Consider the following 60,948-nt stretch of genomic DNA (forward strand, 5'->3'; position numbering starts at 1 on the left):
AGAGAGGCTGCTTCCGAGGGACCCCCGGCTCAAAAACAAGCAACATAATAGTAGAATAGTAAATAAAGTATAAAATAGACTATTGGGAAAATGTAATATTTAGTACTAGCTAAAAAATTATAAGTAAATAAAATAATTATAATAAATAGCAGTATTAGTAGTAAAAATAAACAATTCAGGGAACAAAAACAAATTATACTAAGTTGGTCAGGTCATGGCTCTAAGATATATTTCTAAACCAAAACTATATCATCTCCCTAGAAGTCCTTAACCTTAATCCTACGTATCCAAGAAGTCCTATCATCAACCATATCCTCGGAGAGATGCAGGTTTAGCAAATCATGTATAATCGTTTCATCCCAAGTCAATTTGGGTCTACCTCTACCCCTCCTGCCCTCTATAGTAATTTTTTCTACTGATCTAACAGGATCTGTCATTTGTCTTCTCTTCACATGTCCAAACCACCTCAATCTCCCTTCCCTTATCTTATCTGATATATTAGCTACCCCTAATCTTTCCCGAAAAACGTCTTTTCTTATTCGGTCAGATCTTGTATTCCTACACATCCAACTCAACATTCTCATGTCTGTTACCTCTAGCTTACGTGTGTATGCCTTCTTAATGGCCCAACAATTTGTTCCATACAACACCGCCGGTCGAATGGCAACCCTATAAAATTTCCCCTTTAATTTAGTTGGGAACCTCTTGTTGCATAAAACTCCTCTAGCTGCTCTCCGTCTACACCAACCTACCTGGACGCGATGGGTATGCCCCCATCACCCATCACGTCCAGGTAGGTTGGTGTAGAAGGAGAGCAGCTACAGAAGTTTTATGCGACAAGAGGTTCCCAACTAAATTAAAGAGGAAATTTTATATAATATATAGTTAAACATTTATCAGATTGGCTAATATATTATTAAGAGGTACAAAAATTGAAATATAATGTACAAATACATAAAACATGTTATTAATATTACACTCATACTTGCGATATATATATCATAGTCCACTTTAATTACATTTATCATTAATACCCTACCCTTTTTCGACTACTTATTTTTTTATTTTCAATTTGGCCAACTACCAATCGGTAAGTGTTCCACTAAAAATGTTTTGCTTATATCTTTTAAAATATAATATTTTATAGAATTCTTGTCAAACTACAGCCGAAGCTCTAGGACACGTTGATGACCGTCGTTTTAGTCATGCAAAAACATAATTAGGCTATATATAGTAAGTATGATATCGTATCCATGAGGAGCATGTGATTAGTATTACAAAATTTGTTTGAATATTTAATTTAATTTAAATTTAACTAAGGTGGAGTGGTGGACAAATAAGGAACGAAAATTAAAATATTGATTTTAAAAACAATTTAAGGAAAAGGCAACCCCCTCCGAATTTCAGGTTTAGGTTTCACACAAAACTCGTTTGATTAATTAATTGGACACCGCATAAACATGGTGCTGGAAAGTCGGTTATTTTATGCGTTAATCAAAAACAGGTATTTGTCATCAGATCTTTTACCGTTCGATTACCCTATTTACTTGTGTGAATCAGCCTACTCTATGTCATCCAACAAGCTACTAGATTTTGTCATCAACCGAACAAGTTGTAAAGCAATGATCACTAACACATGCAAATAGTTTAAAAAACCAACACATCAAATTATTTATACAACGTTGTCAATGTCAAAAACAAATCCAAACATAAATAAAACAAAATTTAATGTTTAACCTAAACGAGTCGTTCAGCCAAAAGAAGTTGCAACGAGATTAGCCTTGTCTCATTATCATTGTTCCTCCTTGATTTTTGTGCACAACAGCCAAATGGCAGCCATCACACAATAATTTGTTGCCCTACCAATGCTATATTTATTAACCTCTTTGTGATAATAAACCGTCAATTTAACTGTGATCCCATATGTACTTTGACTTCACCATCATAAACTTCATAAAATGTCATCACGTTTGTCTTCAATATTCACTTAGGTGGTGTTTGTTTTCGCTTAAAACATCTGCAAGAGGAGTATGTTTGCGGGCACGTAGATATAAGCTTCTGAAGACTGTTTGTTTTTTTTAAATAAGTTCTGTAAACTGCTTTTGTGGTCTTAAAAAATAAGCTATTGTTTAACTTCTTCACACATCTTCACACTTCTTAGCATCCAACCAACACCCAATGTCCAACACCACCACCACCCATCGTGCACCGCCACCACCCACCGTACGCCACCACCACCGTCCATCACCGCCGCCACCCACCGTCTGCCACCACCACCGTCCATCACCACCACCACCCATCGTCCGCCACAACCACCGTCCACCACCACCACCACCACCACCATCCACCTCCACCGTCCATCACCACCACCACCCACCCGTCGGCCACAACCATCGTCCACTACCACCACCACCCACCACCACCACCATTCATCATCACCACCACCACCCACCCGTCGGCCACAACCATCGTCCACTACCACCTTCAGCCACCACCACCCACCACCACCACCTACCATCCGCCACCAACACCGTCCACCACCCACCACCATCACCACCTGATGTGGTTTAAATTCTACATATTTTTATATAAATATTCCCTATACTTTTAGATACTTATGAGCCAAGTTTTTATTGAATATTATTATTATTTGGTTCGTATGTGAGTTAAATGGTTTCTAAAGAGTATGAGCTAAAATGGAACACTTTTACTGAATCTGAGACCAAAGAATGAATGGTCGAGCATATGTTACTAATTTTTATTATTAAAACTAAGTATTATATACATATATATAGTATAAAAAAAAGAAAAAAAAAGAAACAAACATAAGTTACGTATAATAATAATAATAATAATAATAATAAAAATAATAAAAATAATGTTTGATGACTAAGTTATGTTGTTGGTATTTCTTGGGCAGGGCCCACTAGGTTATTTGGGGATTCAAGAGAGCAGCACAAGTAAATTACAAATGGGCCGTAGGTTAATCAGTGGTGGTGGAAATTAATATATATTATAGAAGACATAGCAGTTGCTGAGGGATTATTATTAATAATTTTTTTTTCGTTGAGAGACACAGAAGAAACAAGTGGAGCCGCCACCATTGAGAACAACTTTTGGTTGACTTCTGACGTGGGGATTGATTGGGAGACGTAATCATCACATTTATTCTCTTGTGTGGGCAGCCATAAAAACGAACAGAAGGAGACAAAAAGTAATCAGCCACAAGTAAAATATTTTTAAGGTGTTCGGGTTCACATCTGCTCATCTAAACACGGTTGTCTTATTTTTACTTCTATTATTTTTATTATGAACTTTGGTGTTGAACTTATATATTTTATTTTCTTGGGCATGATTATTGGCTAAAACCCTATTAGTTGCCTTGGTTTTGAATGAATATTTGTTGAGTTTTGGTTTGCTTGTCGGTATTGGATTATTGGTGTTGGACTAATATTTTTGTAATAGACTTTTTGATGCTTTTAAAGATGAATATGCATACTTATTATTAATTTACTTTTATTCAAATGTTCCATATGTGTCTTTGTGAAAGTCTTTCATGTGTAGACGCATATTAGGTTACCTACTGTGTGTTTGTAACTAGTTTATGGTTTATAGTCGACATAATCCATAGGAACTATTGTTTGAGGGTTTAGAGATTTTAAGTGTTCTACCTATCTTGAAACTGAGAGGTAATAGATAGTTGGGGTTGTCTTATTCATTAGGCGGTTTGGGTATAGATTACACGAGAGTGGATTTCCCCCTTATTGTCTTTTGATTTTTGCTATCCTAAGTCTTTTTGAGCATCTTTAGGTTACTCCTTACGTCCCTTACACTCCCGGATGTATTGTGATTAGTGAGACTGAGAGGTGATCTAGTCATTAGAGTACTTTAATATTGTTGGAGAGACTGAGAGGTAATCCAACCAATCGGTTTGCGTCATACGCCCCTTAGGTATTCCTTTTAGGTGACACCCAGAGAATGATCAGGGATCCGCTAGGATGTCTAGGGCGTCGTATCTTTAGATCCCGGTTCCGTCACAGTTTCCATAGCCGATAAGCATCCAAGATTCACAAATAGGATTTCAAGCCTAGGTAACGCCTTTCTCATTATTGTCTTCGTCTAAGTTTTAGAGTTTCAAGTTTAATTTATCAGTTCACTTTAGCTTAATTAATTAGTTTAAATATAGTTATTAGTTTTAAAATAAAATAAGTAAAAATCCAAAAATAATATTTTTTTCTTAATTATTAGTTTATTTAGCTTTTAGAATCTAGTTTCGTTAATTTAATTAGTGTCTCTAGGGTTCGATATTCCCGGACTTCCCATAGCTATTCTACACCCGATAGGTTCACTTGCCTGTTGCTAATGGTTTGGTTTAGGGTATTCTAGGTTTTTATTACTCGTTGTGCTAGGTTAAGTAATTGCAATATTTTTATATACCACTTTAAACGCATCAAGTTTTTGGCGCCGTTGCCGGGGACACTTGGTAATTGGCGAATTTGGTTCTATTTGTTTTTTCTTTGCTTTTAGTTTTAGTTTAAATAATTAGATTTTAATTTATTTTATTTTATTGCTTAAATGCTCTTAATTTCTATTTGTGCTTCGTGTGCTTTAGGGATAAGTTTGGGTCCTCACTATTTTATCTGTTTTTCAGCGTATGCGACGTTCTCGTTCACTAGGACCACCAAAGTTCACTGCCTCTGACGAACACGAGAGAGATTTTCGTGAGCGCCGTAGGGAGCTTTGGGAGATTACACGTGCTCTACGCGAAAGCAAGGTACACGTTTCAGATTCCACGTTATATATGGGTGACGCTATTCCCCCTAGGCGTACGGTTCACTCGAGAGCGAATGAGGGAGTTATGGGGAGACGGTCTGCTATCACACGTCCAGCGATGCCTGATGCTAATAACTGGCATATTCCACCCAACTTTATGAATTCTATTACTAATTCCTCCCCATTTCACGGACTTGAAGACGATGACGCGCCGGGCCATCTAAACAAATTCACTCGCATCTGCGACACTTTTCATATCGCCAACGCCACTCGTGCTTCTATTTACCTTCATCTTTTTCCATTTTCTCTTGAGGGCCGAGCTTCATCATGGTTGGAAAACCTTCCCCCTGGGTCCATCACTACCTGGGACGAACTTCAAGATAGATTTCTAAAGAAGTATTTTCCGGCATTTAAAGACACGCGACTTCGTGATCAGATCTACTCCTTCCGCATGGACCCTGACGAGTCATACCCTTTGGCTTGGGAAAGGTTCCATAATCTGCTTAGTAGATGCCCCCAGCATGGTCTGTCCGAATGGGCCGTAGTAGAGGAATTTTATAACGGGCTGACTTTTGAGATGCAGCAGAGATTCAACACGTCAGCTGGAGGGGACATGTTAGAGAAGCTGGATATAGATGAGTGCGAGTCGATGTTTGAGAGCTTCGCCCTAGCCGAGCAGCGGGGGCCGTCCGCCCGAGTTACTTCTAAGACCACCACTTCTTCCGCTCGAGGCGTCCATCAAGTCTCGAATGATACTAGCATCACGGCTGCCTTAGAGGCAATTCAAAGGGAAATTAAGGACTTGAAGAAGGTTGTTAATAAGTGCGAGATCTGCCGAGGAGGGCACGACACAGTTGATTGTTCGGTCGATCAACAGGAGCAGGTGGACTACTTGGGAAATCAGAATAGAGGACAGAATACCTACGGGAACCCAGGATGGAGGAACAGCTCCAACTATGGTTGGAGGTCGGGAGGTAATGCTCAGGGCTTTTAGCCGAGGCAGGAGCAAAGTCAGTTTAGAGATACAGAGGTGGCAGGGAGTTCGAGTGCGGGGAAGAGCAGTGGTATGGACCCGGATCTTAAGGAGTTTCTATCTAAGAAATCTACCATGCTTTCCCACCTTATTGATAGAGATAATAACACACAGAATAGAGTGGCTGAGCACGACACCTTATTGAAGAACCAGCAGTCGTCAATTTTGGAGATGTCTCGAAAGATGGATGAGATGATTAAACATATGCTACCTAATAAGCAAGTCGGAGCGTTTCAGGGCAGCACCGAGCTTAACCCGAAGGCACAGTTGAATGCGGTGACCAACCGTAGCGGCAGAGGAGGCGATAGAGAGCAACCACCGGCAGATAATGAGGAGCCGGTGGACGAGGAAATAGAGATGGAGGCTCCTGTGAGGACGCACGAGAGGCGAGCCCCAGGAAGTACCGCGTCAAACTGCGAGTCTTCTGCGAAGAAGGTTGCTGAGAAGAAGATTGAAGAAAAGAAGAGTCCCGAAGTCGATCTTACTCGAGTTTCGTATCCTGCCCGTCTTCTGCGGCAGAAGTATGTGGAGGAATATGGACATTTCTTGGACATGTTTAAACAGTTAAAAATCAATCTTCCGTTTGTCGAGGCACTCCAGCATATGCCAAAATATGCTAAATTCTTAAAAGATCTTCTTTCGAACAAGAAGAAGCTGGAGGGGCTTTCGACAGTATGTCTAAATGAAGGATGCTCTGCGGTAGTCCAGAACAAGCTGCCGGAGAAATTAGCAGACCCGGGACACTTCACGATTCCGTGTTTGTTTGGCAGCTCGACTGAGAGTTACGCGTTGGCCGATTTAGGTGCTAGCATAAATCTAATGTCATATTCTCTCTATAAAAAGCTAGACCTAGGCGAGCCGATCCCAACGCACATGAGTTTATCCTTGGCCGATCGTTCGGTCAAATATCCGTAGGGAATCGTGGAAAACGTACTCGTTAAAGTCGATAAATTTGTTTTCCCTGTGGATTTTGTTATTCTTGACATGGAGACTGACGATCAGGTCCCGCTCATTTTGGGACGACCCTTCCTGCGTACTACTAAAGCGCTTATTGACGTCTTCGACGGCAAAATTACACTTCGTGTAGGGGAGGAGAACGTCACCTTTGATGTCCTCAAATCGATGAGGAACTCCAGTAGTCAAGAAGATTCCGTTTACTTTCTTGACACGTTCATATCTCAGTTCGAGCGCTGTCTTGACTACATCTCTGGAGCAGATTTGCTCAATCAGGAGGACGAGGTTGATGTTCCCCTGGAGCATGACCTGAGCATTCTTGCTAGTTCACCTTCTGAATACCCCGATGTGTTCACGATTGCCGATAGCACCAAGGGACCGAAGGAAAGACCATCGATTGAGACACCACCATCCCTTGAGCTTAAAGAGCTACCTCCTCATTTGGAGTATGCTTTCTTGGACGGTGAGGCCGATTTGCCCGTCATCATTTCTTCTCGGTTGACGGATGATGAGAAGTCGAGGTAGGTTAGTGTGCTCAAGGCACACAAACAGGCTATTGCGTGGAAACTCATGGACATTCAGGGCATCAGCCCTAACTTTTGCACGCACAGGATACTCATGGAGGATGAGTACAAGCCTGTAATCCAATCTCAGAGGAGGCTCAACCCTAACATGTCGGAGGTGGTCAAGAAGGAGGTTATCAAACTCCTCGACGCTGGCCTGATTTATCCCATCTCTGATTCTTCATGGGTGAGTCCCGTTCAGGTCATCCCTAAGAATGGAGGGATGACAGTTGTCACTAACGAACGTAATGAGCTTATTCCGACTAGGACAGTCACAGGTTGGCGGGTTTGCATTGACCACAGGCGGCTTAACGACGCTACTAGGAAAGACCACTTTCCTCTTCCGTTCATCGATCAGATGTTGGAGCGTCTGTTGGGACGACAGTTCTACTGTTTTCTTGATGGATTTTCAGGTTATTTTCATATCCCAGTTGGCGCATGAGGATCAGGAAAAGACCACCTTTACATGCCCATACGGTACCTTCGCGTACAAACGTATGCCTTTCGGGTTATGTAATGCTCCAGCTACTTTTCAGCGTTGCATGGTAGCGATATTCCAGGACATGATCGAGAGTTCCATGGAGGTCTTCATGGACGATTTTTCGGTATATGGGAACTCTTTTGATCAATGTCTTTCTTATCTTGAGAGAATGATGAAGCGGTGCATAGAGACGAAGTTGATGCTGAATTGGGAGAAGTGCCACTTCATGGTGACTGAAGGCATTGTGCTCGGGCACAAGATTTCGCGAGACGGTATTGAGGTAGATAGAGCTAAGATCGACACCATCAGTAGACTTCCTCCACCGACTAGTGTAAAATCCGTTCGTAGTTTTCTCGGGCATGCAGGTTTTTATCGTAGGTTCATCAGAGATTTTTCTAAGATCACCCGGCCCATGACTCATCTTCTAGAGAAGGACATCACATTCGACTTCGATGCTGATTGTCTAAAGGCATTTGAGTTTCTCAAGGGGCAGTTGGTTAATGCCCCTATCTTAGTAGCACCCGACTGGAGCTTACCCTTTGAGCTCATGTGTGACGCTAGTGATTTTGCAGTCGGGGCTGTTCTAGGTCAGCGGAAGGACAAGTACTTCCATCCTATCTACTACACGAGTAAGACCCTTACCGATGCTCAGGAAAATTACACGACTACTGAGAAGGAGCTTCTAGCAATGGTCTTCGCGTTCGACAAATTCCGTTCTTATCTTGTGCTGTCCAAAACCATCGTTTATACTGATCATGCGGCATTGCGACACCTGTTTGCCAAGAAAGATGCCAAGCCTCGTTTGATACGATGGATTCTCTTGCTTTCCGAATTCGATATTGAGATTAGAGATAACAAGGGACGGAGAATGTTGCTGCGGATCACTTATCACGTCTGGAGGAACCAAAGAGAGAGAAGATTAGAGAGGACACCATCGGGGATAGGTTTCCCCACGAGTCGTTGATGATGGTGAGAGTGAGATATGAGAGTGAGCCAGTTTTATACGTGAGTGCTGAAGAGGAGGGTCTGCCATGGTTCTCCGACATTGCGAATTATTTGGCCGAAGGAGTGGTGGTCAAGGGCATGAGTTATCAACAGAGGAGGAAGTTTTTCGCAGATGCCAGCCATTACATATGGGATTCACCGTATTTGTTTTGTGTAGGCGCCGATCGAGTATTGAGGAGGTGTGTGAGTAGGGAAGAGGGCCGTAAGATTCTTAGACATTGTCATGAGGGTTTGACTGGAGACCACCATGGTCCGTCTTCCACCGCTAGGAAAGTTCAAGATTCTGGCTTTTATTGGCCATCAATTTTCAAAGACTCACACGAGTTTTTCAGACAGTGTGATGCATGTCAGCGCACCGGTAGCATCTCATCCCGTAATGAGATACCCCAAAACCCTATTCAGGTTTGTGAGGTTTTCGATGTTTGGGGCATTGATTTCATGGGTCCGTTCCCTTCTTCTCGAGGGAACCGATACATTCTCGTAGCTATCGACTACGTTTCCAAGTGGGTTGAGGCTCAAGCCTTTCCCACTAATGACGCCCGAGTTGTTGTGGGATTCTTGAAGAGGTTGTTCAGTCGGTTTGGTACTCCCAAGGCCTTGATTAGTGATAGGGGCACGCACTTTTGCAATGCCCAGATGGAGAAGACGTTGGCACGGTATGGGGTCACCCATCGGTTGTCCACCGCCTATCACCCACAGACGAGTGGGCAAGTGGAGAACGCAAACCGAGGCGTTAAGCGAATTCTAGAGAAAACTGTCGGCAAGAACCGCAAGGACTGGTCCGATAAGTTAGATGATGTGCTTTGGGCTTTCCGCACAGCGTTTAAAACGCCTATTGGGACCACACCCTTTAGGATGGTTTACGGGAAGGCGTGTCATCTACCGGTTGAGTTAGAGCATAGAGCATATTGGGCGTTGAGATCCGTTAATCTAGACCTGACCCAAGCTGCGAAAAACCGGTATCTCCAAATTCATGAGGTTGAGGAGCTGAGAGATGAGGCGTATGCGAGGTCTTGGAGTTATAAAGAGCGTACGAAGGTGTTGCACGATAAGTTGAAGAAGGTGAAAGATTTTAAGTGTGGGGATCGAGTGTTGGTTTATAATTCCCGTCTGAAGTTATTTCCAGGTAAACTTAGATCGAGATGGGTAGGACCGTATACGGTCAAGAAGGTGTTCCCACATGGTGCGATTGAACTTTAGGATGTTGATGGGAGCTCGTGGAAGGTGAACGGCCATAGGTTGAAGCATTATATTGGTGGGCCAATTGATTCGGTTGAGGAGGACATGTTTCTCCTCGACATCCCTAGGTTGACTGCTTGATAGGGATAGGACTTCGGGTAATGCCGAGTGTAGAGTTTGTATATGTTTGTATTTGTTTTCTATTATTTTTGTATTTTGAGTCGATTTTTAAGTTTTAGAGTCTGTTTGATGTCTGCTTTGGGTGCTTTGAGTTGTGTTTTGCAGGTTTGGATGCTATCTTTCGTACTCAATCTCCATTCGGGCGAGGGTGTTCTGAGCTTATTTGATTGTGGAGGGGACCCAAAAGCTGCGGCCGCGAATGAAATGCTATACGGTCGTTTTATCGGAACTTGACTTACGAAGATCACTGCCTTATTACCAGGGGAGTCTGTTCCATTTTCTTTATACTTTGCTTTATTTTATTTTATTTTATTTTATTTCTGCTTTATTTTGGTCTTTTTCCCGTCTCACATTGAGGACAATGTGAAATTTAAGTGTAGGGATGGGAAACTGGCGTTTTTTTTGTAGTTTAAATATTAATAATAATAATAATAAAATAAAAAAATAAAAAAAACAAAAAAATATATAAAAATAAATAAATAAATAAATAAATAAAATTTTGTGTCCCTTGAATTAAATATTTTGCAACAAAATGGAAAATGATAGAAAAATTGGGGATTGGTTGTTCAAAACTACTAATATATACGAGAAAAAAAAATAGAAAGTGCACTAAATTTGGATGTGTCGGTAGGCCCAACTAGCCTTGAAAGGTTTCCCTTGATTATTATAAATATACCTATAATTAAATCATTAAGTCTTGTGGGTTTTCATCTTAGGAAAACAGAAAAACTGAAACGTCTAAGGTATTAAAAAGCACCAGTGTAGGTTAAAACCTTGTAAATCTTAAAATTTAATTTCATCTATGAGCATATAAATATAAACATATATAAAGCTGAAAAGGATCCAATAATTTAATGTGTCTCCCTCTGGGATAGTGACTTGGAGATGACATCTATGGATGAGGATCGATAAAAATAATAAATAAAATCCAACAACCTATGTGTTTTCTTTCGAGTTGGTAGCTTGACTGATAGGCCTCTGGGTGAGGATTAAAAGAACGTTCATGAGTAATGACCAACAGCTTACATGCTTCTCACTGGGCTAGCAACCACGGTGAGAACATCCATGGGTGAGGTCTAACTTATGTTGAAATATAAAATTGCTCAAAATAATTCAGTATTTGTTTATGAAGTTAAATTTTATAGTTACAAGTTTTTAGGGTGCACTGGTAGAATAAAATCTTTATGGTTTTCTCTTTGCTTTAACATGACCGAAACAAATTAGGTGGCTTTGTGATTTTAGGTGTGAGACCCTTAGACTGAGTGTTAACTTGAACTTAATCACTGAATATGATGGGGGGCTTGATAGGTTGGTGGCTGGGTTTAAGTGGACAACAATATCGGCAATCGCGGTTTTTGCGTTTATCTATTATTAATTAAGATAACCTAAATGTTTTGAAAACTAGTTTTCCGATTATGATTTCATTGCAAATTGCTTTTTCAGGGACGAAAAAGATTTAAGTGTGGGGATATTTGATGTGGTTTAAATTCTATATATTTTTATATAAATATTCCCTATACTTTTAGATACTTATGAGCCAAGTTTTTATTGAATATTATTATTATTTGGTTCGTATGTGAGTTAAATGGTTTCTAAAGAGTATGAGCTAAAATGGAACACTTTTACTGAATCTGAGACCGACGAATGAATGGTCAAGCATATGTTACTAATTTTTATTATTAAAACTAAGTATTATATACATATATATAGTATAAAAAAAAGAAAAAAAAGAAACAAACATAATAATAATAATAATAATAATAATAATAAAAATAATGTTTGATGACTAAGTTATGTTGTTGGTATTTCTTGGGCAGGGCCCACTAGGTTATTTGGGGATTCAAGAGAGCAGCACAAGTAAATTACAAATGGGCCGTAGGTTAATCAGTGGTGGTGGAAATTAATATATATTATAGAAGACATAGCAGCTGCTGAGGGATTATTATTAATAATTTTTTTTTTCGTGGAGAGACACAGAAGAAACAAGTGGAGTCGCCACCATTGAGAACAACTTTTGGTTGACTTCTGACGTGGGGATTGATTGGGAGACGTAATCATCACATTTATTCTCTTGTGTGGGCAGCCATAAAAACGAACAGAAGGAGACAAAAAGTAATCAGCCACAAGTAAAATATTTTTAAGGTGTTCGGGTTCACATCTGCTCATCTAAACACGGTTGTCTTATTTTTACTTCTATTATTTTTATTATGAACTTTGGTGTTGAACTTATATATTTTATTTTCTTGGGCATGATTATTGGCTAAAACCCTATTAGTTGCCTAGGTTTTGAATGAATATTTGTTGAGTTTTGGTTTGCTTGTCGGTATTGGATTATTGGTGTTGGACTAATATTTTTGTAATAGACTTTTTGATGCTTTTAAAGATGAATATGCATACTTATTATTAATTTACTTTTATTCAACTGTTCCATATGTGTCTTTGTGAAAGTCTTTCATGTGTAGACGCATATTAGGTTACCTACTGTGTGTTTGTAACTAGTTTATGGTTTATAGTCGACATAATCCATAGGAACTATTGTTTGAGGGTTTAGAGATTTTAAGTGTTCTACCTATCTTGAAACTGAGAGGTAATAGATAGTTGGGGTTGTCTTATTCATTAGGCGGTTTGGGTATAGATTACACGAGAGTGGATTTCCCCCTTATTGTCTTTTGATTTTTGCTATCCTAAGTCTTTTTGAGCATCTTTAGGTTACTCCTTACGTCCCTTACACTCCCGGATGTATTGTGATTAGTGAGACTGAGAGGTGATCTAGTCATTAGAGTACTTTAATATTGTTGGAGAGACTGAGAGGTAATCCAACCAATCGGTTTGCGTCATACGCCCCTTAGGTATTCCTTTTAGGTGACACCCAGAGAATGATCAGGGATCCGCTAGGATGTCTAGGGCGTCGTATCTTTAGATCCCGGTTCCGTCACAGTTTCCATAGCCGATAAGCATCAAAGATTCACAAATAGGATTTCAAGCCTAGGTAACGCCTTTCTCATTATTGTCTTCGTCTAAGTTTTAGAGTTTTAAGTTTATTTATTAGTTCACTTTAGCTTAATTAATTAGTTTAAATAATTATTAGTTTTAAAATAAAATAAGTAAAAATCCAAAAATAATATTTTTTTTCTTAATTATTAGTTTATTTAGCTTTTAGAATCTAGTTTCGTTAATTTAATTAGTGTCTCTAGGGTTCGATATTCCCGGACTTCCCATAGCTATTCTACACCCGATAGGTTCACTTGCCTGTTGCTAGTGGTTTGGTTTAGGGTATTCTAGGTTTTTATTACTCGTTGTGCTAGGTTAAGTAATTGCAATATTTTTATATACCACTTTAAGCGCATCACCACCACCACCCACCGTCCGCCACCACCACCGTCCACCGCCCACCACCAACTATTTTACTAGTCTACAGACGTTAAATGACTTCTATCTATTGTGATATGTATAATAGGTAATTATATTTTAGCTTATGTAGACGATACCCAGTTTATAAAACAAACAGTATTATATTTTCAGATTGCAGACCTTCAGACCACATCTTCAGTTGCAGACATGAAATCAGATTACAGACAGTTTTTGTCTTAAAAAACAAACAACACCTTAATCACTTATGATAATTAGTTAAATCATTTTAACCATGCTTTAGCATCTCAAAAAGAAAATAATAAAGTAGATTTTCGAAGCAAAACATCACATTTCATTCTTTTCTCTTATTATATTGTTCTTATTATTATATGTCAATCTATCGTTTTAAGCTCCTTTACCCTATAACATATAAAATAAAAAAATCATTCAATGTAATTACATTCCAGTAAATATATGAACTAAAAATGTAATATTATTAACAGTTAATCACAACCAGGCATCCATTTATCACGCCTCAAAAGTAAAATCATGACACAAAGGCTCCTATTATAGTAAACATGTTGCCTACCAATAATCACTCTTCGTCTTACAAACTGGACTCAACCAGAGTTCAGCACACCATAACCAGTGAGCCAACTCACAAGGGCCTTTTCTCAAGCCTGCAACAAAACCAGCAACCTCAACTTCAAGATGACCATTCCTCAATTATCAATAAATCTTTACTCCAAATCTTACCAAGACCTAAATTAAGTAAATTAATCAGCCTAAGCCTAACTAGTTAACGAAATTATTAACACCACCTTACTCTTTACAATTCCGCGAATAAATCGAATCCCTTGTTTCTTGAGATCCACATTACTCTCCTCCTCGTCATCATACATTGCGCATTACCGAATGTCCCTTCAAATACCTTAATTATCGTACCCTTGTGCCTGCAAAAATCAAAACAGTTATAGCTAGTTCTATTTACAATGATAATTAGAGCCTTAAGGTGTTTGAAAGATTAATAAAAACAAAAAAAAAAAAAAAAAAAACTTTACGACTATATATTTGAAAAACGCGAAAAGGTGGCATCATTCAAAAAACGTAAGTTAAGAAATAAGAAACTAAACTTCTTATAAAAAGCAAAAAAAAAAAAAAGTTAAAATAAAGGGATCGGTGATTAAAGTTGTGAATGAGTCAAAACATGGTTTTTTTACTTTCTGCTTTGATTGTGAGTTTTGATTTTTCTTTGATGTAACTATCTGGGTTAATGGGTACAAATCGGGCTAAATCAATGAGAGCTCATCATTTAGAAATCAAGCAATCTGGTGACTCCATAAAAGACGGGGGAGCGACCTAAGCGTGACACTAATATTTTAGAGGTTTCGTTTATATATATATATTACAGACTAGTTATTGGCCCCCGTGTTATGGGGGTCTATTTAGGTTTTTATTTTTAATCGTTTTGCTATTTAATTTTTTGTAGTAACTTGTTTTATTTCTTTTGATTTAGTGTAATTAGTTTTTATGTGCATTATATTTTAATGTTTGAGCTATTTCAATTGTGATGCGTAGTTTTTTTAGATTTAAAAAAAAAAACATAAACGAACACGAACACATCCATTTTTAAATGAACACAAATATTTGTCTTTTGAAATGTATGTATCGTTTTTGTCCTTAATCACATGCTTTATCATTCGTTTATTAACATAAACGATTTTGGTGTCACCTAATGAGTTGGAAGAGGTGGCGATCATTCCTAAGACATAATTTGACTAATAAAGAAACTATTGCATCAATAAAAAATAAGTATCATAATAATATCTAGAAAAAAAAAACAGATCACCATTTAAATTATTTACCTTCACGGTGGTGCTTGCCTTGAGATCCACCATAACACCATCGGATCTAAGCTGCGTTTTAACACCCAAAACATTCATATTGAATCATGATTAATAACAATCGTGAATAGTTGAAGCTAATCTATGTAGGTCCCTAGAACGGATCTAACAACAATATTTTTGGATCAATCTCACTCTAGAGCTAACGGAAATCACTCTAGAGGAACCGAGATCTCGGATCTGTTTGGTGTTTGTTTTTTACCGTATAATAGAGAAGTAGAGAGAAAGTGGGAGAGTAGTTGAGAAGATAAGATAGTATAGGCAAAGGTTGGTGGTTGCATGAGATAGTTACAATATTTATAGTGCAAGCCTCATGCACCATGTTTATTTCATTGGGCCCAAATAGGCTTTGTTTACAAGTGGCCTTAGGCCCAAACATACAAGTTAACAAAGAAGACGGCTACATATAAACGTAAATAAGCGAAACAATACAAAAGACTTAATATACAAAATAGGGCCTAACAATCTATACTGAAATAAGTTACATAGATTGAAGATTGGATGATGAACGATGATGATTTTGGCAGATAGTTCTATTAGTGGATTTTGAAGATCCGAAATTTAGGGTTTATTTCGATTGAGTGTTGTATATAAGATAAGTCAGATAACAGGCCTCGTTAAATCATGGAATAGATGATGACAGAGGTTGATGGTTGCTAGAAGGATGAAGGCGATTGTAGAGAATGGAAGATTTAGAAGCCTTGGTTTACATTGGATTGAAGGAAATTGAAAGGAGGCAAGGGTATATACAACTCGCTTCTTCAAATGCTGTAGGTGAGATATGACAACATCATCATCCAATTCTTCAACAGCAATCGATGCAGGGTGCGTGGATCCAGCAGGCTGATGAGCTTGACCACCACGAACCACTTGAGCATGAGCTTGAAGGGCATGATTTGCTAAAAGAGTGAGCCCGAGCCCACCTGTAGGCTCAACGTTGTCAACCGGAGGACCATTAAGATCCAGCTCTCCTTTCCTTCGCCTGCTGTTTCGTTCATACCTCATCACGTGCCCCTCGGTACTCATTCTTTCAAGCTTTTAGCAAGAAAACAAACCTGCATCAGATATATTCATGAAAAATATAACATCAGTAGTTAAAACCTAATAACATGTAAGACAATAGTTCATGTAATAATAATAATAATAATAATAATAATAATAATAATAATAATAATAATAATAATAATAAACAACCTGAATCCATCCGACACGATTGTGGATGAGTTGTCGGATGTTCCAAACGACATTGTTCCTGTGATTCTCAGACTCATAAGTCGGCCGTACACACTTCAAAATGCGGCGGATCGGTGCATCGACGGCTGCCAATTCTCCGCCGGAATTGAGTTAAAGTCCGGCATGGCAACTGATGATGTTGTGTTCTGCATGTTTGATCGGTGGTTAGTTATGTATCTTTAAGCTAATGTATCTTAAAGCAGGCACAGATTTCCATGCGGGGTGGGTTTCGGCTCTAAATTGGTTTCAGGCAGGCACAGATTTCCATGCGGGGCGGGTTTCGGATCGGAACGTGTTCGGTTTCGGTTTTGGTTCGGATAGGGTTTCGAGCCGACACAAGTTTCCGCACGGAATGGGTTTTGTGTCAGGACGGGTTTCGGGTAAGCACGAATTCGGCTGAATTGGGATTCTGACCGGATTTGGTTTCGGCACGGGTTTCGGATAAGAACGGGGTCGATTCAGATTATCGGCTAAAGACGTGTTTCGGTCCAACACGAGTTTCATATCCCTATTACTTTGTAACAATAATTAGACTAAACTCTAAATCAGCTAAAAAAATCAAATTTGTGTATAGTTTTAATGCGGTATAAACTTTACTGCATTAACGATAGGTTATTTCAGTACTTAATCCACAATCTGGCCCTAGAAGACACGATTTGAATTTTGATACGCATAAGTTAACCTAAATTTCTTATATGGTAGTAGTAATCAAAGTAATAATAAAACTTACTTTCTCTAGGTATTATAATACTTTATCGCCCCGCAAGAAAATCATTTTATATAAACTAAATGATTTTTATGCAAAACAAGCAAATTCATATGTGATAGATTTTTATTAGGTGAAGAGCAACTTGAATACGAGTTTAAATATAAGAATAATTACACAACCTCAAACAAGAATTCTAGTTAAGAGCAGATGAACTAACAATCAATCCTAAGTGATGACACAGTGCAACAAATCTAATAGGTAGTTGAATAGAAATTTCATTATGTACTATGAAGTTTAACATTACCATGTACTGCTATGAATAATCAACATGTTGTAATAATTGATACATACGATCTCCAGTACCTTAGTTCCCTACATGATGAAACCAATCAGAAGTAAGTATGCATGTTCGTAACAAAATCGAAAGTTAATTATAAAATGAAAACAAAATTCTCATTACAAAAATAACTCAAACCAAGATATAATAATTAACAATTAGTAACGCAAATATAATTCCTACCTCAGATGATGGTGGCTATTATCCTCTAACAATGGTAACCAAAAGTTTACCAATTAGCGTTGTCGGCTGCGGCGGCGCGTCACTGAACAAATGTCTCTGATGAGATAACAATATGAGAATTAGGTATTGTAATTATGAAGTAGGGCGTGATATTTTTATATTTACATTATTGGGCCATTAGAGAATTGGACGTGTAATTGGGCCTTGGAAAGAATAGGTAGGCCGATCATTCCAATAAATTATATGTTATAATAATTACCAATTACATCTACAATGATGTAAAAGTTAAAATGCACATAACACTATTCTTAAATTTTTTAAATATTTTTCTACTATTTATTTATAATTCAATGAATAGTATTAATAATATTAATTTAGCCAATGTGCTGGTGGTGAAGTGGTAAGAGAGGGACTTGATGTACCATGTGACGTACTCATGCTCGATTCATTCCCCCATCATCTAGTTTCGGTGGCACTGCGTGATGATGGAAGACTAAGGGAGTAGGTGGAATTCCCTAGTTGAATCCTTAAACTGGACGAGTTTTATCTCACCACACCGTCGTGTCTTCTTGCAAATGTCACGGGCGTTGGCCTTAGGTGAGGGTTTTCACTGAATCGAAAGAGAGTGTATCCCTATGTGATTAATTTAACCAGTAACTTTATTTGAAGAATCCATTAACTGTTAAAAAAATAATATTAATTTGTTGTATGGCATTAAATAATGCATTACATACATTGTTATCCATTTAATATATAAATTAATTTTCCAGATTTCATTTAATAATTAATTAAAATTTTATATTTAATTTAAATTTATTTCTTATTATTATATAATATACTAGCCTATATACCCGTGTGATACACGGGTAAAATAAATATTTTTAGAACATATTAATAAATATAATCTATTATGTAAGTGCAATGTAATCACAAAAGTAACTATACTAAAAGAATGTATAGAATAATCAAGCAAAGATATAAAATAAACCAAATTTCTCAGTGAACCAAATGATAGCATTTACGTTTCTACAATACATTAAGGATGAAAGTACGGAAGCAATGTGCCTTCCACTTGATTTTGTAGTTCTCGTTCTTGATTTTCTGTCAACCGAGAGAAACATTCCTATGTCATATTTGAAGTCATGAGCTTTAAACATTTTCATATTCAACGTGGGTACACAAAATCAGCTTTATTTTTCATATTCATATCTGCAGTCTGCAATTATCTAACATGGGTACACAAAATCAGCTTTATTTTTCTCATGTCCAATTTTTCGTATATAAATAATCATTGTAATTGTAAAATATGTTAACACAACGAAGATAGCAGTTATAATTAATTGAAATATTGCGCGCATATAATGTCATATTGTAAGCCTAAAAAAATCATCTATCAATCTATATAATTACCTACAATTGGAGGCCTCATGTCGCTCCACACCCCCTCCCATGCTACCAGATTGCTTCATTTTAAAATGGTAGGCTCTCACTGATTTGAGTTTTTTCTAAGAATTTCGCGGGTCAATAGGTCTCATTTGGATCCTCCAAACCCGTGATTTGAAAAACGGGTTAAAAACCCTAGCAAATTAATACAACAGTCGCCACCATCGAATTCCCCACCCCCCCTTCAATAACGTTCAATCCAAGGCTTTCCTACTTTGATTCAAGGTTAGTACAGTCCTATTGATTCGTCTTTGCTGCTAATTGATGATTAAAAACTGATTTCTAACCCTATTATATATTTAACTTCAATTCTTTTTACTTCTATTTACTTTGAAATCAAAAGATTATGTTGGTAACGCTTATGTTTCTATTATAATTGTGTTTTTTCTTCCGTTTGGGTGATAATCGTGTACGATTTTAAGGCAACTGATTCTCGGGGACATGGATCTCGACAAACTTGAATAAATTGAGCATAATTAAACAATAGAATCTGGTTATGAAAAAATTGACCTAATCTGCTGGGGTAATTTAGGTTATGAACTTCCATTTTGAATGTAAAGTAGTTTTGAAATTGATTATAGTTATAGTTGCCCTTTTTATAGCTATCCTAAGGAACAACCAGTAAAGGGCGCAAATTGGCTTCAAGAATGGTTAATCAATTTGGTTTTGAATTTGACGAAATCAGGAATATGATATTAAGAGGTGTGATTTAGAATCTCTATACATATTTTGGTTGTATTTAGATCTCTACACTTCGCTTCTGCTCACTATAGAATGACTTTGTAAAGCAAAGTTTAATTGACACATATTATCGTTGGGAGGACAAAGCAATCAATAGGTAAAAAAATAAATTTATTATTTATTTATGATTTTTCAAAATTGATGAATTTGAATTAATTTCTTTCTTGATTTTTTTACGTGTTCGTTTCAAGTTCAAGAAGGAGCTCACTTTCCAATTTCATCAAATGGTCTCTTTCTCAAGACGAGGCCACCGAAATCACTATTAGCCTGATTTCATATTTTTGCTTAATTGGTAACTTTTATTTTCTGACCCGTTATGCAGCAATGGAAGCGAGACTCTTAGCCAAGAAAACAAGGCAATAGAAACAGTTGTGATGGCAATATTCAACTGCAGATTACTATATTTCTCGAATGTCGGTTGCTTCCGAAATTATTAATGCCATGGATGAAATATCAAACACAGTAAGTATTATATTGGTGTATAGTGTATGCATTAATATTATTACTTCAATTTTTACAATGTTTATATAAAATCTGATTTGAAAAGTATAATTGATCTGTTTATTTGCCTTAGGTATGCTAAGTTGTGGACTCTGCAGAACTATGTAGAATAGGTGTATATAGGATTGAGAAATGCTGAAGGAAACCTAGAATTCAAGTATGATATCTCAATTTGAACATGCTATTTGGTTTGATATATAAATATATTTTTTAAAATTTAGTTAAAAGTCAATATTGACTATTTACTTTAACTACTAATAGGGATACAAGGTGCATCGGTATATATTGTTTGTTGTGATAATCATTCTATTTCTTGGACTAGGTATGCTATTTCTCTCATAACTTTACATAATGTAGCATATGCAATATAAGAAATGGGTTTTAAACTGTATTCAATTTTTTCATTACTAAACTTTTCATGATGTTGCAGGTTGCTAAACTTCTAAAAGATGCTTAACGTGTAAAACTTCTTACCAAAAAAAGAAGGTTTGTGTGTAAATTTTCTCTCCATGATCTCAATTTCAATAAGTTTACTCCAAAAGTGTATAAATAGACAACATTTCATTTTTCTTTTTCTTATTAGAGTTTTGATCTTGATTACCATAACCTTGGTTACGGTTTGGTTTTATTTGTTTTTGCTTATTTAATTAATTAGTTTGATGGCATAATCCGACTTTAATTAATTTGTTTAATTAATCGGCACTTCATGTTTAACTTGAAATCTAAACACATCATAACCAAAAATCATAAATTCACAATAATATAAAATAAGTCTAAATAAACTCGCGTAATACGCGGGCTAAAAGCTTGTGTGTGTGTGTGTGTGTGTGTGTGTATGGAGAAGTATAGTTTGAAAACCCTCTTGAGTTGAGAAAACCCGTGAAAACCCTATGTAACATCGTTTTTTTTTGTTACATGTAATATATGTTACATTTAATACAAAACATTAAAACATAAAAAAAAATGTTTTGCTATTTTTTCAGTAATTTTTATATATGTTTTCAGGAGAGGGAAAATGTAAATAAACTTTTATATTTTTTATTAACTTTAATTGTGGACCACAAGATTTAATTTTTTAATTAAAAACATGTGGTTGAGAATGAGTTTCTAGAGTTTTCACAACTCAAATGGGTTTTGATTCTAATCTAACCCTATGTATATATATATATATATATATATATATATAGGGGAAGGTTATTATACAAATTAAATTAACATACTAAACATACAAATAACATAGTGTAATTACAGTACTCAAGTAGAGTAATTATGCTATAAAAAATAAAATAGTGTACTAATAATTACACTACTCATAAACGTAATTACACTACTAACACAGATAATTACTCTACACTATTACACCAAATTTTACTATTTATTTCAACTAGAGAAATTATTTTGTAAGTAGAGTAATTGTAGTATCTGCTTCTTCTTCCTCAAATTATACTGCTTGTTTCAACTAGAATAATTATTTGTAAGTAGAGTAATTGTAGTATCCGTTTCTTCCTCCTCAAATTACGCTACTTGTTTCAAACAAAGTAATTATATTGTAGGTAGAGTAATTATTGAATATGCTTCTTCATCTTCCTCAAATATTCACGGCAATTTTCTTCAATTGGAAATATCAATTAGCTTCAATTGATGCATTACTTCGATTCGCATATTTCAATTAAGCAATCAATATTCGCAAAAGATTCAATTTGATTCACAAAATTGCAACCTAGGCATGAACGACGACAATACGAAACGACGATCGACGAGGTCCGGTGGCCAGAATCTGACGGATGCGGACGGTGACGAAATTGATAAGCGCTTGACGATTGGGAGTTTGAGATGGAGACGTGGTGGCCGGGTGATCAATTGAATTAGGCGGAGGCGGTTGGGTGGTGGGAAATTGAGAAGGTGCTGCCGTGGGGAATTGAGAAGGATTTCTTCACTTCGTACGTTTAGCACGTAATTTTGATTTGTATTTGATCTTTATCCTATATATATATATATAACAAATCGAGACGGCGGGCTAGTCTTGTTTACAACCGAGCTTCGAGCCACGAGCTATTTGGACACCCCTAATATAGAGAGAAAACTGCCGGTCAAACCTACAATCCTCTAAAGTCAAATGAACTTCTAAGAATCTCCAGAATACTCCTAGACACAAATAATCCATTTGCAACCCATTGTGAAAACCGAAAACCTAAAACCAAAAAAACAGAAACTGAACCGAACCCATCTTCAAACCATACTTAAAACCAAAACATGCCATCCAACAAACGCTTAATATGACATGAATAATTTCATAATATGCAACTGTATTTCTTAAATGAATATACTAAAAAAGAAACATAAACCTAGTAACCAACTTGAGTAGCGGTGCCGGTCGATTGAGCTCACTGATGGCCAATTGAGCAGAAACGACGGTCGACTGAGCAGCGGGGAAGGTTAGTTGAGCAGCGATGCGGTTACACAAAACTTATGAAAATGTCAGTGATTAACCAAATAAAGAAAAACTGAATGTCAAAATACCAGTGGTAAAGAGTGAAACAAAGAAAATGACAGTAGTAGCCCAACTTACCTTGAACACGCAGGGTTCGACCGGTGAAACATAATTGGCGGTCTCTCCGGTGAGGTTAGATCCAGGATTATTCATGACAATTTCGTAATCACTTCGTGACGTCGTCATATCCTTCGGCCTTTGCCAAAAATAATGATCCGTGTTACCATCCCCAACCTAAAATTGAATCAAAATGTCATCACTGAACAATAATTGAATCAAAATTGGGGCAAGAATAGATAATTACTTCTCTATATATCACACGAGGTTCAGGATGAGGTAATCAGTCCCTCATTTAACCGTGTCCATGAGGCCACCACGAGTTGCTGAAAATGTTTCTGGCCAGGAATCAGCGTGGCAGACCGTCGGCGATTGAATATGCTGAAGAGTAAAATATACCGCCTGTTTGCTTTGTGGATTGAAACTTTCACAGGAAGCTTGTATACAGAAGACGACGTGGAAGGCCTATTTCCTTGACACAATAGCAAATGGCTCCGCACATCATCACAAGAAATATTGAGGGGACAAGTGGCAAAAAGATCTTGTTTTATTATATAGGGATATATGGTAAGGTTAAAATAAAAACCCACTTCAGTTTAGAAAACTCTAGAAACTCATTCTCAATCACATATTTTTAATTAATGTTTAAATCTTATAGTCCATAATTAAAGTGAATAAAAAATATAAATATAACTTTTTCTCTCTCCTGAAAACATATATAAAAATTAGTAAAAAATGTTAAAAAATAGCAAAACATTTTTTTTTGATGTTTCGATGTTTTGTATTAAATGTTACAACATATATTACATGTAACAAAAAAAACAATGTTACATAGGGTTTTCGCGGGTTTTTACAACTCAAGTGGGTTTTCATTTTAACCTTACCATATATATATATATATATATATATATATATATAGTTAAATATTATCAAATTGGCTAATATTATTGTTAAAAGGTACAAAAATTGAAACATCATGTACAAATACGTAAAGCATGTTATTAATATTACTCTCATACTTACAATATATATATATATCATAGTCCACTTTAATTAAATTTATCATTAATACCTACCCTTTTTTGACTACTTATTTTTTTATTTTCAATTTGGCCAACTACCAATTGATAAGTGTTCCACTAAAAATGTTTTGCTTATATCTTTTAAAATATAATATTTTATAGAATTCTTGTCAAACCACAGCCAAGCTCTAGGACACATTGATGACCATCGTTTTAGTCATGCAAAAACATAGTTAAACTATATATATATATATATATATATATATATATATATATATAGTAAGTATGGTATCATATTCAAAAGGAGCATGTGGTTAGTATTACAAAATTTGTTTGAATATTTAATTTAATTTAAATTTAACTAAGGTGGAGTGGTGGACAAATGATGTCAAACGAAAATTAAAATATTGATTTTAAAAATAACTTAAGGAAAACGTAACCCCCTCCGAATTCCTGGTTTAGGTTTCACACAAAACCCGTTTGATTAATTAATTGAACACTGCATAGACATGGTGCTAGAAAGTCGGTTATTTTATGTGGTAATCAAAAACAGGTATTTGTCATCGGATCTTTTACGGTTCGATTACCCTATTTACTTGTGTGAATAAGCCTACTCTATGTCATCCAACAAGCTACTAGATTTTGTCATCAACCGAACAAGTTGTAAAGCAAGGATTACTAACACATGCAAATAGTTTAAAAAACCAACACATCAAATTGTTTATACGACGTTGTCAATGCCAAAAACAAATCCAAACATAAATAAAACAAAATTTAATGTTTAACTTAAACGAACCGTTCCCCCGAAAGAAGTTACAACGAGATTAGCCTTGTCTCATTATCATTGTTCCTCCTTGATTTTTGTGTACAACAGCCAAAGGGCAACCATCACATAACAATTTGTTGCCCTACGGCCCCTACCGATGCCATATTTATTAACCTCTTTGTGATAAATAAACCGTCAAATTAACTGATCCCATATGTACTTTGACTTCACCATCATAAACGTCATCAAATGTCATCGCGCCTGTGTTCAATATTCACTTAGGCTGAGGGGTGCGGAGCGCGAGAAAGGGCGCAAGAGGCGAGACGCTCGCGCCCCGGGGCGCGAGGACCACACCACCGAGGCGCGAGAGGGGCGCGAAAGGGGCGCGAGCGCGGAAAAAGAGGCAGGCGCGGGTGGGGTAGCGGCTGGGGGGAGCGTGAAAGAGGTCTGGGAATGCGTGAAAAGAGCCGTTGGGCTCGTTTTTTATTAAAAAAAAAAATTTATTTACTCTATATAATAACATACATTGCAACCAATATCAAACCAAAATCAAACCCGATTTTTTCTCTATATTCAACCTATATCAAACCCAAACCAACACCAATATCACATACCAATATCACATACCAATATCACATACCACACCCAAAACCCAAAATCACCCCATCTTCCAAACCTTTTTTTAAAAACATGGCTGGAAATTGGTACCCAAACCTAGATTCAGATTACAGTTACGAGGATTTATGGTCGGCACCGGACCAAGCGATGTTTTATTCGGGGTCGCAACAACCATCCGGCTTTCAACCATCCAACATACAACCGTCTCCTAACTTTGTAGTTCCGGAGACACAAGAACCAGAAGGTGAAGCTGCGGGACAAAGAAGACGCGTCCACCGGAAAAAACAAATTGCAACGGACGGGTCGGGTTCGGCTTCGACCGGAAGGACGAAACGGAAAATCACTCCGTGGTCATCGGATGAGAAGGAAGCCCTGTGTCGGGCTTGGATAGTCACTTCTGAGGATCGGCGTTGCGGTAATTGTTTTAACGTTTTTAAAAATGATTTTTAATAAAAAAGTTAAATGACTTACAAATTTATTTATGCATTTTGCAGCGGACTACCAAAAGAGCAAGGTCTTTTGGACAAAGGTTAGGGAGACGTTCTATTCGCTCGTTGGGAGTACAGAGCGGACCGCCGATATGATTTCGGGTCGGTGGACCGAAATCAGAAAATTTGTCGGCTTGTTTACTAATCTGTTCAACAGGAACGCCGGTCGTATGAGACCAAGTGGCAGTGACGATTTGGCGGTTTATAATTTCACTGTCGAAGAGTGGAGGCAGGAGTGCCTGCGGAGGTATGGGACGGTGAAGACGTGGGACGATGTAAAGGTGTGGGAGAGGTTGAGAAGGTGTTCTAAGTGGGTTGAGCTGGTGGCGCCGGACGTTGATGCGGAAGTAGGGCCGAAACGGACTAAAACTAGTTCGTCTGGAGCGTACAGCACTTCCGCCGGGTCGGATTGCCGGGTTGGATTCGACCTAAACGTTGCGGGGGAGGAAACGTCTTCACCGCCGAGAAGGCGGCCATTGGGAAGGGACGCCAGGGGCAAAAAACCGGCTGAGGGGGAAGCCGTAAACATCAACGATCTTGTTGAATCCCTCAATAAATTCAACAAAACCATGGAGGTGGTCTCTAATGACAAAAAGGAAAAAAAAAGAATGAGAGATTTGGAATTCCTTACAAGAGACTTCAGTAACCTAAATCCGGTCGACCAAATGCTGATGGAAAAACAAAAGGAACGTATCCGGAAGAGGTTGATCGAAGAAGACCAAGCCGAAGAATAAGAATAATGTTTTTTTTTAGTACTTTAATTTTTTTTTAGATATTAATGTGTTTTTTTAATTAATGTGTGTTTTTTTAAATAATTTATGAGTTTTTTTAATAATACGTTTTTTTAATACATTTATAAAAAAATAAAAAAAAAACCACTCGCGCCCCCTCTCGCGCCCCTCCACACCATGCCCCGGGGCGCGAGCACCACTACCAACACCCATCTTATCAAGTTTCTCTCTCTGCCACACGTCACAATATTATTGGCTGGCGCCCCCACTCGCGCCCCCTCTCGCGCCCCCACACCCCTCAGCCTTATGATAATCAGTGAAATCATTTTAACCACAAGTGCTTTAGCATCTCAAAAAGAAAATAATAAATCAGATTTTTGAAGCAAAACATCGCGTTTCTTTCTTTTCTCTTATTATATTGTTCTTATTATTATATGTCAATCTATTGTTTTAAGCTCGTTTACTCTATAACATATAAAATATAAAAATCATTCAATGTAATTGCATTCTAACAAATATTTAAACTAAAAATGAAATATTATTAACAGTTAATCACAACCAAGCCAATCACTCATCACGCCTCAAAAGTAAAATCATGACACAAGGTAATAAACATTTATTAAAATATAACAACTCATTAATAGAAACCAAAAACATAGTATCATAAACTTGATTAAATGATTAATGGTCTTTTAAATCTTTATTCTCTAAATGATCATCATGTGATTTCAACTTATTGATTTTCATTACTTAAAAAATATGTGAGAGTGTCAACTATCATATAATTTAATTTACTCAGTATGAAATTTAAATTTTTTTTAATACATTTTTCTTTAAATCTTTATTCTATAAATGATCATCATACAATTTAATTTACTCGTATGAAATTTTCGTTACTTAATCACATGACTTTAATATACAAAAGTGAACGATCCATAATATAACCATGAAGACTCTATATAGTAATAAAAAAAAGTGATAAAACAAAAGGCCCTCTTATTATCATAAAAAAATATATGAAAAGGGTATCTTTAAATGTGGAATTGCCAAATAAAGCATTAGCTCATCAAGAAGGGAGCCTTTGTATGTTTATAGAAGTGAACAATCATAATCGACATCAAATTATCCCATAAGTATCAAATAATACCATTATGTACTTCTAATATGCATAGCCATCACCGACAAAAGCAAACAAAATGTTTTCCAATTGCGATAAAAGGATTTAAACAAACTATTAAAGCCGAAGGATACATGAGAAACTAAAATTTAGCCATAGATATGCAATTCGTGAATCATGGTCATATATTCGTACATTTGTCAAAATTCAGATTCCTAAAACTTAGTAAAAAGGGTAAAAAAATGAAGTTAACATAACCATGTGAATTTTTTATGGATGCTTGTTATACTGCTATGAACAATTAACATGTTATAATGATTGATACATACGATCTCCAGTTCCTTAGTTTCCTACATGATGAAACAAATTAGAAATAAGAATCCCCTATTCATAACAAAATCAAATTTTAATTATAAAATGAAAACAATATTCTCATCACAGAAATAACTCTAAACAATGTAGAATAATTAATTTAGTAACGCAAATATAATTCCTAACGTTAGATAATGGTGGTTGTTTTCCTCTAACAATGGTAACCAAAAGTTTACCAATTTGAGTTGTCAGTTGCGACGTCGCGAGACTAAAGAGATGTCTCAGATGAGATAAAAATAGGAGAATTAAGTATTGTGATTTGTGGGAAGTCGGGTGTGATATTTTCGAATTTATATGAGACTTGGTGTTCCATGTGACTCATGTTCGATTCATGCCCCCATCATTTAGTTTTGGCAGTGAGTAGGTGGCGTTCGCTAATTGGATCCCTGATCTGAGCCGGTTCTATCTCATCGTGCCTTCAGGGAAATATTCATGGGCGTTGGCCTTAGATGAGGTGTGACATCCGGATAATTTTTAACCAATTTTGTCAACTTTAAATAGTTGAAGGACCCAAAAATATTTCTAAAATATTTACTTTAGAATGGGAAATAAGAAGTGGGTTTGTCACACATTAGAAAAAGAAGAAAGTGCAGTTATCCCACATGAGTAGAAAAAGGAAGCGGGCTTGTCCCATATCGTTAGAAAGACAAACTTGTGAGCTCCTTATAAGGAAGAAGGCTCACAATTTAATATTCTTATGTGACAAGACACACTCAGTTGTCTTAGCGATGGTGCGAAGCACCATACGCGGACGCGCGCGAGCTCGGGTGAAGTGCGATGAGAGGAATGTGGCTCTTTGATGGCGCACTTTAGTCAGTGTGTTGGAGCAAAATGAAAATTTTGTTTTTTCCTACCCATCATGATAGCGATGGAAATCTCACAAAACCCGATAATGGGCGATGTCGCGCTACGCGATGAACCAAGCCCAAGGTCCATCGCGATACGCGACGTAACTTCCACGGCAAGATTACACGTGTCGAGCCACGTAGCAACACGTGGCATCCTCTGAATATGCTGAGTCATAGCGCTACGCAATGACCGCCTATAAAGGGCTATTGGGATACGTGATGGGCTCCAAATATTTTCCTATAAAAGGGGAGGTCGGGCTCTGCGTAACAGCATCCCAAACACACACATAGTCTCGGGAATCGTGCCACGAGTCCGAAGCCCCCAAGTTTCAACAGTTTAAGCACCAGTACGCGACATATAGTAGAAGTACTGCTCGTTCAAGCTTAGGCTTTTAACTCCAAGTACCCGTGTAAGGTAGGTGTTGCCCTTAAGTTATTATTTTATTATATTGGATTAGACCTTAGTTATGGGTATAGCCCAAACCTTGATCAAATTAAGTATAAGCGTAGATTTTCAATGCAAAGGTTATAGTCAAATTGATGTTTCTTCTTGAAGAAGAAACCTAACATTAACGTTTCTTCATGAAGAAGAAACGTAGCATATAATGGTAAAGAAACAAAAGGACTAAAGTTCAAATGTTTTATATAAAGAAATAGTATATCAAGGTTAAAGCTATGCAAAATAGACTAAAGGTAGACCGTTGATCTAGTTATATACAAAAGGTTATTCTTGTTGATACACGTTTTGTACGTCTCAGTCTTTATCAGAGCATTAATGTAATTAGTTTAAAGTATAGGGGTCTTAATGTAAATATGGCTAAATGGGCCATTCGCTCTAATGTAAGTTACATTCGTTACCCCAACGAATGTAACACATTTGTCTAATCTGTAAGCACATTCGTTAACCCAGATTAACGAATGAGATAACGAATGAGGGCTACTCGTTATATGTTAAATGTATTAACGAATGAAGAGTTCATTCGTGTGGTTTAATGTAATGAATAACACATTCGTTAACTGTTATGTTAACGAATGTGGTCATCCCCTATATATATGCTGTAACTTATTCATTAATGTAAGTCTTGGAAGTTTGTTTATCAATTCTCTCTCGTTCATTCTCTCACATCATTCGTATCTGTCATAACGTATATCAACCTTAATCGTATACCTAAACACCATGTATCGTCGTAATCATAAGATCTAGATCCTGATAATGCGCTCTCAAGTGGTATCAGAGCTTTGGATCTGATCTTCGATACATAATCCTGTTAATCGTAATCAATTGATCAATTTCGAACATGAATTGATTGATTCTGTGATTGAAGTTCAAACTCAGAGTCTGGTTATTCGTTAAATTGAATCTGATTGAAGAATGTTTGTGACTTCGGATATGGCTAGAAAGGTTCGGATTTGGTGTTGGATGGTTTTGGTATAAGTTTTAAGTAGTTTCAGTAAGATTTGGACGAGTTTGAACTTGAAATTGGAAGTTTGAATCGTTGAAGACTGATTCGTTACGATGAAGACTTATTCGCTAGGATGAAGACTGATTCGTTACACTCATTCGTCACGCTAAGATCAAACCTTATCCGTTAAACGTTCTTTGTTAAAGCCTGATTCGTTAATCCATATTCGTTAACTTTCATTCGTTAACGAATATCTTAGACATTCGCTAAAGTAATCAACTTTTAACGAATATCCCATTCGTTAAAGTATCTCAGTGTTAACGAATATTCCATTCGTTAAAACCTATTTGTTATTAGCTCATTCGTTAATCTGTTAACAAATGTGAAGAGATTCATTAAAACCCATTCGTTACTTGTTCATTCGCTACTGACTCATTCGTGTGAACAGTAAATTTTGTTAAATTCCTGAAGTTTATCAGTTGGTTTATGATGGCTGCTCAGAATTCATCTTATTATGCGTTAGCATCACAGAACGTCTTATTGCAACAAATGCTGACGATGGATAACGAGATAGGCAGTCATAATAAATGTCCCAAGCTGTTGAAACTATCGGACTTTGCCCGTTGGGAACCAAGATTCCGTACACATCTGGGATCTGTGCATCCTAGCAGTGTTCGTTTTCTTGATGATGTTTATACTGCACCACTGATCGGTAATGACAACATGAGTTGGACTCCGAAACCGTTTAAAGAGTATGAGACACATGAGTTGAAGGACTTTGAAAGTGAGACGAAAGCTTATTCTACTCTCACTATGGCTTTACCGGAACATATTTTTCATCAATATAGTACGATCAAAGTCTGTGCTTCACTGTTTACTACCTTGAAAACCAAAAGTTTGGGCAATACTCTCGAAAGCAAGAAGACTTTGGTGAAATTCCAATTCAGAAACTTTATTCTGATGAAAAATGAAACTGTAGAAGAAATGATCAACCGTTTCAGCCACTTGATTGTTGAAATGTCTTCTGTTGATCTTGAGCCAACAGAACAGGACAAGATTGATACTTTGAAGAATGCTTTACCTATAGACTATTCGACGTTCCTGTTTGTTCTTAAAGAGAATGGATTCTTTCAGAAACCTGAACTGACTGCTGTACAATTCATTAATAAGATCGAAGAAAGGGAATTCGATCTTAAATGTCAATCTACTTTGAAAGAAAATCAACATCAGCAGTCGTCAACTCAAAACCTGTTACTTTATGGTGGTGCATTACCAGCAAATAATGCGACAAGCTCAGTGCCTATTAATGCATTCTTTGCTCAATCCCAAGAGGATCCTAACGTAAACAATCCTCATAATGTATGTTTCATGGTGAGTGGTGCAACTGGAAACTCAAATGCTCATGCATCAAGCTTACCCAAGGTTAATCTACAAGAAGCTGAACAACAGTTCGCTTTTGTATGTGCGTTCATGACTTCATATGAACAACTGGTGGGAAGTAAGATTGCTACGAGTGATCTCACAGATGAGGACTACGATTAAATCGACCCAAATGATCTTGAGCTTATGGATTTGAAGTGGAACATGGCCATGATTGTTCGAAAGGTTAAAAGATTCATGCAACGAACAGGAAAAGATCTTCCCACGTTGAACAAAAGGGTTGGGTTTGATAAGTTAAAAGTCAAGTGTTATAATTGCAGTGAATTTGGTCATTTTGCCAAAGAGTGTGACAAGACAAAGAAAGATTATTCTAGCTCACGCAATTCTGACCGTGCTTCTACAAAGTCTTCATTTGGAGGAGATAAAAGTAACACTGCTGGCTCTGGTGATCAAGATAAATCTCCCGTTACTCAAGCTTTATTGGTAAATGATGGAGTTGATTGGTCTCAGCGCTTATTAGGAAACCAGACAAATGTTGCTATTGTTGAGCCTGTGGAGAATTTTGAGGATGCCAGTAGCGATAATGTGTTGGAGAGTAGTGATTCATCTGACTCGGAAACTGACAGTGATCAATCTCTGTTATCTCAACCAGAATCAACTTTTGAGAACACTGAATCTTATGCCTGCATGGCTAAGATTAATGAGGTATGTCCTACACCTCAAATTAATGTAAATGATCATGCATCAATAATGGTGGATTGTTCTGAGTGTGCTGTGTTAAACGCCAAACTTGAAACAGCATTTACTTAAAACAATACATTTACTAATGATTACTTTACTATCAAGGAATGCTATAAGCAAAAGACAAAATTGCTTGAGCAAGCTAATCTGAAAATTCAGAAATTATCAGATAGTAATCATGATCTTAAAGCTAAGGTTCATTGTAAAATTATTGAAGTGGATCAACATTTAAAGGAGATTCTTCGTCTCCGAACTTGCATTTCAAATCTCGAACAAGAAAAAATGGAATTAAATCATAAACTTAGTAAATTCAGAGATTCCTCTTTCTTGTTGAATGAAATAATCGAGGTTAATCATTCACATAAAAAGAACGGAAAAGCAGGTTTGGGATATGTCGAAATTCCTCCTCCATTTAATCAGGATTACAATAGCATTCCTAAGGCAGAAAATTCTTTAAATATGCCTACTGATAAACCTGAAAATGTTGATTCATTTGAACCGACTCGTGAACCAGTTAATATTGAAAGCAAAAAGGTGTTTACCAAAAACGAAATGGACGGTTCAATCGAGGAGCTAACTGAAACAGATGTGATTGTTAAAAATAAGGACATTCCAATTGACAATCACATTCTGTGTGAACCTGAAGATTTTGGAAAAGCTGTTTATAGTGCAAAATCCTCAAGTGTTTCTTCAAACAATTCAAGTGTTCCTAAGGATATTCCTAAAGTAATTCCAAAGGGAACATGTTAATGTAACTTCCACAGACAAGCTTTCAGTGTCTGATGAGGAATTAATGCAATTCATTAATCCTCCACTGAAAACTTCAACTGGAAAAGTATTTAAATTAAAAGGTCTCTCAAAAGTGTTTTCAGACAAAGAAGTTCAATTAAATCTTCTTAAACCAGAATTGATTGAAAGTGTATTTCAAGATGAAACTACTGAAATGACTGAACTTGAGAAGAGATTCTTTCAATCAAAAACTAGTAATGTTCAAAAACAAAAAACAAATGTTTTCAAACCTATAAAATTCATAAAATCGTCAGGTTTAGAAAATTCATCAAATTTGACAAATCTTGAATTTTACAAAAAAAAGAAGGGTTTAAAACATGAGTCATCGAATAAGGCCATTTTTGAGACACCTAAATCTGATGATCTTAAAACTTTGATATCGCAACCGACCGGTACATCATCACAACAAAGTTTAGATTCTAGACTGTGTTTCAAGTGTGGTGAACCGGGTCATGTTTCAAGACGATGCAAAGCAAAGAGCAACAATATCAAAGATTATTCAACTTGCAAGCCTAAATCTTTTTCAAACACAAAGGAACATCAAGTTGATGATTCTATGATAATGTATTCAAACATTAATCCGAGGAAAGTAATTCGGGTTGATACTCTTAAAGTATTAAACACATGTGTTGATCGTGCTCAACCCATCTGTTTAAACACAAATTTGGAAAGAATCCGTGATGGTTATCTTAAAAAGAAAACTAAGAAAACTGCCACTTATTCTCAAGTACCGAATACATGTGTTAATTTATTAAGTTCTCCAAAAGTTTCAAAGGGAGAGCCCAAGACTGAGGCTTGGGCTGCCTTTTTGGACTAATCATTTTACTTGTTTGTGCAGGGTACATCTAGGTCCATATCAAGTCAAAAATGGATATTGGATAGCGGATGTTCTCGGCATATAACCGGCAACATAGACCTTCTGAACAACATTAAAGATATCCAAGGGGGTTATGTGGTGTTTGCTGGTAATCAAGGAGGAATGATTACAAAAGAAGGGGAAGTTTCAAACGGTAGAATCACGTTTGAAAAAGTTAATTATTGTGAAAAGGTGGATCACAATCTGTTGAGTGTTTCACAGATCTGCGATAAGAAGTTCACCACCATATTCACCGATAAGGAATGTGTTATTCTTCAACCGGGATTCACAATTCCAGAAGACATGGTTGTCATGCGATCACCTAGATCAAATGATATTTATGTACTTGACATGAGTTATGATGTCAAAGTTTCGCCCTCATCTACTTGCTTCGTGTCTAAAGCAACAGAGAAAGATTCTATTCTTTGGCATAGACGCATGGGACACATTCACTTAAGGAAAATGAACTTTTTGATGACAAATGATTTAGTGAATGGTATGTCCCTCAAGAAATTTAAATTTAATGATCATTGCGTCGCATGCAAGAAGGGAAACAAAAGAAGAAATCTCACCCGACCAAATCACTAAACGATATCGTTACTCCTCTGGAATGACTTCATATGGATCTCTTTGGTCCAGTGAACAGTGCTAGCATTGCTGGAGATTTGTATTGTTTGGTTGTGACGGATGATTTCTCTCGTTACTCGTGGGTATTATTTATGGGATCGAAAGATCAAACTCTTGTGCTAATTCAGAACCTTATTACAAAGATCGAATCATTTTATAAACTGAAAGTGAGACGAATTCGTAGTGACAATGGAACTGAGTTCAGAAATAATGTATTGGATTTCTTTTGTATTCAGAAAGGAATTCATCGGGAATTCAGTGCACCTTATGTTCCTCAACAGAATGGGGTGTCTGAACGAAAGACCCGTACGCTGATTGAAGCTGCACGTACAATGCTGGCTGATTCAAAGCTACCTGTTCAATTCTGGAACGAAGCTGTGAATACCGCCTGCTACACCTTGAATCGCGTACTAACGGTAAAGAAGCTCAAGAATACTTGTTACGAGCTTCTACATAATTGTAAGCCGAACTTAAAGTATTTGGAACCATTTGGGTGTCCATGTACTATGTTAAAGAAAGACGTTGGAAAGTTCGATGACAAAGCTTTTGAGGGTTATTTCTTGGGTTATAACTCTCCGAAGAAGCAGATTTTCAATCTTTCTTCTGGTTGCGTGGAGGAATGGTATCACGTTAATTGTCAAAGTTATACGACTCCACCAACTGATACAGGTCCCAATTGGATGTTCGACTACGATCGATTATTTAATTCGTTTACATCAACAGTTAATGACATACCTGAAGATCTCGTTAGATCGTATTTGGAGGACCAATGTCTTCTAAGTCCAAGGTTTTCTTCGGTTGATGCAAGTGACTCTCCTAATGTATCTGAAACGTCAAACGATGTTTCTGAATTCTCCGATGATACTGAGTTTGTTGATTCATCATCTGTAATGTTAGATGAAGCTCAAGAAACTACCGAGCCTATTCTAATCAGTGATGATTCATCATCTGTCTCTTTAGACACTGCGGAGGAGAATATCACCAATTTGGGTGGTGATAATGTATCTGTTCCTACGAATCCTACTTTACGGATTCATTCGCAACATCCACAGGATCAGATAATTGGTGATGTGAACGACGGGGTTCGCACAAGGCACCAATTGGCTAACATATGTGATGATCATTCTGATCAGAATATATCTCCTACTGAGGATTCAATTGTTTGTGCTTATGCGGATTTGCACTCTTCGGGTATCCTTAGTATCGCACAATACACCTGCTTTTTATCACAGATAGAACCGACAAGTGTCGAAATGGCACTCAAGGAACCATCATGGGTTGAAGCTATGCAAGAGGAGCTGCAACAGTTTGTTAGACTGGGTGTATGGGACTTAATCGACAAACCCGATCGCGTTAAAAAGGCGATTCCTATAAAATGGGTCTTTAAGTGCAAGAAGGACGACCGCGGGGTTATCGTGCGAAATAAGGCACGATTGGTCGTTCTTGGTTACAATCAACAGGAAGGCATAGATTATACAGAAGTGTATGCTCCGGTGGCACGACTGGAGGCTATACGAATCTTTCTTGCCTATGCAGCCTACAAAAACTTTAAAATTTATCAAATGGATGTGAAATCGGCATTCTTGAATGGAGCAATTCATGAAGAAGTGTACGTGAAACAGCCTCCTGGCTTCGAGGATCCAGACTTTCCTGAGCATGTGTATCGTTTAAACAAAGCTCTGTATGGTTTGCATCAGGCCTCGAGAGCCTGGTATAGTACATTGGCTGATCATCTGATTGAAAGTGGATTCAAGAGGGGAACTGTGGATTGTACGTTATTTTACAAGAATATGGGTGATGATCTGCTCCTCGTTCAAATTTATGTGGATGATATTATTTTTGGTTCGAAAAACGATAGTTTATGCAAAGAATTCGAGAAAACGATGCAGACAAAATTCGAGATGAGTTCGATGGGAGAAATGAGTTTCTTTCTGGGTTTACAAGTTCACCAGTCTGACGCTGGGATCTTTATCCATCAGACAAAATATGTGAACGATGTTTTGAGCCGATTCAGGATATCCGATGGCAAAATTCCCTCTACTCCTCTTCCCGTGGGTCACAATTTATCACCGGATGAATTGGAGGATACCGTAGATCCGATCCTATATTGAGCCATGATTGGATCACTCATGTATTTGACTGCTTCTAGACCGGACATTATGTTTGCTGTCTGTTTGTGCGCTAGGTATCAATCGAGTCCCCGAGTAACTCACCTGACGGCAGTAAGGCGTATCTTACATTATATGAGGGGAACTCCTGACATCGGGTTATGGTATCCCAAAGACAATACGTTCGATCTCACCGCCTTTACTGACTTGGACTATGGAGGTTGCAAGATCAATTTCAAATCGACAACAGCGGGATGTCAATTCTTAGGAAACCAGCTTGTTTCCTGGCAGTGTAAGAAGCAGACAACGGTCTCAACTTCAACAGCCGAAGCGGAGTATGTTGCGGCCTCGAGTTGCTGTTCACAGGTTCTCTGGATCCAGCAACATTTGCGGGATTATGGTTTGAAGTTTCTTACTACTCCTATTTTTATTGATAATTCTGCTGCAATCTCTATCACCAAAAATCCGGTTCAACATTCAAAAACAAAACATATTGAAATCCATTATCACTTTATACGTGATTTCTATGAAAAGAAATTAATATCAATTGATAAAATTCATACGGATTTTTAAAAGGCTGACCTTTATACCAAAGCTTTTGACAAGACGCGTTTTCAATACTTGCTTGGTATAAACGATTTAAAATCTTTCACAGAAATTCAAAAGCTTGGTTAGATCATTTTTTTTGTTTTGTTATTTCAATTTTTACTGTTTTTAGGGGGAGAAAATAGAAAAATACAAAAAATATTGTGTTTTCGTTTGTACAGAAAAATTCTATAAACTCCAAAAACATTCAAATATTGAAAAATACAAAAACATTGAAAAATGCTCCTCAAAAATGAGTTTTGAAGCAAAAAGGGAAAATGATAGTACATTAACTTAGCGGACCTAACACATGAATAAAGTAGACTAAAAAGTGTCGTAAGATCAATTGTATGATGTGTATGATAGGCTTAACAGATCGTATAAGTGCTGAAAAGATATAAACCTAAATGCTTGCCAAATCTAGTGGTGTTACATCTTGATACATAGTTAATATCTGTATTAAGTATCAAAAAGCTTTAAAGATTGTTGTGTGTGCATACATTCATTTTTGAAGAAAATTCTGTTTTGGTTTATCTTTAATTTTGCAAAGAAATTGAACTTCATTTTTTCTTTATTTTTATTCAAATCTTGGATCCTCTCCTGCGCGATAAGATTATCCGACATGAGGGTTAAGATTTGGATATTCTGCTTTATTTTCTTGGTGTTTCGTATAAAATCTTGGACTTTCTCGGCGCGATAATGCGGGATTATCCGAATTGAGAGTTAAGATTTTATGCAACTTCAACTTATTTTATCTTTTTATTTGTTAAAATGGAACCTTATCTGCGTGTAGTAATACCGATCTTAAGGGAAAATTTTAACTTTCTGCTTTATTTTCTTTTTGTTATTTTTGTATGAGCCACAACTAATCAATTCAAAGAAGAAAAACGTACATGTGAAATTCAATGTATAAGAGATATGAAACTGTGTCTGACAGGTGGGTTCCACATAAGATTTGTGCTTAAATGAACCTTAAAATGTATCGTAAAGTTACGGACGGATCTGTCTAAAGTTTAAAGTGGATAATTATATCTGCAATCTTCTTTGGGTTACATGCATAATAATGTCAAAATTGAAGTGTAGTCTAGGACGTTATTAGTCAATATGATTCCCTGCTCAACTCACAAAAATACGTACTGCTTTTCATTTACTGTGTTTAGTTCTTTACTACTTGAAAATTTTCAAAATATACAAAAAGATTTTGTCGTTTTATTTTTTATTTTCTTTTCTGCTTTAGTTTCAATTTGCCAAGCTTGCGAATTAAATCATTGAGAAAAGGAAAAAGAGTTAAACCCCGGAAAAAGTTTAAGTTAATCGTGCTTAACGTATTTTCAATTGGTAACAATTGATGTTTTAACGTAAAAATCCGTTTAAGTTAAGTATTACCGATCCACGGTGATCGGGTATTTTAATGTATGCAATTAAAATCCTAATTGGTTTTAATTGATTATTTAATTCCTTAAGATGAGAATTTTTGTCTCATTCGCTAGGGAACATGGTGATTCGTTAAAAAGTTTAACGAATGTAAAGCCTTTCGTTATTTAAACATAACGAATGAGTTTCTCATTCGTTATAAAGACATTCGCTTCCGTTGTGCATAACGAATGGAAGAAATTCGTTTAAACATTTAACGAATAAGAATGGTTAATGTATTATTCGTTAAAGATTAACGAATGACTTATTGATTCGTTAAAGCTTAACGAATGACTTAGTTATTCGTTAACAATTTAACGAATGAGAGAAGATTCGTTAAAAAAATTTTAATGAATGAGATTCAATAGTTAACGAATGAGGCCATTCGTTAGTTCAAATTTTGAACGAATGACCTCGATTTGTGTGAAATTATTGGATATAATCCCAAGGATAGACGAATGACGGTTCATTCGCCTAATTCCTATTCCATCGTCTTCTCTAAACGAAACTCTGCCAAAATTTCTTCAAAATCCATTACTTGCATATTTGCCTAATTGATTGTTATCTTTGTGATCAGCAGGTACAAACGATTCTCATCATATGTGTTTATGACGATTTATCGGTGGTTTAAGTGTTAAACTGATTCATTATATGCGTAAAACTTAATTGAATAGTTAAAATCAATAATCTTCTTATATGAGTTTACTTTGAATCGATATTGGATGGATTCTTACATGCATTTGGTTTTCGTACACAAACTAAATGGTTAATTGTATAGATTGTTTGGAATTTCAAAAGATTCTAACTTGAACACGACGATTTTGACTATAAATAGTCAAACTTGTTTGTATTTTGACTCTCAGATTAGTCAAACAGACACTTTTGACTGATTCGTTATGTTTATAACGAATGAAGCATGATTCGTTATCTTTATAACGAATGTAGCTTGATTCGTTAAAACAGTTAACGAATGACTGCCTGATTCGTTAAAGTAACGAATGGATTGTTTAAAGTTATAACGAATCATATTGGATTCGTTAAGAGTGATTCGTTAAATTTGATTCGTTACTTGTAACGAATAGGTTAATAATTAAGGATAATTCGTTAAAGATAAGGAATAAACCTTTTCATGTTTAACGAACGTCCCAGTCGTTTACAGTTTTGAACGAATGTGATTGTCATTTGTTACACAGGTTGTTTATTTTCAGATCTTTTACTAATGTATGTTTGTTCTAAACAGATATGGCACTTTCTTGGAATAAAAGCCACAACATATGTGCGTTTTTAGAGCCGAACTTTGAAGATACTCCTATCTTTGGGGGTATGATTAGTTTTCTCATCCGTTCAAGAATTTACAAGGCCATTTCTACCCGTACAGTTGTTTATCAGAAGATAATACAAGAGTTTTGGAATACTGCTACGTTCAATGAAGAAGATAATCATATCGAAGCGGTTATTCAGGACAAACAGGTAGTGATTGATATTGGCGTGATCAGAGACTCACTGGGATTTAATGACATAGTTGATGATAGGTGTGAGTTCGATCGAGCGTTGATCAGGGGATTATTCAGCCGTGTAAAGTATAATGGTGATTTGGGCAGATCTATGTACAACAAAGCGAACTTGTGTGAACAATACAAGTATCTGCTTCATGTTCTTATTCATTGCCTGGGTGGTCGGAAAGGAGCTTTCGATGAGTGCAGGGTGATGCTACAATCTGCATTCGTGGCTCTAGTGCTGAATAAACCGTTCAATTTCTCTGAATTGGTTTACTATCATTTGAAGGAGAACATCACCAGCGGACAAATTCTTAATGTATCCTCGATTTTTGCAAATGATGATCAATGATTTAGTGCCGGACTTGGAGAAAGATCAAGCTGATGTTATGAATCTTGAACACATGAACGAAGAAACTATGAGACGGTTGAGATCTTATAGAGGTCAGAGTTTGGCAGATCGACCAAAATTTAAACGATTGATTGGTCATCTAGCGAATATTGATTATGTCGCGCCACCTAATGATCGTTGGGCACATGACGATTCAGATTCAGAATGTGAAGGTGGTGATGGTGATGATGGTGGAGATGATGGTGGTGATGGTGGTCCAGGACCACAAGCTGAGTTAACTTATGAACAGAAGCGTAAGCGTAAAGGTAAAGAACCTATGATTGAAAAAAGGGAGAAAATCAAGAAACAACGAGTTCGAAGGGGTTCGGGTATTGAGATACCAAGCCAGCCGTTTGTGCCTTCTACTGCTGCTTCTACTCCTATTATTTCATCTACTGCTTCTCCAGTTCCAGTTCCACGGATTCCACGATCTCCTACTCCTACTACAATGACAGATTTTCCTCGTTCTCCAACACCTGTGTAGATGCCTACGTCTCCAATGCCTCCAACTTTGATTTTGGCTACTACTGTGAGGCCTGATCCTCATTTTGGAGATATTTTACATGCTGTATTGGCACAGATGCCTTCACCACAGCTAACGACATCTGTTACTCCGGTTACTCCCACAATGTTGCCGAGGCCTGAGCACTCTTTTATGACATTCAGTCGTCCTCAGGGTCCTATGCAACCAGTACATCCTAATTTCTATCACATGGCTCCTCACGCTCAATGGTTTCACATGATGAATCTGTTGCATTTACAACACAATCAAATGCAAGCAGATCGAGCTTCAAATGAGCTGGCACAACGAAATTTGCTTCGGCATCTTCTATCGTCTCAGCGTGATAATAAGGAACTTCGAGCCCTAGTTACTGCTCAGGGGGAGAGGTTAGACAAATAGGAGGAGATTATTCTTCAACTAACATGCAAAGAAGATGAATTAAAGAAGTTGAAGAATAATGAAGACGATCATGATGGTGCAGGGGGTGGGGTAGATCAGCAACCGGGCGAAAGTTCTACACCGTCGACGGGTAATAAGACTGATGCGAGTGTTGGTGGTGGGTCAGAAGCAAGTAATCTACAGATTGTTCCATATAAAGATTACACGAGAGCCAAGCCAATAGATGTTATTCCAGCTAACATGCTTCTGTTTGTAGGAATGTATGGGATTGTACATAGTATGGTGAATGCTGATGAGATCGAAGAAGGTGAATTTGTTGATCATTCTTTAAGGAAAGAACAAATTGCCTTGCTTCTGGATCTAAATGATGATGAGATTGAGGAATTGGGTAAAAACGTGGATGTGGAGATGGAAGATAGTACTGATACAGGTATTCCTCACGAGAATGTACCTGATTTTGAAGAAGTGGAAATGGAAGATGTTACTGCTGAAGAATATCCGGAGTTTTACACAGATAATAACAATGACTCGGGTATTCCGTTCTTTCAACTGAGCATTTCAATGCGGCAGAACGTCGATTACAGGAGGAGAAAGATAAGTTAAAAGCTGTTGAATCGAGCTATGTGTCCACTACAGAAAAGAAGCGGAAACGTGCTTTTGATGGTATGTTTGAGTATAACGTTGAGAAGATGAATAAGATGATCGAGACTTTCAGATATCATGACTGAGAAAATGTGAAAGTTGAGAAAGCTCGGGAATCTGCATACCAGATGAAGAAGTACAAGCCTGCTAAAGACGTTAAAGGTGATATGGTGGCCTGGCAGTACGATTCAGATCTTAAGGTATATATCGTTAAGTGGGAGCACGGTATTTATTATTTCAAACGCCCACACGATATTTTATCTATGACTCGATGGGATTTACGAACCCTAGCTAATCGTCCGTTTGTTAATCGTGGAGACGATAAATGGGCTAGCTGGTTCTACCGGCAGTTATTGCATGAAACCCGTTTTGGTTTCAAATTCTTCCAGCCTTAGGTGCCGACTCACAAATATATTGATGAGATAGATACACACGGGATGGAGGAAGTTAATCATAAAAGTGAAGCCGCCGAAGACTATGAAGAAGTTAATCATAAAAGTTAACCATCATGTAATGTATTCAATTGGTTAATCATGGAAAATTGAAGAATCTGCCATTGATGATTAAGTTATGGTTTGATTCAGATTAGATCAGATTCAGTGCTTAAATGACAAATTGGTTGTTAAATTTGAGTTACTGATCAAAATCCGAGCATATGGATATATTCTGGTGCTGATTTGATGAAGATTTGAAGAATTTGCCATTGCTACAGCTTGAAGATATGCGTTTTCCGGCGATGTAACTGATTTTTCCGGCAAGATTTGTTTTTCCGGCGTCTACAGTAACTGCCAACAACCCATTCGTTAATTTTAAACTCGTTACGGAGGCTTATTTAACAAATGTGAACTTCATTCGTACACTGTTCATACGAATGAGGTGTTTAACGAATGAAAATTCATTCGTGTACTGTTCATACGAATAAGGGTTTAACGTATGTGGTTATTCGTTAATAAGTTAACGAATAAGACCCATTCATTCAAATGTAACGAATGTGGTTTAACGTATAAGACATTCGTTATGGAGATTAACGAATGAGACCCATTCGTTCAAGAGTAACGAATGTGGATGGATGCTGGACGAATGTGCTACTGTTGTAGCGAATGAAGACCAAGATAACGTATGAGATTCTTAAAAAAAAAATATTTTCGGAAAATTTTCTTAAACGAAATTTTTCAGGGATATTTTAAATATGCGGGATACTCTTCTGGCAAATTTTGGTGAAATATTTTTCGGCCGACTTTTCACGCATATCGAGGGGAGTAACCGACTAAGTTAACGAGAATTTTCTTGAAAATTTTCGAAGAATTGATCAAGACATTGCCTAATTTGTCAAGAAATGTGGAGATAAAACTTTCAAAGAGTTTAAACGATTGGTATCTTTCCTACATTTGCAAGGATTTTTTGAAAAATTACTGCAATTCGGGTGGTAATATGTGATTGCAAAGCTATGTTTGACCGAGTTCAAGACTGTGTTTGTTCTTCCATTTGTGATTGATTTGTTCAAGATTGAAACCTGACTATGTGGGATACGAGTGTCTGTCTGATTACTTCTTTCTGAGGGACTTTGATCCTGACAATGTTGGCTACGAGTATTCGGCGGATTGCTTCTGTTGAAGGGGACAATTCTTGAATGGGCTGATCTGATTGAGGAACATAAGAGTCTTGTCATCTGATTGAAGAATATGATCGTTCAGATTGATTAACGAAAGTTGGAACTCTGAATCATATGCCCAAAGCATCAGTGCATCCAAGCGTATTGGTTGCCGAAGAGCTTCAAAGAGTTATATTTTGGGATAGACGTTATCAAGAGAGTGAAGACCGATGTGAAAGATGTGGAATGATCGGGTTGTTCATGAAGATGTGTGACGAGGTTAAACGTAAAGACATTTGTACTTTACCGGTGCGACAGATAGCCGATGACTTGCTGCTAATGATTCGTTTGATTGAACCATATCATATGCCAGCTGGATGATTGAAATGATCACCTGGACATGCTTGTTTGAGGGGGAGATCTATACGAGTCGCTACAAGTTGTTGGTTTGCTTACAAAGAGTTATATTTTGTCTGTTTGCTCAAGCCCGAGAATCATCAGTCAAGGGGGAGGTTGGATGTACGGCTGATGATATGTAGTTAAAGTAACGGTTAAAGTATTCAACTTTAACGTATTAGTTGTTAACGTATTCGACGTTAATATATTGGTTTTTAACGTATTCGTTGTTAACGTATTCGACGTTAAAGTATTGGACGCTAAAGTATTGAAGACTAAAGTATTGGATGCTAAAGTATTTGAAAGCATTCGAGAGCTACGGACAAGGGGGAGTTTGTTAGTGCACGGATTTGGTGTCCGCAGCTGTTCGAATAGACTAGGGGTAGTTTAGTCTTTACACATAATGTATAAAGGCTCATTCGCTAAGGTTATTTAGCGAATGAGGCCTGATTCGTTAAAGACTAGACATTCATTAATGTAAGAGCTCATTCGTTACTATTGTGTAACAAATGGAGGCTCATTCGTTAAAGTAATGCCCATTCGCTAAGGATGTTTAGCGAATGGGAGGTCATTTGCTATGGGAAGCCTCGTTCGTTAGTGATGTTAACGAATGAGGAGGACTGCCTATAAATAGGCCTTCCCTAGTGAATGTGCATAGAGATCTGTGCCATATTTATCTACTGTAACGTTACCATGCCGGATTTTCTCTGTAACCTATCTTCATCATAATGTAACAATCATTAACGTATTGAATGAACACGACTTAACGTATCGATTTGCGACTAGGTCTTGGCTCGTAAACGTTCCTATAACGTTCTCACAATTCTCATACTATAGGTCCGAGGTAACGTTCAAGCATAACTCAGTGAAACACATTAATCGTAACAAAGGTAAATACTCTTAAACTTTTATAACTCTTTAATCGAGTCATTAACAGTTTACATGGGATTATGTATCCCTAAAACTTTATAAACAAAGGTAATCGCTAGCCCTCAGGCTATTGTATACGTTTGTCTAAATGCTTACATATATGGTCAGTAGGTAGGCACACCGCACCACACCTGGTCATTCCCCCCCACCCCCACCCCCAATGACGAGCCGAATCTAAGTAATATTCGAGTGGGGAATTGGCTTGTGTATATTGGTAGTTGCTAAGTACTCGAACGTTGTCGTGTTTGCTGAGCGGTTTCGAGTTGAGCTTGAGTTTATAATAGTAAATTCATAATTTCAGAACTTGGTTATTCTCTTTGGCATGACGGGCCGGGCCACAAGATACTCGTAGAGAATAATTAAGTATATATAATGTAGTGTCAACGTGTTCACCAGCATGTGTTGCTGGCGAATTTTATAAATTTATTTACAGATAACCAAGAATAGGAGAGAATGGTGGTGATAATCATTAGATGATCTGATAGCTCGGATGTTTTAATACTGTGAAAGATGTAAATTATGGTTTCCCTGTAAAACACTTTTTGTATCAACTATTGAGTATTTAATTCCCGAATTTTCAAATATAATTTTATTAAAAGACTTCCGCTATATAAAACATATATCAACTATTGATCACACTCATAGGCCCTAAGGTGGGGCGTGACATGAGGGTTTTCCCTAGATCGAAAGACGAGTGTATCTCGATGTGGTGAATTTAGCCAGTATCTCATTAAAGGATTCGTTGACTGCTCAAAAAATTAATATGATTAATGTCATTCTCTAAACACGCAGGCCCACCCGGGAACCTGAGTGGATTGGTCGGGCCAATAGATCTATCATCGTATTACCACGAGCTTCGCAAAGTTAATGGTTATGTAGATTAACGACTATGTACACGCATTCAATTACGCAAGTATAGATATTTCATGCATAGATTTAAACACATTTGCATGTATAACATAGCATAAAACAAATTACATGTTTCCACACCATGATCAAAAGCGTTAAAAGGGCTATGAACTCACCTTGATCTTTTAATCAACTTGAATTAAGATTCGAAATGCTTGAATCATTAATGAGATGCCCTAAATAGTGGTTATAGGTTGGTGCTCGTTTACTTATGATTTAAACAAAGTTGATTAGGAGAAAATGGACAACTAAATTAAATTATTTCACGTGTATGCATGAATAAAGAACCTAACATCCTCAGAATATTATGATACATTGCCATGGCTAAAAATAAGAAAAATAAAAAAAGGGCAAAAAAGCCCAAGTCTTGCAATAACCCGTATAGTTACTCATCTAGCAACAAGGTCTCGGTTCGGGCCAAGGGAAAACGATCACTTGACCCGAGCCGAACACCTTCACTGCATAAGATTTCCCTGTACACATATACATATTCCAGATTTCCATCTGAGTTTGATTTATTGAGGAAAGTATTGGCGTAAAATGTCAGTTCTATCCGTGTTTCTTAACTTGCGAAATGCATACAGTTCAATCTGTCTGACCCGTTCACGGCTCACACCCATCACATCCCCAATCTCCTGCAATGTTCGGGTTTTGCCATCTTTTAACCCGAACCGCCACCTGATCACCTTTTGTTCTTTTTCATTTAATGTGTTCAACACCTTATCTAAATCCTCAGACATTGTTTGTTTTATTAATATCTCTTCCGGTGTCTCTTGGTCAGGATCATCAATAAGGTCCTAAAAAACCGAAAACTCAGATTTTATTACTAAAAATAACAAGCCCGTTATGAAAAAGTTAACGAGATGAGGACAAACCGTGAGTTTGGTGTTGTTATCGAACCCGATAGGAACATCAATAGACCGGGCTGGTTTCGGGGCGTGTTCAGCCGATTGAATTCGTTTAATGGAGATGCCCGTTTCAACTGCGATTTCTGCACGGGTTGGTTGTCTTCCGAGCTGCCTATCCAATCGTTGTTTCGCCTCGTTCACCTTAGATTGCACCTCCACCATATAATACTGCACAATCAAAGAAAAACATGAAGTGAGTGAAATGACTGATATGCCCATCGCATGTGATCATTGGTTTTTCTTACGGGAACATGAATTATCCTGCTTTGTTCAACTCGTGACCTTTGGACCGCTTGCCTTATCCACCAATGAGCATATGTTGAAAATTTAAAACCTTTTGAAGCATCAAATTTTTCTGCACTTTTCACCAGACCTCGGATTCCTTCCTGAAACGGGTCAAACGGGCATTTTGTTATGTTTAATCCCAAACGGGTCAACTCAAAACATTGAACTACAAGTTGAAACGAGTCAAACGGGCCAAACAAGCCAACTGGTTTTATTCAACAATCTATACTATTATTGAATTACTTTTATATAAAAGCTGGGCTGGGTCAACCTGGCCCGGCCCGTTTTGACCGGTCAAACTGGTCAACGCTACTTCACTACAAAAAGTGAAAAGGTGATGCATACCTGAACAATATCTTGAAGATGGACCTTTGTTCCATAATAACTTCTTGCAACAGAAATAACAAGTCGAATATTGCTTCTGACCATTTTGTCCCTGCATTCTTCACCATAATGCAACCGTCTCCCTAACTGTACCTGATCAATGCCTGCAGCAGCAGCCCATTCTGCAAAAGTCGGCGGGACCCCAAAACGGGTCGCCAGCTCTTTATGCACTTCTTGTAGTTTCAATAGGTCCTGTATATTATTAACAACATAATATTCAGAAATTAACAAAAAAACTAATTTAATTAATATTAAACAAAAAAAAAATTATACCTGTATTCCTTTAGAAAGTTCAACTTCCTCAGCAGCAGTTAAAAGCTTAGCATTAGTCATTCCGCCTAAAAATGCCAAAACGTCTTTCTTTTCGCCACGTCTTCTGCTCGCTCCCGGTTTAACTGCCACGGTACTAGCGGAACCCCGCCCTCTGCCGCCTGCAGACTTCACAGACAGACTACCAGCTTCAGCCCGTTCTGCTGCCCGAATTCTCCTTTCTTTGCGTTCCACTTGGCGTTTTGATCTCACAGCTATGCTAGCTGATAGTTGTTCTTCTAGAAGCTGAAGTTCTTCAATTGTTGGTTCTGTTTCTTCAGTTTGTGACCCGAGCCCGTTTAAGAAATTACCTCGCTCGGATAGTTTAAGTTTTTCTTTGACGTCTAATGTTTTGGGCTGCTGATCGTTCATTGCCATCGCTGCTGCAGTTTTGGCAACGTGCACTGCAGCCTTTGCTAAAGCAACAGCTTCAGCAGCTGCAGTTTCATATTCTTTTGTGGTTAATTCTGATGGCAAGATTGTTTCTTTATTTACCTAAACAAAAGGTTTAATACCAGTTAAAATTATGACTCAATATTTATTTTTATATTATATATTTTGATAGTGAAATGGATATGTAAAGTGATACTGACCTGACCTACTGAGCCATTAAAGGCCCATGGTCTGCTCGCGGTTATTGAACTTGTGTGAGATTCAAAAGACGGTAGCTTTAAGTTTTCAATATCAAGAACTCCAGTTGCTGAAGATGATGATGATGATGACCATTGTCTGTCAGCAGCACTTGAATTTGAATTAAGTTCTAAAGATGACAGTTGTAACTTCTCTAAATTAAGAACCGTAGATTGTACTGATACAGGCGGTGCTGTGGTTGATAAAACGCACCGAGTCGTGGAAAAAGTAGGCTCTCTGCATTTTGCTGCATTTCAACCGATTTAAACAATTAAGAGCAAATTTGATCACTATATCGTGTCTATTTTCGTTCTTTTAGACTGCAAAAGTGGTCTAAAAACAGACATATGAAGTCGAGTAACATTTTAGCAGTTAAATCAACTGAGCAGGGATTCAAATTTGTTCAAGCAGATGCATAACCAACTCATTTTATAAGAAAAATATAACTTTTATAACACTTGCATCGATATCAGAATTTGGACCGTGTAATCGATCAGTTAGTTCTAAATGTATACCTGTGTAATCAATCAGAATTTGGACTGTGTATATATAGTCATACACATGCCTTGAGAAATTTTAACTTCAAACTAAATAGAGCTGTTTGATCTTTAGGATGAAACTAGCATGTAAACGAAATGAACGAACACAAACAAAGCATGTTTATGTTCGTTCTTTTGACTTTAACCAAACAAACAATTTAACACGAACAATTAAACGAACGAGGTTTCTTGTCCGTGTTCGTTCGTTAAGAAAATGAGCACGTTTGTGTTCGTTTATGTTCTTTTGTTAACAGTATACACGATGGTAAACGAACATAATTGAACATAGATGAACAAACTTAAATGAGCTAAAACCAGTTAAAATTAATGTTTAAAAAAATGTATTGGGTCCAACAGGTTACAACTAAAGTCTAAACTAAGTTGTAATGGGACAAAAAAACTCTAAAAAAAGTACATTAACGAACATAAATGAACATAAATTTTTTGTTCACGTTCGTTCGTGTATTAAATAAATGAACTTCCGGCCAAACTGTTCACAAACCCGTGACACTCAGTTCGTTTACAGGTCTAGGACTCAATAAAGAAGTTGTCATTGCATAGGGCCATAACAAGTTCACCACTATAACCTTCTAGGCTAGCCCAGTTGGTTATGGCCTTACGGCAATGAAGATAAGAGCTAGGCTTCCTTTGGGAGGTCGCTAGCTCGAACCCGAGCCAAAACGGGGGATTTATCCTGCCTGCGTTATGCCAGGGTTTCGGCGTCAAGTGACATCAAGAGAGAAGGTTTCTCCAAGGACACGGGGAGGACCCGGGAACCAGTGGTTATGCCCGCCCTTCAGGAGAAACTCTCTGGGAGTTCAAAACCGAGGTTGGCCGCAAGCTGACCTGCGACCACCCAGTCATACCGTAGACTGTCGCTGTTCTAAAAAAACTGTAACGGATCATTTTCAAAGTACAATAACTGAAAATTGTGTAACTCACCAATTTGACAAAAAAAAAAAAAAGAGTTGGAGTTTCCATAATTAGAAATTTAGTATATTTGCACAGTGGAGTTAAATAACTAACTATAACTGAACCTTAACAAATCTAATCCAGAAACAAAACAACAATGCTAGATCAAAATACTAAAAACATAAATTCCAAGCAGGTAACACTTACTCTCAGATTGGGTAATTATTACTAATTAATATACTAAAGAAATGAAAGAAGATGTGTAATCTTACGTGGGTTTGGAGGAGGAGGATTATGGTTTTTGAATTGGATGCAGAAAGAATCTGGCAAGCACTTGAACTGAGGTAACAAACAGGACATAGTTTGTGCATACATGTAATGATGGTGGTGGCATACATGTAAGTAAACTGGATTCAGGCATACATTTGTCAACGGTTTATTTATTTTGTTTGTGATGATGATAAAGAGTGAATGAAGATGACGAAAGAATGTGAGAGATGAGATTTTGTTTAAAAAGGATAAGGAGGCACCAGAAACTGAGGACCAAAGATTGACAAGCAGACTTTTAACTAAAACTGCTAAAATTACCAAAATGGACATCCCCTTAACAAAATATTTTTTAGTGTAAATTGCGGTTTTCGTCCATGTGGTTTGTCTAAATCTACGGTTTTAGTCCAATAGTTTTAAATTTGTGATTTTGCCCCGACCCCACTAACCCAGTTAAGTCTAGTCGTTAAACCCATTAGTGTGCCCCTAATGTTAGGGGCAATTTTGTCATTATTTTTTTAAATACACCCAACCCTTCACGTGAGGGGGCTTGCAAATTAGGGCTGATGGGTTTAATGACAAGGATTAACGGGGTTAGTGTAGCCTGGTTTAATTGCAAGTGAAATGAAACCACAAGGACGGAAATCGCAAATTTAAAACTATTGGACTAAAACTGAATATTTAGAAAAACCACAAGGACGAAAACCGTAGTTTACTCTATTTTAAAAATAGAAATTTTTTTTTTTGGTTAAAAGTTCTCTATGGTGATAAAAAGAGCTAGAATGGGACTTGCCGGCGTCAGATGCGTTCGCCACGTGTATGCTTTGGGGACGGGATATATGGTTTGCAAGTCAACTCAGTAGTAGGAGGTGGGGGTCGGCTAAGCCTGCATGATAATAGCTGGCTAATTTAGCTTGTAAGGTGAGAAGACATTATCGGCTAGTGATGTGGTTTTGGGGACTAATTTAGCATGTAACATGACATGCTTCTCATCTCCTAGGTGTGCACGTAGCGATTGCATGACTTTCGGTACATTGGGTGTCGGCTAAGCTTTTGGTCTGCTTAGCTGCAAGTCTGATTTTGGCTATTTTGGTTGGTCGGAATTTTGAATTTTTATGGGACTTGTAGGCTGAAAATTATATTTATTTTGTAAAACAAATGGTTAAACATATCTATTTTGGTAATTTTTTCACTAGAAAAGGTTCAAAACACTTGTTTGGGATAGTAAAAACTTTGATATTTACAAAATGCATGTTATATTGACTTGGTTATATTGGTTTTATGTTTTATTAAAGTATATACCTACGCTACAGTGGGTATTTCTTTTTGGTTTTCAGTTTATTCGATTAAGGTTTTTCAATTGAAAAAAACACAATGAATTGAACTAAATCTGGTTGAAAATTGAACCGAATTCAAAATTGGAAACCAATTTGTTTATTATTATTTTTTTAAACGGTCAACGAATTCTTTAAATGAGTTGCCGGCTAAATCCATCATGTCAGGATTTAACTAGTGAACGTCACCTACTCGTCTAGTCTCCCGTCATCACTTCGTGCATCCAACGCTAAGTGATAACATATTTCTTATCACCTATTCATAACTTGGGTTGGGTTGGGTTGGGTTGGGTTATGGCTAACGCAGTACTCAAAATATCTATCTTCTCGACCATCATCACATCAACTGCTGCTACCAAATCGTCATTAAATTCTTCTTCTTCTTCTTCATTACTTCATAATAGTTATTATGTCCGCCATATTTGCAATTGTTCAACCGCTGCATCTGTTTCTCAACGACAACCCCAAATTAGAAGCCCTCAACTCGTCGCCTTGGAGTACGCTGACCTCAGCATTCCGCATATCGTATCCGAGGTACTTACTTAATGATTTCATTTATGCTAATTTATTACTTATTAACGTTATATTATTTCATGTTGAGTGTTAACCTTTTGCTTTTAAGTTTTAACCTAATAATTTGAATTAGGTATGAGATGGAATTCGGTTACGTAGTTTTCGTTAATCACGTTGATATTTTCGTTTTGAGCTCGGCTCGTGAGTTGTTTTTTCAAGCTTGGCCTGTTTATTATTTAGTTAATTTATATAAATTGTTAATTCAATTGTTTTATATACATTGAGAAAACCCTTAAATGAACCTCGACTCGGTAGTTTCACTTGTGTAATTTATTACTGATAATAGTTATTTATTATATGATTCTATTTTGACTTTTCAATAACAAGTCAATACTGAATTTGTTATTGTGAGATATCAATTTTGCATATGATGGTTTAGGGGGGTGTAGCTGAGCCAAGCGCGAGCTCGTTTCCTAAAGCTCAAGCTTGGCTCGTGAGCTGTATTTTCAAGCTCGAGCTTGGCCTGTTTAGTATTATTTATTTATTTTTTAATTTATATAAAATTTTAATTGTTTTGTTTTATATACATTAAGAAAACACTTAAACTAGCCTAAGCTCAACTCGAGTTCGTGTGTGCAGTACCTTAAACAAGCTAAAGCTCGGCTCGAGCTCGTGTGTAGTACCTTAAATGAGCTAAAGCTCGGCCCGAGCTCGTGTGCAGTACTTTAAACGAGCTAAAGGTCGGCTCGAGCTTGTGTGCAGTACCTTAAACGAGCTAAAGGTTGGCTTGAGCTCGTGTGCAGTATCCTAAACAAGCTAAAGGTCGGCTCAACTCTCAAGCTTGGCTGAGATAGAAGTTCAAAAGACTTAAAAATGCACAAGGCTCTCTAAGGCTTGATGAGCCTAAACGATCTTCCCATACAATGCTCGAGCTCAGGCTCAATAACTAGACGAGCTTTATTTGAGGCTCGGGTCATTTCGAGCTTTTTATTGATCCGATCTCGAGTGGCTCGTGAGAGTCTCAGTTCGTTTGCACCACTAATGATGTATGTGCATTTGACCTCAGAAGTGAAAGCGAACATTGTTATATTTGCTTTAGGGGTTTCTTTTTAATCAATTCTAACGTTTTTTTTCTTCTCTTTTCATGGATTTTCAGGAACTAGGTGTTCTTCGGGTGAGGCAACATGTTAACCCCCTTAGCTCTAGTTTATCGGTATGTTCTTCCTCTTCTCAAGTTTGGTAAAATAAATTTATACTTTTAAGCTCTTTGTCATGCGATAGCCGATATGAATATAATCTTGTGGTTTGTATGGGAACGATATATTGAATTATAATTCATAGGTTTTGTTTGTATATTGATAGGTTCCTGCTGAAGTACCAAATTGGAAAGATGTATTTGAAGACCCGAAGTTGCCTCTAGTGGTGGACTTAGGGAGTGGTAATAACTTATAAGCATATCTTACATTTAATGCATTGTGATTATGAAGCAAAGCCGGTTTTTAATCAATTTATTCAAATGAATTCTAATTATTCCATGAATATAATTAACTTCAGGTAGTGGTAGATTTCTCATGTGGCTTGCTAAGAGAAATCCCGGTTCCAAGAACTATTTGGGTCTTGAAATACGGAAAAAGGTAATGTAAATAATTTTTTTTTACCTTTTTATTTGAATTTGTGTAGTTTGTTTACTTGATTAGTATGTGATATAATTCTGCATCAATCTTTATAATGCTGGGATTCTTTACTTTTGTAGCTGGTCACACGCGCTGAAACATGGGTGAAAGAGCTGGCTCTAAGTAATGTGTGAGTGCCTATTATATTTTCATAAATTGTTTATTTCATACAAATGCATTTTATTGCATCTCTTAATAAATATTATTTTCTTTGTTAAAAATAAACTTTATGCATATTTATGCAGACATTTTCTGTTTGCAAATGCCTCGATATCCTTCAAGCAGCTCATCGCAACATATCCTGGCCCTTTGATGTTGGTCTCAATACTGGTGAGTATATAATTCTATTTAACACATCAATGCCTGTCCATTCGGTTGGTCATTTTCTCGGTTTTAACATTTTATTGGCCCTTTATTCAGTGCCCGGATCCTCATTTTAAGAAAAGGCACCATAAAAGAAGAATCGTGCAGAAGCCTCTTGTGGAGGCGATTGTGGATACTTTGATGCCCGGAGGACAGGTAATTTAATTAATATTATTTATTATTTTGCATTTTCAACTAACGAGCATGATGTTGCTTTATGTTACGTGCCTAAATCGCATGAAATTATGTTCCAAACAGGTGTTTATACAGTCTGATGTGCTTGAAGTTGCCGTTGACATGCGCAAGTATTTTGATGCTGAGTCAGATAAGCTTGTCCACGTAGACAATAGTCTCGAGTGTGACGGTGAAGGATGGTTGGTGAGTAACCCAATGGGGATTAGAACCGAAAGAGAAATCCATGCAGAATTTGAGGGTGCAAAGATTTATAGAAGAATGTACCAAAAACTATCATAATCTTTTCTTCCCGTTCATTACCGCCTAGTTCTAGAGTTGGTAAAGCGGGTCGGCATTTCAACTCGGTTCTGTTTTTGCTAAAAAGATATTTGACATGTTTTAGTGACACATCATGTGGGCTGTATAACATGTTAGACTGACACAAAAGTGATTGATGTGATAGCGCGCACCACAATGACAAGGTCATACCGCCCATGTCGCCCGTATGACCATTTTTGTCAGCCATACGGCTCATATGATGATGTCAGATGGTTTATCTATACTAGCATATCCTTAGTGAGTTACTATATATTCAATCACTAGCTGCGAGTCTTATTAAGAACAGTCTCTCTATCTATTGGGATAGAAGAAATGCTTGCGCTCTTCGCACAATCCTCATACATTATTATGTTGGTTATCCCATATATTATGATTGTTTGTACTAAGTTACACGTGGACAAGCCGGGTACTTTTTGAAGGTTAATCTTGAATTATTAGTAAAGTTAATGGTTTATTTTGTTATGGTTTATTTATGTTTATTTATTTTAAATAATTGAATTATGTTGATAGGTTACAGAAGAGTGGGTTTTAATCTTGGCCGTCCAATGTAAATTCAAGATAGAATATTGGCCGTTTGATAAGGATTAAAACCCAACTTTTTTTTCCTTACGTGGTGGTCTCATAATAATAGTTTCATAACCCATTTAACTATCTACACCCAGTGGCGGACCCAAGATTTTCATCCAATGGGGTCCCCTTTTTCGGTGTATATTTTTCACCACCCAACGTTATAATTTTTGGGGCAATCACTGTTCCGGTCGGTTGGCGCGAGTACTGTTTAAAGAATATAAGGACTCAAACTTTCTTTCTAACTTTCTTTGCATTGTTTGTTACTTGAATATGAGATTTCTATAACTTTATCTTTGAAGAATTGCTTTTAAACAAATAAAATCTTAAGTTTAAATTATTTAATAAAAAAAACACCAAAAAGAATTGTTGTTAAACCAAATAAAACCCTAAATTTAATTAGAATTTAGAAACACTCAATAAAAATGTAGAAAAACGCAAAAATTATTTGCTTTTAAACCAAATAAAACACTATGTTTTAAAAATTAGAGAAACAAAATAAAAAGTTGAAACTATCCTTAGTAGGGCTTGAAATTGTGACATTTGGGTTGGAAGAAAATGGACATGCCATTACACCAAAAAATAACTTTGATATAATAGTTTCCACCTAAGTATTTTTATAGGGTTCTTCAAAAAATTAACTTATCATCTCTACTATATTTTTTAAAAAGATCGGTGTCCTGAGACCCGATATCATTAAGGTGGGTCCACCCTTGCCTACACTTATTCACATGGGTAACCACCTACTACTAGACATATTTATATAACATTTGAAGCATTCTTTATGCAGACATCAATTATTACACAAAAGATATAGAAAAAAAAACCAAAGTAATAAACATGTCCAAGTAAGGTGCAACACATACGTAAGTTGCTTTTGTCTTACCTTCATCATTTAATCATATTATTTGAAAGATGATTATTTTTGTATTTTTAGTTGCATTGATAACGTACACTTTATATATTTTTCTTTTGTTGCTTTGTGGTCTTGCTTATTTTTAGACGTGTTGTGAGGGTGTTGAAGTTGTATCATCCGGACCCTACAGTCCGTACAAATCGTAGCTTTCTCGTGAGTTCAGCGGCGAGGTAGTTTGCATGAAGTTCTTCTATTCGACTTTTAATGTATTTATGTCTTATTGAGTTTATATTCCAACAAACAAGTTATTTGTGTTTTGTAGATCCGTCGTATAGAAAAGAAAAGAAAAAGAACCAGAGCCTTGCTAGAATGGAAATGAAATGATGTTGTCGAAATCAGCAGTTCTAAGGAATCCATGTTTTGATTAAGTCTATGCTATGCTTTTTAAGTTTGTTATTTCAAGACAATAAATAGGAGTCTAGATTATTGTTTTTATAGTCTCTTCTCCATGTAAGTTTGTAAAGTTCTTTTGATAGTAAAAAGAGTCATAGGTTGTCACCCAATATCTCGCGTTGTTTGTTTGATTTGATTGTTTGATCTGTCTCTGGGCCAACATTTTCAGGAACCAAAAGGTCAACAAAAGTCAAAAACCGGGCCAGTAGGAACCGGTTCCTTGATCAGGTTTGCCGGGTAGATGTGGAACCTATTCCAGTAGATCCAGGTACGGTTTTTTAAAAAACTAAAATCTGATTTGCACTCGCAGATCAAGTATGCCGGGCCCATTTCTAGGTGGGGTCCGGAATAGGTTTTTTTTTCAACCATCATGTGGTACAAATTACAAAACATGTCATTAAATATTTGATTTTGTTTGTATATTATTTTTTTATTATATAAATTTAGCTTCACAAAATTAGATATAAAAACATATTGTTCCATCTCAAACCATTCGATCAATCTCAAACTTTTCTTACATTATCATAATAAACGTTAAATAATAGTAATAAAATAACATATCATGAATGTGAAGGTGCTATAATTAAAATATCACAGCGTTGAGGCAACGCGTGAACGGAATAACGGCATGCAAAAACATACGTCTCGAATCCACTTTTCTCTTTGTATCACTAGTACCATAAATAACCACAACCCCCCTCATGCACCATGCACCCGTCTGGATTGATTGATTGACTGATTGATCAGACCTACAATATCCTTCGTATTCATTCAACGAAACACTCGCCTTTCCATCACATCAATGGGCGGCTGCAAACATAATCATCTTATTAACGGTGCGGGACACTATCCTCCACACGTCGCATACCCATACCCGTACCCAAATCATGGACACCCTTACCCTCCGGGTGGTTACCTACCCGCTAGCTATCCACCGCCTGGTGGATATCCGCCACCTGCTCCATGTTATCCAGGTTACATATTTTGTTGATGTCAAGATTAAAATATCAAATATCTATAAGAGTAGACTGTGGTTTTTGTCCAAATCTACGGTTTGTTCAAATCTGCGGTTTTAGTCTAATAGTTTCAAATTTGCGATTTTCATCCCTGTGGTTTCATTTCACTTGCAATTAAACCCGAATTCACTAATCTCGTTAAGTCTAGTCGTTAAACCCATCAGCGTGTTCTTCACGTGAGGGGCAGTTTTGTCCTTTTTCTCTCCAAATAAACCCTAGTCCTAATTCGCAAGTCCCCTCACACCAGGGGCTTTAGGGTGTATTTTGGGGGAAAAAGGACAAAGCTGCCCCTGACGTGAAGGACACACTGATGGGTTTAATGACCAGACTTAACGGGATTAGTGAATTCGGGTTTAATTGCAAGTGAAATAAAACCGCATGGACGAAAATCGCAAATTTGAAACTATTGGACTAAAACCGCATATTTGAACAAACCACGAGGACGAAAATCGCAGTGCACTCTATGTGTAAAGAAGATTGTTTTAACAAAAAGTGTTTTTTAGTGCATGGAGGTCACAGGCATGGTGTAGGCGCGTTTTTTGCCGGAAGGGTAGCAGCAATGGAAGGAGCATATGGAGGTCACCATGGATATGGGTATCATCACCATCATCATCATGGCAAGTTTAAACATTATAAGTTCAAGCGTGCAAAGTTTGGTAAACGTTGGAAGCATTGAGGGATTTATTAGAGCACAATGTGTGGTGGAAGTGATTTATTTACTTGGAGTGTAATATGTTGGAATAACTAGTGGAAAAATAATTTAACTTTCAAACACATATAATAATTATAATTATACATATATAATAATTTATGTATTTGTGTTAAGAGGTTCACGGTGAGCAAAATATGTTCAACATAGAATAAGATGAGTAAAATATTGAATTTTAAAGTAATGAGATTGATTATTGATATGAAACCGGAGATTTTGAAACGAATAAAATTTGTTTTTAGCTTTTTACATAGATTTTTTTGGGAGAGGAGGGGGGGGGGGGGGGGGTGTTTAAGGTGGGCAATCACCCAGCGTCTGCTCTTTTCGAGGAGCATTAAGTTTTTTTTCTTAGTATGTTTTAAATTCTCGTATTTTTGTTAAAAAAAATACTTTAGGCCCCATTTTCTTTTGCTCGCCCTAGGTCCCCGGATCCTTAAGGACAAGCCTTCCCGCTACGTAATGTACTAAATCAGATAAATTAAAGCATTGTAAAAACTAGAATCTAAAAAGTTTGGTGGAATAGCTATAGAGAATAAAGTATAATTACATTCTTTGTTACCTAATTAATCACTTGCTTTCGAATTTCTTCTCTATTAATTAGCTATACTAATTCTTGTAATTATTTGCACCTAAAAGAATATGTGTTATTCCTTTTAACTTTCCTCATCATTCTTGCATAAACACGTGCTTAATATTTACCACGATTTAGTTTAAATTTTTATTTAACCCGTCTTGACCCGACAATTTCTAACTTAACTCATTTTTTGTCACACTAACAAAATTTTTGAATCTGTCACTGGTCATGAACATATATTATTTGTTAGGATAAGATAGTATACAAGTTACTTTGAATAAAATTAAGTGTTGTTGGGATAAAGTCTTTGTAACAAAGTCCAATACAACTAATGTCGAGCTTGAGAAGATCGACTTTGAGATGGTGGTGAGTTTGTGTCTAGAAGAAAAGGTTACACCATCACGGCATCACCGATGATGGGAATGAACAACCTTTTTCGTTCACTATAAAGGTTGTTTGTTAATTTACCGTAGAAAATAAAATAAAAGGGATGAATAAAATTGACCGTTAAAACTACCACTTGAAGCCCACTAGTAAAGAATGAAAATTAGAAACACGGTAATCCAATTGACAATTTAAGCCAATCTCTTGTCCAGTTTTTTTAAGAGACCGTCAGAGACAGACTAGATTCAATCTATAATCTATAATATATATAAACGAAAACCCTAAAATCTTACATGTCACGATATGGTCGCTTCCCCCTTTTATGGAAGCCACCAGATTGCTTGATTTTTAAATGGAGGTCTCTCATTGATTTAACTCAAAATCATGGATATGGGTCTTACCAAAACCAGATAGCTCTTAAACGGGTTATAACATCTCATTAAATTAAAAATTAATCTTACCAATTATTTGATATGAAAATCCTATAAAATAGGGATATACTAAAATCTAATATCCAATTTAAAAAGAAAAAGATATTATTTATAATTATAAACAATTTTATAGCAAAAAACATAAGCGGGTCATGGGTCACCAAATCCAGATAGCATTTAAACGGGTTATAACATATCATTTATTTATGAAACCCAATTTCATCATCATACCCAAATATATTATTAACTTTCTTACAATAAAGAAAATTAAAATCCAAAAAATAAATATTAAAAAACGAAAAATGTAAAACAATCATTCTCTCAAACCATCAGATTGCTTTATTTGTAAATGAAGGTTTCTCACGCATTTGACCCGAATTCACGGGTAAAGGTCTCACCAAACTTAGATAGCTCTTAAACAGGTTATAACATATCATTATATTAAAAATTAATCTTATCAAATATTTGATAGGAAAATCCTATAAAATATGGATATACTAAAAATTAATATCATATTTTATTTTAAAAAATATATTATTTATAATTAAAAAATAATTTTATAATAAAGAAAATAAACGGGTAATGGGTATCACCAAACCCAGATAGCTTTTAAACCAGATTATAACATATCATTTATTTGTGAAACCATTTTATCATCAAACATCATGTATATTAATTATTAACTTTCTTACAATAAATAAAATTAAAATCCAAATATACATATATAAAAATTAAAAACGAATAATGTAAAACAACCCCCGTAATACGGGGGATAAAATCTAGTGTTTCATAAAGAAGTTCAATCCACATACTTTACCATATCACACAAAGACGCTAGTCCAAAACATGGTCGAAGAAGTCGTTAGGCAGCCCCCCCCCCCCCCCCCCTAGAAATATAAATATAAATCATTTTTGGCTGGTTGGGTTTTTATTTTATTTCTAGCAGTTGTAAAATTTATACTTTTATTGCAAGCTAAGAGATACAAACTATACACTTGTTCAAAACTAATCAGGTTTTCAACTTCATTGAACAACGGTGGTCAAGAGGACTACGCTCCAAAAAAACCGTTCATTTGAACCCAAACTAGAA

The 60,948-nt window shown here is 36.7% G+C and overlaps 2 protein-coding genes and 1 pseudogene across 3 annotated transcripts; 2 read left to right on the plus strand and 1 right to left on the minus strand.

Annotated features, from left to right (window-relative positions):
• Positions 1–46,477: 46,477 nt before the first annotated feature.
• LOC143609380 (RNA polymerase sigma factor sigB-like) lies at positions 46,478–49,008 on the minus strand (the record flags this gene model as incomplete). Its single annotated transcript, XM_077084145.1, has 6 exons — positions 46,478–47,035; positions 47,114–47,314; positions 47,392–47,532; positions 47,777–48,007; positions 48,089–48,619; positions 48,718–49,008. Coding segments are annotated over 6 exons (1,677 nt in total), but the record flags the coding sequence as incomplete, so codon positions are not given.
• A 3,092-nt stretch (positions 49,009–52,100) lies between these two features.
• LOC143609372 (uncharacterized) lies at positions 52,101–54,880 on the plus strand. Its single transcript, XM_077084139.1, has 8 exons — positions 52,101–52,340; positions 53,476–53,532; positions 53,682–53,757; positions 53,874–53,953; positions 54,073–54,122; positions 54,238–54,322; positions 54,413–54,511; positions 54,614–54,880. Exons 1-8 carry the CDS (start codon positions 52,101–52,103, stop codon positions 54,827–54,829), a joined length of 903 nt encoding a protein of 300 aa, XP_076940254.1. The 3' UTR covers positions 54,830–54,880.
• A 2,492-nt stretch (positions 54,881–57,372) lies between these two features.
• Positions 57,373–58,448, plus strand: LOC143609375 (uncharacterized; annotated as a pseudogene). The gene is made up of 2 exons (XR_013149411.1): positions 57,373–57,718; positions 58,264–58,448. The product of XR_013149411.1 is annotated as an uncharacterized LOC143609375 (transcript).
• Positions 58,449–60,948: the final 2,500 nt, after the last annotated feature.

Source organism: Bidens hawaiensis, unplaced genomic scaffold (assembly GCF_021521415.1).
Source record: "Bidens hawaiensis isolate Kalapana, Puna unplaced genomic scaffold, B.hawaiensis_p1.1 tig00419582_1, whole genome shotgun sequence".
Taxonomy (NCBI): domain Eukaryota; kingdom Viridiplantae; phylum Streptophyta; class Magnoliopsida; order Asterales; family Asteraceae; genus Bidens; species Bidens hawaiensis.

Excerpts from the sequence above, each read along its gene's own strand:
- LOC143609372 (XM_077084139.1), top strand. The coding sequence starts at position 52,101 with ATGGCTAACGCAGTACTCAAAATATCTATCTTCTCGACCATCATCACA. Across the intron at positions 53,758-53,873 it reads AGTGGTGGACTTAGGGAGTG|GTAGTGGTAGATTTCTCATG; the intron begins GTAATAACTTAT and ends AATTAACTTCAG. Across the intron at positions 53,954-54,072 it reads GTCTTGAAATACGGAAAAAG|CTGGTCACACGCGCTGAAAC; the intron begins GTAATGTAAATA and ends TTACTTTTGTAG.